Source organism: Mustela erminea, chromosome 9, assembly GCF_009829155.1.
Source record: "Mustela erminea isolate mMusErm1 chromosome 9, mMusErm1.Pri, whole genome shotgun sequence".
NCBI lineage: Eukaryota > Metazoa > Chordata > Mammalia > Carnivora > Mustelidae > Mustela > Mustela erminea.
Window position 1 is genome coordinate 110,437,566 of NC_045622.1, and position 62,626 is coordinate 110,500,191.

The 62,626-nt window shown below is 58.5% G+C and overlaps 3 protein-coding genes across 6 annotated transcripts in view; 1 reads left to right on the forward strand and 2 right to left on the reverse strand.

The window, feature by feature from the left end:
• The window catches only part of CCND1 (cyclin D1), a 9,555-nt gene extending 544 nt beyond the window's left edge, over nucleotides 1-9,011 (forward strand). The window contains exons 2-5 of the mRNA XM_032358060.1: nucleotides 1,207-1,422; nucleotides 1,960-2,119; nucleotides 5,959-6,107; nucleotides 8,682-9,011. Coding sequence (XP_032213951.1) covers nucleotides 1,207-1,422; nucleotides 1,960-2,119; nucleotides 5,959-6,107; nucleotides 8,682-8,846 — 690 coding nt within the window. The 3' untranslated portion in view covers nucleotides 8,847-9,011. The remainder of the gene's footprint in view (nucleotides 1-1,206; nucleotides 1,423-1,959; nucleotides 2,120-5,958; nucleotides 6,108-8,681) is intronic.
• Nucleotides 9,012-16,897: 7,886 nt separating this feature from the next.
• Nucleotides 16,898-25,022, reverse strand: LTO1 (LTO1 maturation factor of ABCE1). Of its 4 annotated transcripts, none has more exons than XM_032358063.1 (6): nucleotides 24,909-25,022; nucleotides 23,270-23,375; nucleotides 21,813-21,883; nucleotides 18,902-19,019; nucleotides 18,486-18,594; nucleotides 16,898-17,991 (listed from the first exon to the last, which is right to left on the reverse strand). In XM_032358063.1, the coding sequence occupies exons 1-5, from the start codon at nucleotides 25,013-25,015 to the stop codon at nucleotides 18,526-18,528; spliced, it is 471 nt and encodes a 156-aa protein (XP_032213954.1). In that variant the 5' UTR covers nucleotides 25,016-25,022; the 3' UTR covers nucleotides 16,898-17,991; nucleotides 18,486-18,525. The 4 variants fall into 4 exon arrangements, with proteins under 4 accessions (XP_032213954.1, XP_032213953.1, XP_032213955.1 ...); XM_032358062.1 differs by having other exon boundaries at nucleotides 18,482-18,594; XM_032358064.1 differs by having other exon boundaries at nucleotides 18,482-18,594; nucleotides 24,741-24,966.
• A 10,627-nt stretch (nucleotides 25,023-35,649) lies between these two features.
• On the reverse strand, nucleotides 35,650-40,843 carry FGF19 (fibroblast growth factor 19). Its single transcript, XM_032358766.1, has 3 exons — nucleotides 40,359-40,843; nucleotides 39,889-39,992; nucleotides 35,650-37,185 (listed from the first exon to the last, which is right to left on the reverse strand). Exons 1-3 carry the CDS (start codon nucleotides 40,597-40,599, stop codon nucleotides 36,871-36,873), a joined length of 660 nt encoding a protein of 219 aa, XP_032214657.1. The 5' UTR covers nucleotides 40,600-40,843; the 3' UTR covers nucleotides 35,650-36,870.
• Between the last annotated feature and the right edge of the window lie 21,783 nt (nucleotides 40,844-62,626).

Genomic DNA, 62,626 nt, shown 5'->3' on the forward strand with positions numbered 1-62,626 from the left:
CTGCGCCCGAGCCCCCGCTGCGCCTCCTCTCCTGCTACACTGCCGCGGGCCGCCTGCTCCAGGGGGAGGGGGCATAGATTTGATTTTTCAATTAATATCCATGGACACGTATGCAAGGGCCGCTCGTGCCAGTATTATGCGCCATCTTTGTTCTTTTATTGCAAAGCAAAAGTGTTTATTAATAATTGGGGGCAGGGTGGGGGCGGGGAGCGCCCGGCGAGGCGCTGGGGCCGCCGCGAGGGGCCGCGCGGCCGCGGTGAACCGGAGGGAGGGGCGCGGGGACCGAGCGCGGACAGCTTGGGGGGGACCCCGCTCGGGAAGAGGGGCCCCTTTGTTCAAGCTGCAAGTCCCGGGGCGCCCCGCACGGCCAGCCTGGGCCGGAGAGCACGCCGAGCTGCAAGGTCGCGTGGCCCCCAAGACGCTGGGGATTGACCCTGGTCTGCAGGGGTCTCAGCTTGGGGGACCTGTCTGGAGCGAGCCGGCGGCCCAGGGCACACTTTCAGGCCTTCAGCGGGCGCCCGGGGTACTCGCAGATATTTTAAAATAATTTTTGAAAGTGCGGCGTGGTGCCCTTGCGAGAGGGAAAAGGCGCCCGCGCCCAGGGGGAAGGGGGGCCCCCGAGTTTGAATTCCTAGGGCTCTCCCCGGAGCCTCCAACGAGCTCTCGACCCCCGGCCTGGGTAAAGGGCCGCCCGAGGGTCATTTTCAGGGGTTTTTTATGCACCCAGTTATTTTTTTTATATTTTTAAATATTTTTTGAAAAGATGACGTCTGGGGAAATGCGGCGCGGCGGCCTGGGACGCCACCTTTGTGTCTCGCAGGCGCTGTGAGCACGGCGCCCAGCCCCGCGGCCCGCCCCGCGGCCCCGCACCCCATTTGGGGCGAGCCCCGGCCCGGCGGGCCCCGGAGCACCCACGCGGGCCGGGGTCCCCGTGGCGGGCCGCCCGCGCGCGGCGCACGCCGCCAGCCGTGCCCACTCCCGCCCCCACCGTGCCAGCCTCTTGGGGACTTTCCCTTTCAGTTTCGGGCTGGGTGGGCACTGGGGACACGCGGGGGAGGGGGCGCGGCAGCGGCGGCTTCAGCCGCCCCCCACGACCGACCCGCTGCGCGCTCGGGACCGGCCGCCCGGGCACGAGCTGGGGTGGGGGGCGCGGGGTCCCCGCGGAGGGGGCCCGGCGGCGGCGGTCACGGCGCCCGTGCCCCCCAGGTCTGCGAGGAGCAGAAGTGCGAGGAGGAGGTCTTCCCGCTGGCCATGAACTACCTGGACCGCTTCCTGTCGCTGGAGCCCGTGAAAAAGAGCCGCCTGCAGCTGCTGGGGGCCACCTGCATGTTCGTGGCCTCGAAGATGAAGGAGACCATCCCCCTGACGGCCGAGAAGCTGTGCATCTACACTGACAACTCCATCCGGCCTGACGAGCTGCTGGTAACCTGGGACCCCCCCCCCCCCGCGGCCCACCCACGCCCCTGGAACCCCAGGAACCCCCGGGTGGGGGAGGTGCAGAGGGTGGGAGGCCCCCCGCAGGCCGATGCCGCACCCTACGCCCCGAGGGCTGGGGGCCACACCGGTGGGGCCCCTTGGGAGGAGCGGGCGGGACCCCCGCCGCCCCCATCCCCAGCGCGCCCCACCACACACGGTCGCTCCGACTCCCACCTCCGCGGGGCCCCTAGTGCGGCCGAAACGCGGGCGGCGCGCGCCCTCTAGCGACGGCGGCGCGGGCAGCCCGCGCGGCTCACAAGGGCTTGCGTTCCAGGTGTGGCTCTTTTTGGTCCCCACTTGGGCACAGTTGGCTCTTTCTACGGCACCCTCTGTTTTTGGACCTCTGTTGGGGTGGCGTGCTGTCCTCCACTTCCTGGACCCCCAACGTGCCCCGTGCCTTCGCTCCTGGGCTGTGCCCCACGGAGTGGGGGAGGGGGGCCCGGCCCCGCCCCTCTTTTATGCCGGTTCACCCCATTTCCACAGCAAATGGAGCTGCTCCTGGTGAACAAGCTCAAGTGGAACCTGGCCGCGGTGACCCCGCACGACTTCATCGAACACTTCCTGTCCAAGATGCCCGCGGCCGAGGAGAATAGACAGATCATTCGCAAGCACGCGCAGACCTTCGTCGCCCTCTGTGCCACAGGTAGGGCGGCTGGGTCCCGCTGCTCCCCGGCCTCCCTGGGGGCCCTCGCCCCTGCTGGAGGAGCTTCTTGCCCTCTGCCTCCGTTTCCCCGTCTAACGAGCTGGTCCCCAGACCCCTCCTGCCCTCGGAGGTGCTCCTCGTCCCTTGGCTGAGTGCTGGGGCTAGGTGAGGGGCGGTGGGGGGGGGGTCCCTTCCTGGGTCGGGTCGCTGAGGCTGGCCACAGCCACCAGCAGTGCCTTCGGGATGGGGGTGGATGGTCCGCCAGACTGGTCACTCTGTGCTGAAAAGAGTTTCCCTTGGCTGCCCAGCCTGCCTTCCCCATCACCAGTCCTTCTCCGTGTCCTCAAGGGGCCCCCTTCTGGCCTCTCCTGGGCTGGGCCACCTGCCAGGGGCACCTACAGGGGTGGGGAGTCGGCCCACAGGGCCTGCACCACCCATGTGCTACCAGCGGCCCTTGTGCAGGGGCGGCCTGCAAAGGAACTTGGCTGCCTGAGGCCCCCAGGGGGTGCCTCTGGCCTGCGCAGGGAATCTGAGCGCTGGGAGGGGCTTCAGAGAAGCCTGGGGCTGGGCTGGGGCAGTTGGCAGCCGGAACCAGTCGTCCCTCCCCCTGGTGGGGCTCTGGATGGCCCCTGGTGGCCCCTCCCTGACCCGGCCCTGGCCCCAGCCCCTGGGCAGCGATGGATTCAGTACTGGGTGCAAACTCCCACAGACCCGGACACACGCTGGCCTTGCCTCTCATCTCCCCCAGCCCTTACCCTGACACCCCTTCTCTCTCCCTCTTTCTCTCTCCCTCTGATCACATGAGGTGGGCAACCCTGCCTGGGGACCCAGGCCCCCGTCCCAGCCAGTTCTGCAGTGGGCCACCTCTGCCCCCGGTCAGGCCTCTGCTGTCACCTGTGTTTGGGGCTCACCGTGGGCAACCGGAGGGCCACAGGGCATCCAAGGGGGAAGTTGGCATCTATCACTCCCTCTCTACAAGCTGCAGAACCCCTAGTCTGGCACCTCCTGGCACCCTCTTGATGTCAGGGTGCTATTTCTGGCTCAGGCAAGAGTCAGGAAGACTCTGCTGGCCTCCCATCCTCCGCCTCCTGCTCAAGGCATGAACCCCCTCCTCCGAGCCCTTCCAAGTGAGAGGAGTGGGGGACACTGTCGTCCGGATGGATCTGAGGGGTGGTAGCTCTGACCCTGGGGCAGGGCCGGGGAGCCTCCCACTGGCCATCCCCTCGGCCTCCAGGGGCCAGCCCCACAAGCAGGCAGGGAGGCGTTCTCTGGCTGGGCCTCCTAGGAAGAGAGAGGCCTCTGGAGACGTCCAGGCAGCCTTTTATGGAGCTGAAAGTGGTTCAGAGAAACGGCAGAGTTTCCTGGAGATAATGTAAGAACAGTTCTTGTACACCCTTCCCCTATCGCCCCAGGATGGCGGGGGCAGCCTGGAGCTCCCCCTCTCCCAGAACCCCAGGGAAGCGGGGTGTGTAGCCCGTGTGCAGGGCTTGGCCGTGCGGGGAGCTGACCTGGCGCAGAGGCTAAGTGGGCTTCAGTGCTGACTCCCCAGCTGCCTGGCGTCGGTGTGTGCGCGCGTGGCCGGCCTCTGTCTAAGACTGGGCCCAACAAGCACCCCTGGCCTGTAGGGTGCAGCCTGGGCCCAAAGCCCTGGGCCTCCCCTGAGGGAAAGTTGGGGGGGGGCAGCTTCTCCCAGACATTAACTCCAGGGGGTGGGGAACAGGCAGGCCAGGAGGAGAGGGTCACCCGCCCACCCACGTCCTGGGACAGATTCTCCGGGTCCAGATGCTCGCCTGTGCAGTTCGAACTTCGAACGTAACGGAGATGCAGCCTTGCCCTTGGTCACAAGGACCTCTCACTTTTGAGTGGCTGCTCCGAAACAGGTTGGCAGAGACGGAGGCCTGAGCAAAAGACCCAGAAGATAGTTTTGTCCTCCACGGAGCAAGGGTCCCGCTTGATGGTGCCATGAGGGGAGGAGCTCTGTTCTTGCTCTGGAGGTCCCGCAGATTGGGGCTCCCACACGAGTGCACACGTCCCCCACACCTGGTGAACATGTATATTCATCCGTGTGTCCTGGAGTTTTCCGGGCGCTGCAGTGGGTTAGGTAAGCAAACGACCAGGGCTGACCACTGATCAGGACTGACGAGTAGGTCTTAGCGAGAGTCCACGACGCCTCTGGGGGTCGCTCTGGCCACAGGCCCGCCTGCCCTGCTCTGCACCCAGCAGAGTGGAGACAAGGGTCAGAGCTTTGGGGGTGCAGTTGGGTTCCTCCTCATCTACACACGTAAGCCCTGCAGTGTGCACACACACGCACACACACTCATCTGCCCTCTGCCGTATACACTCATCTACACGTGTGAGCCCTGCACTGTGTGCACACACATCTACACCGTACCATTCACGCACGCACATACTCTTCTACACACGTACTTCCTGCAGTGTGCACACACACACATCTACACGTGTGAGCCCTGCACTGTGCACACATCGACACGGTACCATTCACACATGCACATACTCATCTACACACGTAAGCCCTGCACTGCACACACACACCCATCTAACCTGCGCTGTGCACATGTACATGCTCACACGTGCACACACGCACACCCTTCCGTGGGGAGGGGGGCTCCAAAAGCAAGCCTGTCCCCAGCTCACCATCCCTTGTGGACGGGAGTCTCAAGGTCCAGCCAAACTAGTTTAGGGACATGGCAATTTCTGTCCCCACCTGACGGGCCTCAGTGAAAAGCTTCTCATTCGTGGCTCCGGGCTCCCAGACTAGGGAGCACTGCTCCAATGTCAAGCGGGAAGGAGGTGGCTGCCCCTTAAGAAATTTCTTTTTCACGGTATCAGTGGTAGGCTCTGTCGCCTCTCCATGGTGGCTCCCCAGCCCCCCACCTGGCCACATTCCTTTGGCCTGGCCTGCTCTCTGCTCCCCGGAGGAGGGAGCAGACCCTCAGGGAGGGTCCCGACCCTCAGGCCCACAGGCCCTGGCACTCCGTGCATGCAAAAGGGGATAAAGGGTCTGACAAAGACACCGCGTGGTCCCTCCCCCCGCCACGCCGGAAATCGGAAATCGGCGGCCTTTCCCACCAAAAATTCTTAACTGCATGCCCCAGAATGGCAGCCCATTGGCCCCGCACGGCCATTTACACATCCTTACCACTTGCCCACCTTTTCCTGATAAGGGTGGGAGGTGCTGGGGCTCAGCCGAGGGGCAAAGGCAGGGTCTCCCCCATCCGTCACTGAGCCGTGCCTCGGGGCCAAGGGGAGGGAGTGCTGGCAACTGGCAGGTGAGGCAGTGAGAGGACGCCACCTCCGCCGGGTCCCAGGAGGAAGGTCTGGTGGGGACGGGCACCCCATGCCACCATGGGGACCGCTGCCCCCCACCCCTGCACACTCCTGGGAGACGGTGAGAGCCGTGGGCCCCTCCCAGAGTGTAGACCTGACGAGCCACCCCCCCGCCCCTGGGGCCCAGCAGCACATCTTGTTCCGTGTAGTCTGTCCCGTTTTTTAATTTTTGTGGATGAGCAACACGTTCTCAAGGCTCAAGTACAGTGATGTCCCTTGTCCCTTCCCCAGAGGCTCTGCAGTTGGACTCTGCCAATGGTGGCTTCCTCAGTTTGCTTTTCCGTTTTCAAGGGAAACTGACAAGCTCGTCAGGTGACTCCCGGGCCTGGCTTCTGTCTAGCGCTGGGTCGTGCGCTCAGAATCAGCCCAGGCCAGCCGTTGGCGGGGACACACCCTGATGCAGAGCTGGGGCTGGGGACTGCCGGGACCACCGGGTCCTGTGGAGGGTCCCCTGCTCACAGCCCCCTCGCCTCTCTCCTTCTCCGCTGCAGACGTGAAGTTCATTTCCAACCCACCGTCCATGGTGGCAGCCGGGAGCGTGGTGGCCGCCGTGCAAGGCCTGCACCTTGGAGGTTCCAACAGCTTCCTGTCCTGCCATCGCCTCACTCGGTTCCTCTCCAAAGTGATCAAGTGTGACGCGGTAAGTGACTGAGGGCACTGCTCCTGCGCCAGCTGGGCAGGGCCCGTCCCGCACCAGGTACTAGAAACTTCTAGCACATGGGGGCCCAAAGCTACAAGTTCGCTAATGCGAAATGACGTGCTCGCACCAAGGCCCCGAAGTGGTGGGTGTGGGGACCATGTGTGGGCCGGGACAGGTGACGGATTCAGAGGCATGGGACCTGGCCCGAAGCTGCCAGCCTCTCCCTACTCTCCTGCAGCTCCTTTGGAAGGAGAAGCATTTCCCAGAACTTGCGGGCAGGCCAGGAGGGTCCTTCGGGATTCTGGTGCTCCCAGGGCTCCCAGGGGCAGGCGGGAGCCATACAGCCCTCCCGGGGAGCCGTCCAGGAAGAGGGGCCACAAGGCAGGCCCGGCAATGATCCGTGTGCTAATGGCATGTGAAGTTGGGGCCCAGTGGGGCTTTGTCTGAGCCACAATGCGGATGGCTCGTAAAAGGGAGCTTGAAAGGGCTTCTGTGAGGTCTGCAGATGCAACAATGGCCCGTGGAGACAACCGCGTGTTTTATGGCCCCCTTTGAGTGGCTGCTGCCATTGGAGCCCCAAGCCCAAGCCGATTGTGTCTTCCTTCTTCGAGATGCCATTGTTTGATTGCCGGTTCCTTTCTTGTCTTAGAGAAAGAATGAAAATCCCAGTTAGGGGGGTTTGTGGCCTTTACTAGATTAGACCAGCGAGGTTGGCGGGTCAGCCCTCAGCCTCCGCTGGTCTGCCGAGTGGGAGCGAGTGACCGCCCTGCTCTGACCCCAGTCCAGGTCTGGCTCGGGCTTGGACTGCCCTCTGGGGGTCCGCCCTCAAGGGCCCTGGAGGCCCTATGGGCCCTAGCAGCCTCCACCCCGCCACAGCATTCAGGGAAGGAAAGCCAGGCTGTGGGGAGAAGCCTGCCCGTCTCCTGCCTGGTGCTGCTGGCTGCCTGGAGGAGACCACACTCTTGCTTCTGTCCTTGCTGGGAGCAGGTGGTTCCCAGAGGGGTTGGGGAGGCTCCCCTCTCAGTCTCCGTGCTTACTGGGCCTCCTAGAGGGATGGGGTGTCCCGGCCAGCTGCTGGGGCCAGCATTGCCCTGTAGCTCACCCTTGGTGAGGGAGACACCACAGACAACCTGGGCATAGACGGCTGCAGATCGGAACCGCAATCACAGCTGGACTGAAATTCGTTAGTCTGGTTACCCGGCGACCAGCGCAGAGGAGCCCAGGCACGGGAAGCCTGGGCCGCGGAGCCCTGTGTATCCTCGAGCTGGGAGCTGCATCTGCCCCTCCCCAGAGCTGGCCCCTGGTCACTGGCGTGGCTCTTCCCAGGCCAAAGCTGCAGGTCTCTGGCCACGAGAAGGAAGTTAAGGCCATGTGGCAAAGGGGAGTCCCTTCCTGCACCCCCCACCTTCCCCTTGGTCACACAGTCCCCCAAATCCCCAGCGGCAAGTAAACCATTGCCCGTAAGCGCTGCCTGCCGAGAGCCACTGCAGGTGGGCAGATAGGAGCCATCTGGCCTTGGGGCTGGGACTGGGGGGCTGTGCTGGGGGTTGGGATCGGAGCCCAAGGAAGTTATTAGGAGTCCCTGCGTGCCTCGCCAAGCCTTCTGGGCCTCTGAATCCTCATCTGTCAAACGCTGTTTGCACCTACCCTGCCTGGCTCACTCGCCGTGACAAATGCGGAAGGAGTGGGGTAGGCAAGCCCTCCGTGGGAAAAGTGGAGCTCCATTAGCGTGACGGAGCCCCAGGGGTTCACTCACAACCCTTGCTGGCCTGGAGCCACTGCTTTTGGGCAGGGAACTCCTGTTTCCAGCCCCACCTGGCTGGGAGCTCAGCGGCACTTTCCCCAGGCACGTCCATGGTTCCCTGGTTCCTGGGGGAAAGGTGCAGGTCTGTTTTCCAGGCTGGGCTGGAGACTCTCTGTTCTAGGCTAGAAGCCCGGTGGGGCATGCCAGGAGTTGGGCCAGCAGCCCACCACCTGCACCTCTGAGCTCCTGGGAGAGCCTCCTGGGCGTGGAGACCTAGAGGAGGGCACCGGGCCGGACCAGTGCGTTCTCCCAGGGTGCGGGCCAAGGGGACCAGGACGGAGGAAGGTAAAGGGTCTAGGCCCCGCCCCGCCCCGCCCCGGGCCACCCAGTGTTCATCCTCAGTCATGCACGGCCTAACGCTCTCCGCGGCCATTCATCATGGAAGGCTGGGTTCACTGCAAGGGCTGATGTGGCAGAGGTTAAGTCCGAAAAGCAGAGTTCAGGGGGCCTCTCCTGGCTGATCGAACAGCATCAAATCGGCCAAGGGCAGCGACGGGGCCGGCAGAACAGCAAGCAGGGATCAGGCTGGCCAGGGAGACGCCAGGCGGGCGGGCAAGGGCATCCCCGTGCACAGAAGATGGCCAGTGGCGCTGTGGCCAAGCGGGGGACCCATGCTGGTCAGTTCTGGAGTTTGGGCAATGGCCTCAAGTTCTCCTTCACCCGATTTGGGGGAGGCAGTGCTTTCCCCCGAAACGGATAAAATGCTGGCGTTTGGGAGGGGACTGGCCCACAGGCCTCCATCTGAGGACCCCTGTCTCCCGTCTGGCCAGGACTGTCTCCGCGCGTGCCAGGAGCAGATCGAAGCTCTGTTGGAGTCCAGCCTGCGCCAGGCCCAGCAGCAGAGCCTGGACCCCAAGGCAGCGGAGGAAGAGGAGGAAGAGGAGGAGGCCGACCTGGCCTGCACGCCCACCGACGTGCGAGATGTGAACATTTGAGGAGGCGCGCGGCGCGGGAGGGGCCGGCCCCTGGTGCTGCCCTGACAGGACCGGGCTCCTCGGCAGGACCGGCTACCACCAGAAGGGAAAAAGCTTCTTTCTCCTTTCCTGGCGTTTTTCCCTCTGCTCTTTTTCTCTCCCATCTCTGACTGAAACAAAAGAAAAAAAAGTACCCAAAAAATACTGTCTTTAAAAAAAAAAAAAGAAAAAGGAAAAAAAAGAGAGGCAAAAAAAAATAGTATTTGCATAACCCTGAGCTGGGGGGTGGGGGGAGGTTTGCTACAGAATAGAGGCTCTTACACCCCTAACGGACTAGATTTTGTGCGGATGTGTTCGCGTCTCTGTCGTAAGCATAGGCATTAACACGAGGAACGAGTCTGCGGGGGGGACTAGATGGGAGTCTGTGTTTAAAACAAAACAAAAAAAAAGCATAAAAACATTTTTAAAAAACTAGAAAAAAGCCAACCAGCCGTTTTTGGAGTAGAAGAGGATTTTAGGTAGCAACCGTGTTCCCGTGCTGTCCCTTAGCGTGGCTTCGTGGTAGCAACCGTGTTCCCGTGCTGTCCCTTAGCGTGGCTTCGTGGTGGTCCTAGGTCCCCCGCCCCTTGCGCTCTCGTGCATGTAGTCACTTTATAAGCCCTTTGCGTGTGTTTTATTTTATTCCGTAGGTAGGTGTGTAAACTCTTCGCCTGTCCGTGGCTGATGGAACCTCGGTTAGCATAGCGTAGAGCTCGGCAAGGTCACGTGCTGGCCGGAGCCGGAGCGGGTGGCTGGGCCCGGGGCCAGTGGCGCAGCGGTCCGGCGCTGCTGAGGAGAGATCCTGCCCTAGCGACTTAATATATTCTATTTTTATAATCGTCCTATTTTTGTAGTTGCCTGTTGATGAGATGCTGGTTTTTCACCCCCACAGACCCACAAGCCTGCTCACATCCAGGTGAAACCCACAGCTCTTTTTTTTTTTCCTTTTCTTTCCTTCTCAATATTCTAGAACCATTCCATTTCAAAGCACTTTCGATCCAGTGGTTATAGGGAATCTCTCGTGTCTGTTGTGTGTGGAGGGGGGCGCGGTTTCTTCACGGAATGGTTTGGGAATATTCGCGTCCTTGTGTGCAGGTGGGGTGGTGGCGAGGAGTTAGCGGGAGAGGACGTTCCTGAAGGCGAGCTTCCGGTCAAGAAGTACATTCTTACGTTGCCAGGGTGATGTGTTCCTTTCTCTGTAGAGCAGTGGAAGTTCGGGAGTCCTTGGTGCCAACTGGTGTTTGAAGCGTAGGGGGCCTTTCAAGGTTGACCTAGAGAATGCGTAGTTTAAGGCTTAGGAAGGTTTTTAAACACTAAAATATATAATTTATAGTTAAGGCTAAAAAGAATATTTATTGCAGAGGATGTTCGTAAGGCCAGTATGATTTATAAAGTAATGCAATCTCCCTTTGATTCACACACACACACACACACACACGCACGCACGCATGTGTGCGCGCGTCTTTGATGTTGTAGGTTTCGTACAGGTTGTCCAAGTTAGGTCCTTTCTCATAGGAGAGAGAAAAAGATCCTGAGGAATAACCCAGAGAAGCATGGATTTGGCTAATTCGGCCTACCCTGGCAGTTCCCCAGATGGGGACTCCACTGGAGAGGCCTCGGAGTTCCACAGAAAATGAGGGTACTTGAAAACGCGTTCAGCCCCAACATATTCTTGTCCCCTGTCCCCCTCCTTTTGAAAAAAAGTTTAGCAACCAATAGACAATTTGCACATCTTGACTACGTAGGGAGAGTCGAAGGCGGCAAGGGCACAGGGCTGGTGCTTGGCGAGGGCGCAGGCGGCACGGGTGGGGGCGAGCAGAGGGCCGACGGCGAAACCACGCGGCGGCCAGGCAGCGGCTCGGTCTCCCGCTTCGATTCGCTGCTACCGATGACTTCCCAGCACAGTTTGGAAACCCATTCACATCGCTTCTCTGTATCTCTTTCACATTGTTTTGCTGCTATTGGAAGATCAGTTTTTGTTTCTGTTTTACAATGTCATATACTGCCATTTTCTAGTTTTAATTTTCTCATAGAAAAATGTATTAAGGATGCTTTTTTTTTTGTAGATTTTTTTTTTTATGTGATCAATTTTGACTTAATGTGATTACTGCTCTATTCCAAAAAGGTTCCTGTTTCACGATACCTCATGCTTCTCTTAGCCATGTGTAGACCCGGCGGTCCGGCTCCGGCAGGCAGACACGGACCGGGATCCCGAAATGGGCCTGGCAGGGGTGGGCTCGGGTCCGCGACTGCCTCCTTCTCCCTGTGCCTGTAATGCTGGGCTGTCCCCCACCCCCAGCCTGGGACGGGCCACCTCCTGAGTCTCTACAGCCGTATTGTTCTCCCCGTGAAGCTATGGAAGTCGCACTATTATTATGGTAACAGGTGCCTTCATGTGCCACCGCGGGGTTGTGCGGCGCGACTCGGTCACTCGGGACAAGCGGACTCGCTTCTGGACTTGGTGAACGTTCCGGGTGTCGCGTCTGTTAAGTACCAGTGTTCTGTGTGTTCTCTGCATTACGGCAAGATGCTGATTTAAAAACTTAAGACTCCAGATCTCAGTGAAGCCGGCTGACCGTGCTGCGTGCCCGAGTCGCCTAGCACGCTGCCGAACCAAAAGGATTTGCACCCCGGGGTGGCCCCTGTCCCCGCTGGGTCAGCCTTGGGTGCTCCCTGGCCATTGGCAGGCCCCAGCCCCGCCCCACCCCGCCCCTGCAGGAACACTGCCTCTGCTTACCTCAACCGTTCTGGTGCGGCATCTCTGTGTCTGAACCAAACGGGGTCCTTGAGGGACGGTCTGTCCTCGTGGTGGGGGGGAGGGGTTGAACGTTATGTGCGCTCAAAGGCCAAAGGCCGGGGGGCAGGTCTGGGGAGCACAGCGGAGTCTGTCCTGTGACCAGCTAGTCTGTGAGGGTCTCTGGTGGGCGGGCACTTTTGGTCTGGGGGGTGCTCGGCTTGCACACTGTGGCACAGACATGTAACCGGCACGTTTCCAGCAGAAAACAAAAGACAAACGTGAAAAGTCTAGAAATAAAATTGGTTAAAACCCCAGTGCGGGGCCTGCCTGTTTCCTGGGGCCAATGGGGAGCTAGGGGCACGGGGCTGAGAAACAGGGTCCGAGCTGCCGGGTCCTGGGCTGGGGGGATGGCAGGCAGGCGGGTGTTCCCGCCCAGGCACTGCCAATGTTTGGGGCCAAATCCTCCTGGGTCTCCAGGAGCTGTCCTGTGTACTGTTGGGTGTTTAGCCGCACCCCTGGCTCCCACCCACCAGACGGAAGGACAGTCTCTGGTTGTCACAGCCCAAAATGAGTCCTGACACGGCCAGATGTTCCCTGGTGATGCGGAGGGAGTCCTGGATGCTCTTGCTGGGGAGGACATGGGGAGAGGGCGCTGGAAAGAGGTCAGGACACCCCTACAAGGCGGCTCTCGCCACCTGAGGAGAGTTCTGACCCCAGTGGCGAGGCCCTGCCTGCTGTCAGGACCAGCTCCAACCCACGTCTCCCCAGCAGCACACCCCCCACCCCACCCCCAGGATATTTGCAGATGGGAAAATAAACAAGCCAGCTTTCGCTAACCTTCCTCTGGCGTAAACTTGCTGTTTGTTCTTGGTGAATCATGGTCCAGGTCCCAAGGCACCCCCACCCAGCTCGGGGACGACAGCAAAGTGCATGTTTGGGCTTCAGTCCGGTGGCCTTTCACACAGAGCCGTGACCTAGGAGGCCTCGTGGACACCTGTGACACCTGCCTTGGCTTCAGATGCACTTGGTCGGCCTCATTTCCAGCCTGAGGTGGGGAGCGGACAGGAAAGGCAGCAGCAGGCCTCACAGCCGGCTCCGTGGGACCTGGGCCTCCTCCTGGAGTCTGGGGTCCCCAAAGTGTCCCCACCCCCCTACCCCTGGGGCTGCTGGGTGGTGAGTGCTCAGGACGGAAGCCAGGTCATGTGCCAAGGATATCATTCCTTGGTAGGTCAGCTTGCTGTGGCTTTTATGAGGCTCCTGCTGTATACCAGCCCTGCCCCACGGGTGACCCTCCTCCCAGCAGGAAGCCTCCACATGGATGTCTGGGAGCAGGGGCTGTGGTGGCACTGGGACTGCCGCCTCCCCTACGGCAGCCCCACGTCCGGCAGGTGCATGCTTGGAGCTCCGAAGGGCCTCTGACACAGCAGACCGAGGGGCCGTCAGAGCCGGCCAGGGGTATCCTGAGGAGTGGTTTTGGGGGAGCAGAGGTAACAATCTCACTGCATCAGGTTCAAGCAGAAATGAGGGCGACCAAGTGGGGGAGCCCGGCCTGCAGAGCTGGTCCGTGGGCTCAGTGGAAGGGCAGTGAGGTGCGGACGGGGGAGCCAGAGCCCTTGCAGGGCAGAGGGCGGCGGGGAGAAGGGCTCTGGAGGTTCCCCATGCCCCGCCCTGGGTCTTGGAAGACCCTCAGAAAGGACTCTGTAGGCCTTACCTGGCAAACCACCCACCGTGTCCCCTGGTGGGAGGTCTGGCTGCCCCTCGAATCTGTATGGGATAACAGATGGCCTGTGAGGGTCTTCTGAGACCAGTCGCCCCCTGCTGCCCCTCTCCCAAGCCCAAAGGCCTGTCCTCGCCGGGCCCCACCTCCCAACCACCCGAGGGGCCTCTCGCTCCTTCCGGCTCCATCCGAGGTCCTGAGACCGGAGCCGGCTCTCCCCTTCACCCCTGTCCAGCCCCCAGCCGTCATCCCCCCCACCGCTCCCCACTCACTCCAGTGCCCCCAGTGTTGGCCCACAGGACTCCAGGCACTCCCAACTATTTCCTGCCCCCCTGCCTCAACTATTAATCCCTCCCCTGAGGGGGCGCTCCCTGCAGGTGCTCCCACCCCTGGCTCTGGAACCACGATCCCTGGGTGTCCCCCACTCCTTGAGGACAGGTGCTCACTCACTGTTCTTTCTCCGTGGCCCCATTCCCAGCCTGGCAGGTGCTCGCAAGTGGGAACACGAGCACAATGGAGAGGGCAGTAGGCCAGGGCCCCGGGGGCAGACCCAGCTTTGTGAGCTGCAGGGTGGCAGACACCGCCTGACCCGGGGGCGGCGGGCAGACCCCTTCATCATGAGGACTCAGCACTGAGCTGGAAGGCGAGTCAGGTCTGCAGAGGTGGGCACTGCCAGGCTCCTAGGGGCCAAGGCCCCAGACCCGGCATCAGGCTCCCAGAACTCATCTGAGCCCGGGGCCTTAGGGGCCTCCTGGAAGCCTCACTGCCCGCACATCTTGGCTCTGCAGTTTGCCGGGGAGAAGGGTCCCACCACGGGCCACTCCCAGCGGTGGCCACGGCAGCACTGGCTCCAGAGGGCACACCTGTGCCCCGGGGTGCTGGGGGCCCGCATGCCGGCAGGCCTCAGGCCTCCGCAGCAGCACACAGGGCTCTGTCATCCCAGGAATGCCTTTGATCAGGAGTTTACCAGCGAGGCTTCTAATCCGTTTCCCACAGCCCCCTGGCCCGCCTGGGGCCCCCAGCCCTGAGCCACACTGAGGCCCAGGGCAGACAATAGCCTGCGGACGGTGGGCGGGCAGCTCTGGCCTGGGCCTTGGGGCCCACATCCGGGGCATCGTCACCGCCACGCAGGGTGGGGGAGAAGAATGCGGAGCCCTCCTGAGGGGGTCTCAGAGGGCCTTGAGTCTCAGAGGAGCTGAGGGCCATGAACCCTTTCCGTTTTCAGCTACGTCTAGTGGAGATGGGCCAATGTCTCCCCACACAGCCTCCCTGCGAGCTGCGCATGCCAGTCCCTGGCCCCCGGCCCCCCGCCCCCTGAGCGTGGCCAGCCCAGCGCTCCTTGCCCTCCTCCCCAGGAGAGTCCCAGCTCGCACTCACCGAGCACAAACGGCGGACCTGGCCTTGTGCTCAGGGCCCCCCACAGTGTCTCCCTAAATCCTGAAACCACCCAGTAAGTGGCCCTAAGTTCTCGCGGCTAAAGTCTCCCCTTTCTAGGCCAAGGGCAGCCAACTCTACAGTAAGGGGCCGAGTGAGGGGCCACGACTGGGCTGGCCCCAAGATCTCCACCCCACTCAGCCGCACCCTGGGGCGAGAGACGGCGGAAGAACACAGAGGAGCGCAGCCGAGGGCCAGCAAAGCAGTAGGGTGGAGGGTACCTCCTCCAGGAAGCCCTCCCTGCCCACCTTCCCCTTCCCTCATTCTGAACACCCCCCTTACATGCTCCCCAAGTGCCTTCAAATCCTTTTCTGACCCCCGGGGTGGAGAAAAAGCGTGTGAATATGAAATGAAAAGTAAACCATCGCCCTCTGCTAGGACAGTTTGGCTTATACACAGATACTGCCCTTGGTCCCGATGACTCACATTCCAGAACTCGATGACACAGCTCCAGGTGAAACGTTTTCTCTCCTCTAAGTCCTCGGTCAACATTCTTTCCCCGCAGCTGCTCAGGGTGGCTGCTACAGGCTAAGCTGCGTCCCCCAAATTCCGACGTTGAATTCCTGAGCCCCAGCACCTCAGGACATCACTGTATCTGGAGACGGGGGTCTATAGTTCTTGTTTTTTAAAGATTTTATTTGTTTATTTGACAGACACGAGATCACAAGCAGGCAGAGCAGCAGGCAGGGGGGAGGGGGAAGCAGGTCCCCTGCTGAGCAGGGAGCCCTATACGGGGCTTGATCCCAGGACCCTAAGACCATGACCTGAGCCGAAGGCAGAGACTTAACCCACTGAGCCCCCCAGGTGCCCCTGGAGATGGAGTCTTTAAAGAGGTGACGGAGATAACGTGAGGTCACCAAGGTGGGTCCTGATCCAGCATGACCAGGATCCTTACAGGACACAGAGACGCACGGAGGGACAACCCCGTGAGGACCCAGGGAGAGCTCAGCCATCCACACACGAGCAGAAAGGCCTCAGGAGGACCCTGCCCTGCCCACACGTGGACCTCGGGCTTCAGCCTCCAGGACCAGGGGACGGTACGTTACCTGTTGGGGGAGCTCATCTGTGGTGTCTGTTACGGGGCCGGGTAGACTAACAGTGGTGGCACAGGATATGATGGGAATTTCCAACAGGAAGGAGGGAGCAGGCCAAAGCTTTGGGAAACCAGTGTTTTGTTCCATCAGAAATAAACAAAACCCACACCGGAAAGCTCCTAAACTCAAGGCCGATCTGGGCAAAGGTGAACATCCAAGAGAAGCAGGTGCCCAGGATGGGAGCAGGTGTGATGGGGGGGGCAGGGGCAAGCAGGACACCTTGCCTGCGAACGACAGAAACCCCCGGAACAGCCGTGAACTAGTGGGACGATCATCAGGTAACGTGAAGTCTGAAAGCACGGGCTGGCTGTCAGCGGCTCAAGGACACCGGGGCCAGGTGCTCTCCAGCGCTCCGCGACACATGCCCAGCTGCAGCTTCAGCTGGAGCTGGCGGTCAGCGGCCTGTAGTGAGCCCAGGTGCCACCGCCACGGGACAATTTCCACAACAGATCTGCTCTCTCCATAGGGACAGCAGCTTTCCCAGAGGCCCCCGGAAGACTGCCACCATCTCCTCAGCTGAGAGCGCCTTGCTCATGCCTGACCCGTCCCTGCAGGGGGCATCACCTGGGACAGAACGAAGAAGTGTCACGGTGGCCTTGTGTGCTGTCCCTGGGGTCTGCTGGCATGACCAAAGGTTCCCAGAAGCCTCGTCCAGGAGGGCCCAGGCCAAGCCCGATGTCCAGGGGAGAGCTCTGAAGATCAGCTCCACCCGCACCCCGCCAGGGGCTGCCCGTGGCTCACCCAAAGCTCCCCAACAGGAGGGGCCAAACTGGGGGAACAGAGGGGGAGTCTGGGGCAGTTACAGCTGCTGACGGCAGAGCCAGGGTCCTCAAGGAGGAATGAAACCCCCCCTTGAACGTTCATCACGGGGTACCACTTTCTCACAGGAATGAGGTCTACGTGGTTTAATGAGACGCGTGGACAGAAATGCAACCGGAAGCAACAGCCTGGCCCACTCAACGCACACCTGCCCTCAGACCTGGACCCCAGACACCAGGGGAGTAAGAAATGAATTTGCTGGATGTCACATTATAAATGCTCCCAGACAGTGTTTTGCTTTAAAATGGGCTATTTATTTTTCTCTCCACTTATCACCACAACAGAGAACTTAGAAAACCCAACAACCCACCAAGGAAAACCACCCCAGTTGCCCCATCCCACCCCCTGGCCCGTCCCACCGGCGAGGGATGCCCGGTACTGGCCTTTGTGGCCACAGGACCCAGCCAGGGGTCGGGCACTGTCACCAGCTCCCAGGAACTCAGCGGGGACAGAGCCGAGGGCCATGGCCAGGGACGCACATGCCAGCGTGGCAGGACCAAGCGCCCGTCTCTTCCTCGGCGCGCAGGCCAGGGGAACCGCAGGAAAGGGAAACAAACGCCCAGCCCCGCTCTTGCGGGGGCCCCAGCCTGGAGTCTCCGGCACGTGCTCGGGACCACCAGCTGGTGCGGCAAAGCAGCCATCGCTGGAATGTTCAGGAATGATGTTAAAAACTGGAACAGATTCACGGTTACCCCTTTAATCATCTCGTGCCTGACTTTCAGACACACTGCCTCAGAGAGAAGCAGGCGGACCTGCCAGCAATGCTGAGGGCGCCCCCCGGAGGGCATGGGGAGGGGCAGAGGGATGCCCCAGAACCACAGACGGAACCCCCTGTCCCGCCCAACCCATACCTCCCCTGGATACAGATGCCTGCAGTGTGAGCAGAAGACAAGGGAAGTCATGTCACAGGAGAAACGCAGCGTCCTCAACATAAGGCTCCGCCAGTCTGCAGAGACCGCAGCAGCCCAACTTTCCGTCTTTAGCCTACAGTACTGCCCCCTTAACCGTCTTGATGCTGCAAAGCCCCAGCCCCATCTGGAGACAGTGCGAAGAGCGAGTCCGGGCTCCCTCCAAAGGCCCTCTCGGCCAGAGGCCGTGTCAGCGGGCCACAGGGACTCCCCGTGGCTCCATGGACCACAGTGGGGACCCGCACACTCCGGGCCTTAGAGCAGCCGCCCACTCCAAGGCTGTGACCATGCATTCCAGAGCAGGCACGCAAGATGCGGTGACAGGGGGGCGTGGGATCGGAGTCCGACTCTGCTGCCGATGCCCTTGCACAGGGCGGTCCCCGCGGGTCTCGGTTTCCTCATCTGTCAAGTGGGAACACTGGAGGGATTACACAAACAACAGGGGAGCCCATTACCCAGCGCCGGCACATCCTCGGGGTCCGCCAGTGTCAGTCCCACCACACTGCCCGCAACCTGCGTCACGTCAAGCCCGCGTTCTCAGTTCCTAAAAAACTGTGCTTCTGAGCTCCGAGTCCAGGCTCGGGGCAGGGGAAATCCTAGCCAGAGCCGCCCCCACTCTAGAACCGGCCAGGCCTGCCCAGCCAGAAAGGACCCCGGGCCAGTGACCCTGGAGCGGGAGGAAATGGCCTCATAAGGGTCCTGGCGGGCGCGCACTCAGACTGCACAGCAGACAGGGCCCAACAAAGGCCAGGCCTGTGTGGAGGGGCTGCGGGGGGCACCCAGGCGACACAGGCAGCCCCCAGGGAGGAGGAAGCCCTTTCACCGACCAAACTGGAACCCTCCCCACAGAACAATGACCACCCCATCATTGTTTTGCCTTGAATCACATTTTTAAACACTTAACATACGGACATCTGTTCCTTGATGTTTCGTCTTTGTTCATCTGTCATCCTCAAAACGAAAGTCCAGAACCTTCCGCACTAATTTTAAAGTCTGGCTGAACATTTAGCAATGAACAAAGCTGAAAACACAGAAGAATAAAAGATGTACTCTTGAAATCTTACTTATTTCTACTCACAAATTAGAACAAAACTTTCTCTCTACCTACAGCTTTTCTTGTCTACACCACCCCCGAAAGTTCTAACGATTGTTCGTTCTCTAGACCATCTTCAGTTTTCTCACACAGAAACCCAAAAACAACATGCTTCTGTGGACCATGCGTGGGGACACGCAGCCCCGAGACCACCAGCGACGGGAGTGCCCAGGGCTGCGTGCGGCGGGTGAGGAGAAAGGCAGGTCGAGCCGAGAGACACATGCAGCGGACAAACCTGTTTAAATTTCCCTCTAATTTTGTCTAAGTCCTCGTGAAGTTTATCGTAAGTGGGGTCATCGTAAGGGAACTTCTGAATCATCCCAATCAACGACTCTAAGGCCTTCATCTTTTTGCTGTAAAGCACAGAAATAAAAACTTTTAGTCCTCTGCACACAGCGGGCTCGGCTTACGCGAGGACGACGCTGATCACATACTTGGAGCAACGGGCCTGAGTCCGGAAGCGCGAGAACGAGCTTCTCCCTCAGTACTATTTACTCACCCAGCAACGCGCTCCTGCCCACAGCCCGCGCTCCCCTGCCGGTACGGAGCTGGCGGGTGTGCTGCGTCCCAGCCAGGGAGCAAGCGACTGAGGCACCCCGCCAGACCTCCTCTAGGTCACAGACGTGGGAACAGACAAAACCAGGCAAGGAGAGGGCGCTGGGTGGGACACGATCTAGTCCACTGTGGGCCTGGGGCGTTCCGGGACCCAGAAACATCACACTCACAGCCTTGGGGAGTTCCGCGGCAGGTAGACCAGCAAGCCCCTCCCTCCAAAGGGCATGGGTCTGGTGTCTGGGTCCGGTTCCCTCTCCCAGGAAGGCGAAGCTCTGCGGGAAGGCGAGCTGGCTCCCAGCCCTCGGGTATTTCACTTCTCTGTGACATGCAGACTCAACAGCCACCTCACAGCTCTCCAGAGGAAAAGTGACCTCCGCAAAGCCCAAAACCTAGCCCAGGGCAGGTGCTTAGTGAGCGTAAGGTCTCCTCGCTTCCACCAGGGCTCACACCCAGGGCTGGGGGAGACCGTTCCCAGATGTGTGCATCTGGGAGATACACGGTGATCCTGATGGGCACCCTCCAGACCACCCAGATGACCGAGGTGGGCCATCCGAGCGTCAGAAGGATGCCAGGTGTCTGATTAGAGGAAACTGGACAGAACTCTTCCCCAGGATGAATCAACAGCAACCACCACCTCCTAAGTACCGGCCCGTAACTGCTGTTTTCAGACACAGGCAGAGTCTGCGACGCCCAGTCAGTTAACGAGAATGATGATGGCCACCTCTCTAAGACAACACAAACTGTAAAAGGTCAAAAGGAACTCAAAGCAACGAAGCACTCGGTTTCCAGGGCAATGGAAGGCAGATGCCAACATGTGGGAAACGGCTGTTCCAGCGTGATAAAAATACACCCAGTTTTAAGTTGGCAAGTAGCAACTTAGTCTTCTCTGATCCGTGAAGCTACTTCGAAACACACCCGGCCTGTCACACCATCAAAGTCAAGGCCCGTCAGCAGGGCATGCCTGCTCCCGGCTGATCCAACGGCACGGCCGGCGCCAGACCTCAAGCTCAGCCCTGGCCAAACGCTGGGCTGCACACGGCCCCCGCCACCCTGCTGGGGGGCCGGGGTGGGGAGACAGGTAAGCACCTCCAAGTCCATCAAAAATCCACCAAAAATCCATCTGATGTAAAGCACCACCCCTTAGCCTGAGACACCGTCTTCTGTGGTTTCTCCGGTGTTAAAAGCCCCTTATGCCACTGAATGGAAACGCAGAGAGGGGCTTTCCCTTCCTTGGAACATAAGGCAGCGGAAGGTCCTCTATCAACCCTCTACCATTATTTAAAAAATTGTACCGACACAAGAACGCAAAACACCATGCCCCACAGCTCTAGGAGACAGGCTTCTAGGTTGTTTCAAGGAGACCCTCGGGCTGCGCTGGTGGGGACGGGGCGGCAGCAAGGTGCGCCCCACAGCTTCCGCCTGTCCCCAGGCACACGGCGCGGGTCCTCCTCCAGCTGAGACAGACGGGTGCGCGGCTTTAAGAAATCAGGGACCCCAGCTCGGAGGCTGGAGTGGAGCGCCAAGCTCAGCTTCGCCTGCCACCCAGTGGAGCCCCAAGTTGCCAAACGTGACCTCGACCACACGCGCAGTCCTCAGAGGACCATCCCCGCCCGGTGCACCTCGGCCCCTGTACACGTCTGGTCCACTGCCAGCGACTCAGGCCGCCAGAGCGGCCCAGGGACTCGATCAGGGCAGGGCAGGCCATTCCAGCATCGCCCGGTCAGCTGCGAACAAGCACCCTCGTCCTCACACTCGAATACGGAGGTGCCCCAATTTGAGAAATTCAAAATATTTCAAGTAAGACAAGTCATTCGGACAGCGGAATGCAACCTTCCCTGCCGTCCTCCACTGTCCTCGGGACCCTCTGTTGCCAGGAGAAGGCAGCAGGCATCAGAATGAGGCATGGCACCAGCTGAAGCCAACTTTGGGCTCCCAGGAGAGCGGGACTGCCGAGCCACGCGTGCCTTTGACTTCAGGGCTCGTTCCCAGGTTAAGACTGAAGACAGATGTGCAACTGAAGACAGATGTGCAACAGGGTCCCTGGGGCTTCAGCAGGTGGCGTACAGCAAGAACAGGTTCAAAAGATTACGAAACGACCCAAAAATAGCTACCATTTACTCAGCACCACCAGGAACCAGACCCGTGTCAAACACACCGCCTTCTCTCACCGGCACATCTAGTTGGCTGCGCTGAAAACCAGCCACGACAGAGTCCCCACTTCCGACCCTAGTCATACCGAGGCTACCGTGTTTATTCCAAGCTCCGGGAAAGGCGAACAAGAAGACAGAATCCACTTCAACAACCTTCACCAGCAGGAGATGTAAAATCCACTGGTGCTACGAAGCCTGCAGGGAACCGGCGGACAGCTCCACGAAGGCTTGACAAGTAGTAACGTGTGTTCGCCGGACACCGAAAACGAGATCTATGCAAGGCACAATTTCCTGCAAATATCAGGACCACATTCAAGTCTGGTCTATTTTCTCCACGTGACAGATGAGGACACGGAGACACGAACTGCCCGAAGTCCGGGTAAGCTATGGACCCACACCCCGGCTCCACACAATGAAAAAGGAAGAGATCTTAAACCCTACCTGTCTTTCTCGGTGGCAGAGCCGTGCAGGAGACATCTCCAAGCGAAAGCAAAGCCTTGATAGCACCCAATCTGTGAATTCACAAAAAAGTGAAGATGGAAATTAATAAGCAACAAGCTACATTGTATCTAACTGTCCCGCTCTCCAAACTGAAGGTGGGCACCAAGGGCAGTGGTGCTTCTCACGCTGCGGTTCTGAAGCACGTGCTGGGCATCAGACCCCGGAAGTCAGATGGCCGAGCCTTCAGTGGGGCGACGGCCTCCCCAAAGTTCCCCTGGCTCCGCCCCTGGGTCTTGTGTCCCTTGTGGTCCCCCCTAACCGCAGCTGTAGCCAGCAGAACACAGAAAAGGCACACCGTGACTTCTGAATTTAGGAGTAGCAAACATCACTCCTGCCATCACTGGTCCAAGTGTCACAGGGCCACTCCAGCAGCCCTGCGGGGAGGTGCACGCGGCAAGAGCAGTGGTGTGAGTGAGCAGTCTCCGGAGTGGCTCTCCCAGCCGCGGGCGAGCCTTTGCATGGCTGCAGGCCTGCCTCCAGCCCCGGCGGCGTGGAGCCAGAAGCACCCAGTCCGGTGTCCATTGTCAGAGTCCCCCGCAGCAGACATCTACCGCAGTCCTGACGGCCCCTCCAGGCTCTGCCACTCAGAGCTGGTCTTCCGGAGTGAGGGCCCATTGAGAGGGAAGGAAGAATGACCATGGGCTCCGGAGGACTTCGGTGAGAAGGGGTGACCCAGGGCAAGGATTCAGGAAGCGGAAGCACCGTGATCCGCCAGCAGAAGAAGCGTGATCCGCCGGCGCAAGCTGAGATGGCCGAGGACCAGCTTTCTCGTCCCCCAGACCACATCACCCTCTCTTTAGCAGGCACACCTCAGAGAGGCGGGTTCGGTTGCAGACCGACTGCCAACAGATGAACTGCTCCCGACACACGGGAAAGTTATGGCTAGGCCACACTGTACTCTACTCGGTGAGACGGCCCTAGGTCTGCAGAACGCTGCACTTACCTTCAGCAGAAAATACTTTATGGCTAAAAAACACGGCGCATCATCAGACTCTCAGCAAGTCGTCATCACGGGTCACACATCACAGAAACAAGTATGATAATCCTAACAAAAAGGTCTGAAACGATGCCGGATCAGCGAGGTGTGACAGAGAGACAGAAGTGAGCAAACGCTGCTGGAAACACGGGGCCGACAGGCCTGCCTGGCACAGAGACGCGCAGACTTTCCATCTGACAGCCTCACGCTACCTGCGGAGCTGGGGCTGAGGTGTGCTGGGGCAGCAACACGCCCTGTCAGTCTGGCTGAAGGACGCCGCCCCATCTACCCTGTCCGGTCCGCAGCCGCTCCGAGAGGCCGGAACTCCTGGCTCTGCCACACTGACCATCGCCGGAAAGTGTAAACTATGAGTGAAGAAGATTCATTTCTAAAAATTGGGGGGGGGGGGGGTCCCGCTTACCTCAGATCCAATTCTGGCTCCATGCAACGTGCCGTGCTGTCTTCCTTCGATTAAACCCAAACTGCTGCCTTCTTCGTAGCCCTCCTGGTATCCTTCCCCGTGGAACCTGTGATGGAGAGGCAAGCTTGACCAAAGAAACAGGAGAAAGACTGCTCTTCCTGGAAGAAATTTTCTCTCCCACAGACCCCAGACTCAGCAAGACGAGACACAGTATAGAAGAAACCGTATTGAATGTAAGTCAGAAGACGGAGGTCACGACCCCAGCTCTACCCCCTCCGGCTGCTGGCAAGCCCTCGCACCTCTCGAAGCCCCACAAAGCCTGATCTGCCTCCTCTACAGGGCGGTGGGGCGGGGAGGGGCGGGGAGCCAAATTCACGAATCCCACACCTGGCAGGACACCAGAAACACAGGGAAGTTTTAGAGACACAAACTCGAGGGCTGGGCTCCCGACACCCAGTCGGGAGGAAGGCCCGGGAGCGCTTTCTGAAACCTCCCAGGAGACTCCCGGGTGCAGCCAGGCCAGGGAGCCGTTGCTCTGGGAGTGCGACCTGCACGGCACGAAGTGCTTCCCAACACTGTGCCACACACGTGGCTTTCCATCGCAGCTCCGCACCCGGGAAGGGAGAAACGCCACCGGGTCACCACAGAGCACACGGAGGCAGCGGGGCCCGGCATACAGGAACGGCTGGGGCTCTGCGGGCTCAACAGGGGGCGTGGGACCATCTTAACCTGAAGTCACCACAAACAGAAGAGGTGGGACGGCGCCCCGCAGTGAGGCGTGTCGCTCCCACTTACTGGCGATGGGACCCCGGGGCGTGATCCCGCCTCCCGGTCTGTAAACCACGGAGCGTCACAGACAGCGCTGCGCCAGTGGCCCGCAGACCACCGAGCTCGCTGGTGGGCTCAAAGCTCGAAACACACGTCAGCGCCTGGTGCTTAAACGCTCGCCCTCTTCCACGACTGACGCCTATTGATGTGTCCAGTGGGCCGGGCCCGGGAGGAGGGTCCCCGCCGTCGCAGCCCCGGGCACTCCCCAGGGGCCCCGGAGGCAGCGGGATGGCGTCTGACACATTCATCAGCCTGTCCGTGAATGCGGCCGTATGTCCCACCACGAAGGAACAAGGGAAAGGGGCAGCGCCCAGATGGCAAAGGCCCGTCCCACCCAAGTACGGGGCGTCCCCGGAGGAAGGCGGGCATCAGGCCGAGCAGATGCTCGGGGCGGCCCCGGACCGGGAGGCGGGTCTGGGGGAGCAGCTGGGCACGTGCCGCGCCGCCGAGGAGGAGGAGGAGGAGGAGGAGGAGGAGGAGGAGGAGGAGGAGCAGAGCAGCGGCTCCGGCACCTCGGCCCCACACGCGTCCGTGCCCGCCGCTGGCCCAGGCCGCCCCCGCCCCGACGCCCGCTCCCGCGTCGCCCCAGGCCCGCGCCGCCGTCGCAGCCGAAGGAAGACGCCGGCCCGGCCCCGCCACCCACCTTTCGTCCGCCATCACGATGGCGTCGAACATGTCTTGACTCCCCGCCATGGCGGCTCCCGGCCCGGCCCGGCCCGGCTCGGCCCGGCCCGGCCCGGCTCACCCTGCCCCTCGGGCTCCGCCGCCCCGCACGGCCGCCACCCCCCGCGAGGCCGGAGCTCCCACTCACCGCTTCTGCGGAGGCGAGGCCACTTCCGGGGGCCGGCGGCGCGGGGCAGGCCGGGTAAGGACGGCGCGCCGGAGGGCCCAGCCGGCGCCGCGGAGGCCCGGACGCATGCGCGCCGGGGGCGGGGCCCGCGAAGTCGAGACACCTTTGCCAAAAAAAAAAAAAAAAAAAAAAAAAAGGGTTGAAATTCTAGGTGGGACGTCCAGGTGAGCGTGCAGGGGCGGCCCTTCCACTGGAGGAGCCCGGAGGGAATCAGGAGGGGAAAACCGATATATTTCACTACGTGCAAATGCAAACTCGCTCATGCCCAAAGTGGGGATAACATTAAAAAGCCAGCAACAATCTGGAGGTTTGTCCGAAATATCACAACGAAGGCAATAATGTGTGTGGTTTATAGAGATCTTGCTACAAACGATAAGCAATGAGTGCGTCCTCACAGGGGCGAAGAGACGGGCCAAAGTTTGGAGGGCGGAATGCACGGTCAGGCGGGCAGAGTGGAGAAGGGGGTGTGTGCGCCCGTGACCTTAGAACTTCACCTCCGGGACGTCCTCCCGGGTTCGCTGCAGCACCCGCTGCACGTGCGCCCCGCGGACTCCAGCAGCGCCCAACACGATGTAGGAGGCGAAAGGAAGGTCGTGGAAAATGCTCCTGATGTTCAAGGGAAGAAAGTTTAGGTCTTCTCCCAGTCCAACCACATTACACAATTACTCTTTTAAAAAGAATGAAAGTACCCCAAAAGGTCCACAGTGACTAGATCTAGATTTTGAAATTACATTAATTTTTTTTTAAGATTTTATTTATTTATTTGACAGAGAGAGATCACAAATAGACAGAGAGGCAGGCAGAGAGAGAGAGAGAGGGAAGCAGGCTCCCTGCTGAGCAGAGAGCCCCATGCGGGACTTGATTCCAGGACCCTGAGATCATGAGCTGAGCCGAAGGCAGCGGCTTAACCCACTGAGCCACCCAGGCGCCCCTGAAATTACATTAATTTTTAAATGTCCTCTTTTATATGTTTTCTGAGTGGCCCATGTTTTGTGATCCTCAGGAGCATAAGAAAGCCCCATAAGACATTTTTCCCCCCAGAAGATGAAATTAAATAGACTTTGTATATTTTGTTCGTTAAATATCTTTTCGTTTTTAGGTCGGGTTTTTTTGTTTTGTTTTGTTTTGTTTTTTGTTTTGTTTTGTTTTTTTTCTTCAGCAGCAGATAAAATCACAAAATATTTGAGATGTAGGAGAAAGGGAAAACAAGCAAACAAATACACTTTCCCACCCCTCTGGCCACCAATTAATTTTTTTTTTAAGATCTGGTATATTTCTTTTAAAAAAGATTATTTATTAGAGAGAGTGCACGAGAGAGCAGATGCGTGCAGGGGTGGGGCAGAGGGAGAAGGAGAGAATCCCAAGTCGACTCAGCGCTCAGCACAGAGCCGATGTAGGGCTCCAACCCAGGACCCCCAGACTATGACATGAGCTGAAACCAAGAGAGCCCGATGCTTAACCAACTGCACACCCAGGTGTCTGCCACCAGTTAATTTTTGCTAATCTTGTTACATTTTTTCCTTTTGCATTTTCTCACAAAAATAATCATATGTGTACAATTTTATACCCTTACCCCCGCCTACTAATGAGCTAATGAAAGTTAACATTATATTACAAAAATGTCCCAAGTAAGGGAATGGTTCTCTCGTTATTACATGTATAAAATAGATTTTTTGAACATAACCTCTTCGGTTGAAAGAAAATGAAACAAGCTATTTCCTTCGGCATGGGAGTTAGTGTGTGGTAGAGAAACAGGCCAGTATAGGATAAAACCCACGGATATAAATATATATATATACAGGGGCGCCTGGGTGGCTCAGTTAGTTAAGTATCTGCCTTCACTCAGGTCATGATCCCAGGGTTCTAGAATGAGCCCTGAGTCTGGTTCCCTGCTCAGCGGGGAGACTGTTCCTCCCTCCCACTTGTGCTCTCACTCTATCAAATAAATAAATAAAATCTTAAAAAAAAAATAAAGATGTATATATAAGAGTAGAATCTTAATTCCAAACTTTAAATAACTGCAAAATTTTGAAAGATTACATGTGCTACAAAAACCAACAGTATTGATTTAAACTATTGTGTCAAAAATAAAGCTTTGGTGAGATCCTCCCCCAATGTGTTCCATGGTTATGCTCCTAAAATACTACCTTGAACCCAGACTGTTTTAACATTGAAGGGTAAAAGATTCGTTGTGTTATCTTGGATTTTCAATACTTGTTCACAAATTGCTTCCTTTTCAAATAGGCATCGGACTTTAAAAAAGAGGGACTCCAAGGTAGGAAAAGGGAATTTTAACATACAAATATAATTTATTTCAAAAATCCTTAAATAAGTTTCAAATTCGGTGTCCTTTTTAGCAAATGAATTTATTGAAAAGTAGGTAGAAAAACTCTGAATTAGTATTTCTCCTTATTATCTTAGTTTTTTGAGAAAATGTTCTGATATTTGCTTGTGTAGAGATCTAAGGAACTGGAATTCTGGCATTTAATTGAATAGAATTAAGAAATGATAAATGTGTATAGTTATAATGAAGCCAAAAAGGTTTTTCAAAGGTATAGAGCTTTCTACGTTTCCATGTTTAGGATCTCTGAAGGCTGCCTTAATTGTACTTACTCCAATGACTTCGATACACTATTAAATATTTAATTGATAACAAAGGTAAAAAGGGGATGATATAATCAGCTCCGGGAAATCAACCATATCAAATAGAATACACTTCAAAAACCTGTAATGTTTCATGTATTCTTGTTCAAGTTCAAAGAGAACCAAATTGACATAACTCAAGTGAAAAACAAAATTCCTCAAAGTTCATTGGGAAATATTCACTTCTGGCATTGACCTTTTTCTTTTTTAATTTTACATGCATCCGCCACCAAATACTCAGCAGCCTGCAAAACGAAACAAACCTGAACCTGTCGATCTATACTGCCAACCCAGAATCACACCCATTTTATCAGCGAGCTAAAACCAAAATGTGCCGTTTGTTCCCGTGGTGGTTAAAGAAAACTGCGGGTCTCTCAAAATTTAAACACATTTGATATATGTTTAAAAATAATCTGCAAGGGGGGCGCCTGGGTGGCTCAGTGGGTTAAAGCCTCTGCCTTTGGCTCAGGTCATGATCCCAGCGTCCTGGGATCAAGCCCCGCATCAGGCTCTCTGCTCAGCCGGGAGCCTGCTTCCTCCTCCCTCTCTGCCTGCTTGTGATCTCCATCTGTCAAATAAATAGATAAAATCTTTAAAAAATAGTAATAGTAATAATCTGCAAGGGTAGGGCCCTATCCTGTCGCAGATTAATTCTGCCCTTAGCTACGGAGCTGGAGGGCTCATTTCTGGCTAACGGACTGATGAGATTATCAGTAATCTTTCTTCTCCTGTAGGTGTTTCTGTGTTTGATTTTTTCCTTTAATCATGGAGGAAAAATGCCTTTCATAATCAGAAGGGGAAAAAAAGAAGTGATTTCAAATTCTTAAAAGGAAGTCATTAGATGACAACTTACTTCCAGGAAATAACTCTTCCTCTCAGTGTATATTCACCAAAAATAAACGACAACACAACTGGGGAAAAAAAAAAAAAAAAAAAAAAAAAGAGGCGTCTGGGGGCTTTAACATCCCAGTGTGACTCCCTGGGAAGGGAGAGAATCCAAGGATCGGGTCCCTTGCAGACTCTGGGGCTAATTCCCCTCCATTCCCTCCCCAAAGTGGAGCTCTGGGAGCCTGCAAGGAAGGGCCACTTTCTTTTTTTCTCTTTCTTTTTAATCCACAATTTTAATTAAGTTTTTTATTTCCAATATAGTTAACATACGGTATAATGTTAGTTTCAGGTGTACCATATAGAAATTCAACACTTGCCAGCATCATCCCACGCCATGTCCTGTGCTCACCACAACAGGTGCTCCCCTCCGTCCCCATCACCTGCTTCCCGCCTCCTCCACCCACCTCCCCTCTGGTTACTGTCAGTGTGTTCTCTGTGGTTAAGATTCAGTTTCTTTGTCTCTCCCTTCTTTTTCTTTGCTCATTTGTTTTGTTTCTTAAATTCCACATAGGAGGGGCGCCTGGGTGTCTCAGTGGGTTCAAGCCTCTGCCTTCGGCTCAGCTCATGATCCCAGGGTCCTGGGATGGAGCCCCGCATCGCATCGGGCTCTCTGCTCAGCGGGGAGCCTGCTTCCCCCTCTCTCTGCCTGCCTCTCTGCCTACTTGTGATCTGTCTGTCAAATAAGTAAATAAAATCTTAAAAAAAAAAAAGAAAGAAAGAAAGAAAAGAAAACATTTAAAAAAAAATTCTGCATATGAGTGACGTCCTATATGGGGCACCCGCGTGGCTCAGGTCGTGATCTCAGGGTCCTGGGCTGGAGCCCTGCGTCAGGCTCTCTGCTCGGCAGGCAATCTGCTTCTCCATCTCCCTCTGTGCTCTCGCTCTCTCTCTCAAATAAATAAATAAAACCTTTCTTAAGAATGAGTGCGATCCAATCGTACTCGTCTGTCTCTGACTTACTTCACTTTGCATAATTCTCTCCAGCTCCACCCTCATCGTTGCAAAAGGGAAGATTTCTTTTTAATATTTTACCTCAGTTTATTAATTTGAGAGGAAGAGTGAGTGGGTGAGAGAGCACGGGAGCAGGGGCAGAGGGAGAGGGAGCAGCAGATTCCCTGCTGAGCAGGGAGCTCCACGTGAGCTCGGTGAGGATCCCAGGATCATGGCCGGCGCCCCCCACGCGCCCTGCAAACGGCAATATTTCGTTCTTTCTTATGGCTGAGTAATACTCCATGGTGTATATACACCGCCTCTTCTTTATCCGTTCATCAATCGGTGGACACTGGGGCTGCTTCCACAGTTTGGCTGTTGTAGATAATGGGGCTATAAGCGTCTGGGTGCATACGTCCCTTTGAATTGGCACTGGGGGTGGTAAACACCCAGGAGTGTGATTGCTGGATCGCAGGGCAGTTGTATTTGTAGCTTCTCGAGCAGGAAGCTCCGTCCTGTCATCCAGTGCGCCTTCCTGGGGGGCCACTTTCCCCCTGCCTGCTCAGGAATCTCTTGGAGCCAAATGACGGGAGACTTGCAGTGGGGACTGGGGGTCGGGCGTTGTGACCAGTGACCAAGAGACCTCTCAGAAGGACCCCGGCCAGCAGGGACCAGCCTCCAACCCTGGGACAGCACTGAGATTTGGGCCAGAGCTGGTAACCCCTACTCTCCCCCCGCCCCCGGCCCCGCTGAGGCTTCTAATCACTCCAGCATCCCGATGGCCCTGGGACCCACAGGGACACAGCCAGGGCTTCCAAGGGCGAGAAGGAGAAAAGAGGAGTCTGGGCAGGGAGGCCGCACCAGAATTCCTTAACGCTGCGTGGGTCTCAGGGGAGTTCTATGCTTATGCAGAAGCAGAGACTATGGGGGGAGTAGTACAGAGACCCGGCCGCGGTCCTTTCACCAAGAGGGGACCAACTTCTCCCGCACACCCTTGTGCTCCCTTGGGCTTGGCTGTGCCGCAGTCCCAAACACACAACCCAACGTCTTCGTGGCCTCTGCCAGGAAGGGCTCATTCCCGCTAACACAGAGTCCAGGATGGACTCGGCGGGGTCGGCATGGTGGTGGTGGGGGGGGGGGGTGTCTCCAAAACCGTGAGCTTCAAAAAGAAACTATGAATGTTTGAAGACGAGCAGACGCCACACTTGCGAAGCTCACTTTGCAAAGGCCCCATGACAGAGTGGACGCCCTGTGGATGGTGGCAGGTGGCTGGGAAGGGCCCCCCCGGGGCCAGAGGAGGGAGGAGGGGTAGGGTGGCCTTCCACGGTGGCCCCTCAGAGAGGGAGTTGTCCCGTTGAGGCTGCGTGAGGCGGTGAAGGCAGGATCCAGCCCTGACCGCCCCCCCAACCTGCTGTCACTGGAGAGGACCCGTGAGGGCTCATGAACCCCCAGCAGAGGCTGTAGAGGGTCTCTGCGGTGTGACACACCCCTTCCTTTCTTCAGAGGGGCCCCAGCTCTGGTCCTCCAGTGTCTGTCTTCCCAGGGCTATGGCCTCTTCTGGCCCCAGCACCCCTCTCTGGGCTTTCCCTCCCCTCTGCCCCTCCTGGCAGCCCCCATTCTTCCCCTGCCTGGGAGAGACCCCTCATTTCCCACCTCTGTGGAGCAGACATTCCTGCTTTGACACTTCCTTCTCCTGGCCTGACTACCGGCCTCCCAGCAGGGCAGTGACATCAGAAGGCAAGGCTGGGGCTCCCGGTAAGCCTTGGGTGGTGGAGGGGAGACACCCAGTGTAGGGTCTGCAGCAGTAAAGGCCAACCCCCTTTCCCACTTCTGCTCTGCTCAGAGTGTGGTGGTGCCGGCGGAAACCAGCTTTTCTGGGCCTCAGTGGAACTCACCTCCCCCGACCTGGGGGCTCAGAGTGCTCATCTGTAATACGGGAGGCACACAGGTGCGCACCTGCAGGGTTGGTAAGAGGTGCCTGGCCGGCCGGAGGTGCATAAACATGTTAGGAACTATTGGCAACACGGTAACTTCCTAGTGTGTGTGTCTAATGGTGGGGCACGGAAGGGGAGGAGCCTTCCGTCCCCTCGGAGCGCTCCTGGGGTCCAGCATCCCCAGTTCCTTTGGCCGGAGTCGGCGGGAGGCGGAGACCGCGTCAGGGCACCCGCCACTGGGGGGCGCCGTTGCGCCTCCGGCCGCTCCTCCCAGCGCGCTCCGGGCCACCTGCCGCCAGGGCCGGGGGAGTCCCTCCCCGCCGCGGGACCGGTCTTATCGCGGACTTCATTCCCCGAGCCAGGCTGGAAGAGCATTGATAAGGACCCGCTCCTCCGTGTGTCAGACCCTTTCTCAGGTTATCACCTGTAATTCCCTTTATTTTATTTTTTTATATATTCATTTTATTTATCTATTTATTTGACAGGCAGAGATCCCAAGCAGGCAGAGAGGCAGGCAGAGAGAGGAGGAAACAGGCTCCCTGCTGAGCAGAGAGCCCGATGCGGGGCTCGATCCCAGGACCCTGAGACCATGTCCTGAGCCGAAGGCAGAGGCTTGACTCACTGAGCCACCCAGGCGCGTCTATCACCTGTAATTCTTTAAAAACGTCCCTTGGAGCCAGATGTTACCAGTGATACTCAGGGTGGACGCTGAGACTGGGGGTGGGGGGCTACTTGGCTTCCGATGGACCGATGTTAAAGCCCTCCCAGGGTTGGCCACCCCAGACCACAGGCCTCCGTCCATTACCACCTGCCCCAGCCTCTACCCACCCAGCCCTGGCCCACTGCCCGTGTCCGGCTCTGAGGCCGCAGAGGACACATGGAGGACACATGTCCAGGGCCAGCTGACATCACCCAGCGCTGATGGAGGAACACGATCGTGGAACCTGCGTCCCAGGTCTCCCAGGAAGGGTTTTCCCCCATCAGCCTGCTTTGGTCTGGGCCCAGCTGCCCACAGCTCTCAGACTCCTCATGGAGGGCTGGTGTTGGATCCAGGCTTCACCTGGGCCTGGGCTCCCCTGCCCCCCACTCCACCTGAGATCCAGGACCCAGAGGGCAGGGCTGCTGAGAAGGAAGGAGGTGACCCCCAGCCTCCCCTGCGGGTCTCCCACATCCCCTGCCAGGGCCCCAGCAGTGCCCGGCCTGATGTCAGTTGGGGGGTGAAACCCCAGCCTGGCGCCCTCCCCAAGCTCCCAGTCTTCCCTACGGTAAACTCAGTTAGGGTGGTTGCGAGGCCTGACTGCTCTAGTGTACATTAAAGTTAGTCCCTGGATAATTGGCTGCACAATCCAGAAGCGACTGGAAAGATTTTTTTTTGCTTTCCAACAAAGCAACCCTACTCATGTCTCTCCCTCTGTCGTGGGTTGAATGGTGCCCCCCAAAAGATGTGTCCCAGTCTTCACCCACAGAACCAGAGAACGTGACCTTGGTTGGGAAACGTTTCTTTGCAGAAGTCAAGCTCTCGAGACGAGATCATCCCGCATTACCCACCTGGGCCCTCCAACTAGTGACAAGTGTCATGTTATAACACAGAAAAGCAGACACACAGAGGGGCCACATGAAGACGGAGGCAGACACTGGAGGGGCGCAGCCACAGCCCAGGGATGCCTGGGCCCCCCCCCAGAAGCTGGAGGAGGCAGGAAGGACCCTTCCCCAGTGCCTCCAGAGGGAGTGAGGCCCACTCATGCCTTGATTTTGGACTTCTGGCCTCCAGGTGGAGAGCATACACTTTTCTTGTTCTAAGCTTCCTGCTTCTTTGTCATTTGTGATGGGAGCTCTAGGAAATGAATGCAGGATGTTTGAGGAGTGCTGCTGGGAAGAGGGGACCGAGCGGCGACCCAGAGCCTAGGCCAAGCCAGGCCGAGGCGCCAAGCACCCTGTCCTCCGCGGCTGGGATCCTGTGCCGGTCTAGGTGGGCTAGCTTAACCAGGGTGGCTGGGGAAGCCTGGATCGAACAGACAGGCAGGACGGGCAGGATGGGTCCCCGCCGTAGGGACTGAAGATTCCACAGTGAGTGGTCGACGTGGAGAAGTTGCGAGGAAGCCAGGTGAAGCTTCCCAGGGACCTGCATCCCTGTGCTGGGGAACCCCCAGGACCCCCGTGGCCTGCGGAATGAAGCACATCTTCTCCATCTGGCCAGAAGGAGCCCACCTCGCCGGGGTGCACCCCCTCCCCGCCAGCCAATGGAGCCCTCCGGAAGACAGGGACACGGAGCCAGCTCCCCAGGGCACTCAGAGCCCCCCGGGGACTTGCGACTCTCCTGCCAGCAAACCAGGCAGGGCACCCACTCCTTCCACAGCCTTCCCTGAGCCCGAGGGGGTGTGGGCTCACACTCTCTCTTCTCGTCACCAACAGATCTTCTGGAGACAGACTGGGCAGCCAGACAAAATAGAGGACACCCGGTTAAGTCTGACGTTCAGATGAACAATAAATAATTTCTGAGCATAAGTATATCTCATATTTCATGGGATATACTTCTACTAAAAAGTGTGCTGCTTCTCCTAAATTCTAATGTAACGGGGCTGTCGTGTTTCTACTTGCTAGACTTGACAACTGCCGAAGGCGGAGGGAGATACAGTAAGAGGGCAAGCCCACCTTCCTGTGAGGAGTCGAGGCCCGTCAGCGGGGTGAATGCAAGGTCCAGCCTTGAAGACTCTTCCCTGTCTCCTGCCAGAGGACCCACGTCAGCCACAGAAACGGTCATCCCAGATTTTGGCCGCCAGGTCAAGTGAAAACGTGACCTAGAGTGAAAAAGGATTAACCATCAACACTCTAGTGTGAATTAGTTCACAAAGATGTGCATCTACTCATGACTATGGGCTGTGCTGTGGGGAAGACACTCCACTTTATTTTCCCCTGAAGTGTTTGTCTCCAGGGCACAGATCACATGTAAACAGGCTTCCCACGACTGTCGACCTGGGCTCCACGTGTGAATCACTGGCAAGTGTCACAAAATCTTAGATGTCCAGGCCGCATCTGGTCCAATTAGACCTCATCACCCGGGACCAGATTTTTCCCTAGGTTACTCCGCCGTGCAACCAAATTTAAGAACCAGTGGAAATAACTGTTCCTGGCCACAAGTTCTAGTGCTGGTGAGGGCTGCCGTCTGGGAGCCCACATGGTCCCAATCATCTCGCGGACAGAATTCCTTACGACTCTCCCCACCGTCCCGCAATGCACACCTTGTCCGGCTCACCGTCCACAGGAGGACACAGACTCACAGAGTGACTCACTTACTCAAGGCAGTACAGTTAACGGGTGTGGGGGGATCCACTGCCTGACCCCACAGCCCTCCAGTCATACGGCTTCTGCGCTACGCACCTTGGGTTATGTGCCTTCCCTCTGAGGTCCTGGACTCCCTCACCTGGGCAAGGGCCAGAGGATGCGGGTCAGCAGGTGGGGCTCACCCCGCACTGCCACCTGGGGCGGGAGTAGGGGGGCGGGGTCAGCTCTGGGCACGTCTGCGACAGTGGGGGTGCGTGCCAGGATAGACTGGGGAGTCCTTGCGGGGGGCGTGGGAGGCACCTCACGAAATGGCCTCGGGAGACTAACTGATCTTTGGCAGACGACCAGCCAACCTGAGCACCCAGAAACTCCCAGCCGACGGGGTGAACTGGACTCTTGCCCGCACTAGGCCCAGAGCGGCGGCTCCACGCCTCACCACCCTCTCCAGCCTGCCCTCGTGTTACAGGTGAAAACACTGAGGCTCGAGAGGCCAATGATTTCCTCCAGAACGAACAGCTGGCGGGGCAAATTTTGTCCTAAGAAGCACAGCAACTTCTTCACAATTTTCAGTAGTCATGACCACTGGCGTCTAGTGGGCGGTGGTCTAGTGGGCGGAGCGGCGGGGGGCGCTGTTCACCATCCCAGCTCCCTCGGGAACACCTGCAACCCCCACCCCGACCCTGCCAAGACTGCCCTCACCACCCAGATCCTAGCAGAGCCGAGGACGCCGGCACCCTGGCCCACGCAGCCTCCACTGTTGGGTTAACCTAACCTGCAATTCAACCCACCTCAGCCCCGGCCTCCAGGGAGGCTGCGATGACCAGGAGCTTCTGTAGAAAGTGCAGTTTTAAACACAGCAAACACACCAGTGTCTCCTCTGAGCTCAAGGCCAGGCTCTGCTCTCTTCCCGCCCCCCCCCCCAAGGCATCGCATCCCAGCTGGGTAAGGAAAGGCGACTTCTGGTACAAATTGTGCTTTAATGTAGAAAACAACACTCATGTACATCATAAATACAACATGGGGGTATAAATAAAGTAAGAAAATATAGAGATGTACATATGAAACAAAATAAATTACGCATAAATACCACGTTGGCAACTAAGTGCTGGGGAAGGGCCCCTCTCCTGGCTGCTTCTGCAAGTGACTGACAAGACCCGGGGCTTCCAAACCCAACCCCTCCCGGCTGCTGAATGGGATGTGCAGGTCTCCCTAAGGGGGAAGGCGGCCAAGTCCCACTGCCTGGCAAAAAGGCTGGCAATGGGGAAACAGCCCCACAGGCCGTGTCTGCTCTTCTCTGGTCCGTATCCACGGCTGCAGAAAAAGGAGGGAGCGTGCCAGGGGCAGAGACCCACGGGGCTCTGTCCAGAGGGGCGCTTGTGGGAAACCCACATGCCCAGAGCTGATGGGATCCCAGAGGAGGAGGGCTGCTGCGTTTGTCCTTGTGTCCTATCCCTCCGAGCAGGTGGTCGTTCCCTCAGGGGACCAGACAGAGCCCTGCAAGTGTTGGCTATGCGCGGGGCACTGAAGGTCAAGGGGAGGAGCAAGTGAATTCCCTGATGTGCCCTGGGCAGACTGCCAAGTAGTCCGGTGAAGGTTATCCCTCCCAGCAGCCGCCGTAGTGGGGAGTTCTTAAGGGCTACCCAGGCTGGAGGAGGCCTCTGGGCTCCCCCTGCTCCCGAAGCCTGGTTGGCCATGCCTGCGCCTTCCATGTCCTGGAAGCGTTAGGGAAGAGCCAGCACTGCTCTCTGCAGTGGAGAGCTCGATCAATTATCCTGTGGTAGAGTTGAATTTACCTAGGGTTTCACAAAGCTGATCGCCTGTACGGGAGTTTAAACTGACCGCTTTTCTTCTGGCTGCTCCTGCTGGAAATGACGGGAGAAGAGACCTGTAGAACCCTTCAGCTTGGCCTAACAATCTTCAATCTTCCCAAAGGTAGTGAGCTCCCGGTCAGTGGAGGTATTCAAGCGGGATCAGGGCAGCACAGCAACTGTCCAGCAACGGCAAAGGAGCGGGGTGGGGGCTTACGATTTCAAGAGCGTACAAGTCTATCCGCTAGAAACTGGGACAGCCAATGTCCGACTCTGTATGTACAAGTTCTAGATGTTTCTTTCTAAAGCTAACTGGAGCACGGGCCCAGGACTGTACTTGTAGAAGCACGGCCAGAACCCGCTTTGCAAGAGCCACAGGTCGGCCACGGTCCTGTCCTCTAAGGGTGGGGTGGGCGCAGGGGGAGGCCGCAGCCCCACTCATTTTTGGAAGCTGGGACTCTTCACTAGTCCCATTTTGGTGGCAATCCCAAAAGGGTCCATGCTGTCTGTTTCTAGCGGGGCAGAAAACCCATCAGCCTCCACGTGGTCCTGGAGGTCCCTGGGCTCTGCCAGGCTCCCGGGCAGCATAGGCAAGAAATGGGACAGAGGCAAAAAGCCCCGGTCCTTGTACAGCTGCCTTTGTTTCGCACTGCTCAGGGAGATGGGGAGACGGTGCTTCTTGGACCGGTACACGTTGTAGCCATCAGGGCGGATCTCCTCCTCGAAAGCACAGTCTCCGGCGGAGTACTGAGGCTAGGGAGAAAAGGGGAGGGCCGTGAGTACCAGGGGGAGCCCCGTGGGGTGACATCACCAGCAGCAGTAGAGAGGCTGGGCACAGGGGACCATCTGAGCTACAGACTCCCATGTGGGTCCACATGATGGGTCCTACAAATGGGTGTGTGTAGTTACACTTAAAGGATGTGCTTATGCGTGTAAATTCATGCTTATAGAAAGTATGCATGACATTAATACACACACCGAACGTATACGGATATAAACACGGTAAATTATCATATGAAACATTAAGTATGACATACTAAATATACTTCAACATAAACTTGTACTGCTCTATAAACGTTATATAAAACCTTATGTCAACTTTATAAACTCGCTTTATATACCTTTATAACCTTTGTACACACGCGCCAAGTTCAGGTGGGTATTTCACGTGTGGTTTACGTATGGGCCCAATATCTGTATATACAGATTATCTGTGTATTTTTTCTCTCTCCCTCCCTAAATCACGCCATTTCTTCAATTTAGTATTGTTCCGAGCAACAGAGGCATAAAACCAGCCATGCAACAGGAGTGTCTGCGTCCCTGATCCCCACCCTTACGGGAAACACAGGACTAGTCCCTGGCGGCCACCAACACTTGGGGAGACCCCGCTGAACTAGGTAGGCTCTCCGATCCCATCTGGGAACCAGATTAAAGCACCTATTCCCCATTCAGACCTGCGTTCAGTGAGCGGTGGGCCATTCTGAGGCCTTTTTTCTGGTGCCCCTATAGGCAACGTAGGCCCCCATGGGGTCCTTCCTTCTAGGGCCCAGAGCCTTCAGAGCCAACTTGCCAGGATTATCAAGATAAAGCCGGCCCCTCCCCCCAGGCCCAGGACAGAGCCTGCACCCAGCGGGGTGGCGGGAAATGCAAGCCGAAGGGCGGAAAAGCAGCCGCTGGGGTCCCAGAACGCTGGTAGCCAGACAGGACCCAAGTCCTGTGCCAAACGGAGGAAGGTCATTACCCTGTGGGGGACACAGAGGGCGGGGAGCCAGGGAGGGCTGGGCTGGTAAACAACCCCGGGAGGCACCCAGTCGCGTTTGTGCCCAAGCCTACAAAGGTCGCTGAACTGCAGGTGGGTGAGCGCTGTGCTGATAAGGCACTGATAAGGTTCAGGTCTCCTGAAGCCACGGCCAGCCCAGCTCCCGGCTAGGGGACACGGCTACCAGACAGCGGGGGAATTGCAAACCCATGAGCACACAAGGAAGAGAAAGCAACGGTGGCACCATTTCACTGTCCCGGTCCTTTGGGACAAACTAGCACCCCCCCCCCCATTCTCTTCTCCAAACAGGAAAGCAACTGATTTCCATCCAGTTGCTTGGAAAAAGTGGAATTTATTAAAAAAAAAAAAAAAAAGGCAAAACAAAGCAAACAACTCCTCCGTCTTGGCTAAGCCATAACCAAGGGATCAAGAAACAGAGCAGGGTTTTAGGGGAAGGGACACCCCTCCACCCCAAAATCTGGACTACACTGGTGGACTGGACCCATCTGCGCCGGCGGGTCCTCCAGACCTTCCTTCCCACCGCCCCAAGTAAATGTCACAACAAAAGTTGCAACTGCGGGTTTGGGGGCGGCCTCGGGTGTCAGCTTTCAGCAAGCCGACCACCTCCTTTCTTTCGCTCCGTCTGGTCCTTTCACGCGGGACTCCGCCATAAAACCTGAAACAGACTCCTCTGGATAAATGCGCTACACCGGCCTCAGAGACACAACACAACTGGGACACTAAAAAGATGCGCGCTGCGGGGGGAGGCCCGGCATCTGCATCTTTTCTGGGCGGTGGGGGCATCCCGGGAGGCGAGGTCTCCCCCCCCGCCCCGCCCCGCCCCGCCCCATCCCCCCGCCCCGCCCCGCTCCTCCCGCCGCGTCCCCGACCCAGCGGGGCTGCATTGAGGCCCCAGCGCGGGGCCGGGACCTCACACAGCCTCTTCTGTGCGCCCGGGGGCGCGGGAGGGGCGCGGGCTCCCTTTGAACTCCCAGTCTTTGTTCCCAGAGACCGAGACCCGATCTCCGCGCACTTCCTGCCCCGAGACCTCGATGGTTACCTGGGCCTACCCAGCCCGCCCCCCGCCCCAGCACCCTCCCCCCAAAGCATCTACAGTACAGGTGAGCGCGACCCAAGGACGAACACGCCCCCGGAGTATTCTTCCAACTTGTCAGCAAAAACCACACTGCTTTCCCAGTAAATATACATTAAGAAAAAAAAAAAAGTCCCAAATGTAATTTTTCCTGACTTGTGTGAAGGCTGGCTTTTTAAAAATGATCCAAGTCGTGAATATCCTTTCTCGTGCCTTCCTTCTACTGTATACCGCAGGGAGGGACACGGGGGGCGAGGACCACACACGCGCACGCCCAGACTGAAAAGGCCCGAGGTGGGTTTCACTGTTTCACGTCAAAGGAAGCCGAGTCAGCGCTTCCTCTGTCCCACTGGGCCGGTCTTCGGCTCGACCGGAGATGCAGAGACAGCGCTCACCCATTCTCTGGCTGCCAGCCGGGACTCCCCGTGAACTTGCGTAGAAAACAATCCGCACATCAGCTTAATCGGGCCCTTTGCCGGACCCGGGGCATTAAGCGAGGAGAGCTTGGATTCGATCCAGCACGCCCAGCTCCCCTGCGGGGCCCCGCCTGGGCACAGGCGTCCGTCCCGCGCCCCAGCGCGTATCCTCCGGCGGAGACACCTACCAGCCCTTGCATCCTGCCGTCCGCACCCATGCAGAGATAGCGGTCGCTGTACACGCCCTTGATGGCCACCGTCCGCAGAGCGACTGCCCGGATCTCCACCAAACCTGGGCGCGAGAGAAGCAGAGGGCTGCAGCCGGGACCGCGGGGCCCCCAACACGTGGGTGCGGTGGGCGCGCAGGCCCAGGCCCTCCCCCACTCCTCTGTCTTCCCGTGCTGCCTAGGACCCTGGGGAGGGAATGGGACTCCCAAGTGCCAAGATCTGGAGTTCCTGGGAGTGGGGGGTTCGCGGGAACTGAAGGGGAGCAAGCGAACGATAAGGCGTGGGTGCAGGGGGTCCACGTGCCGGCACCCCCCTCTCAGCTCCCCGCGCTGTCAGGAGCCGCGGGCAGGGAGCAGAACGCAGTGGGGCCAAAACGTGGGTTTCTCGAAAGAGGGAAAGGGAAGGGACACCGGGGCGAGTGGGCACTCACTGTGCGCGCTCTGGCCCCGCGCGCAGTCAACCCCGCCGTCGGCACGGATGCGCAGGAAGCAGCTGGAGAGGCCGTGGGGGCCGGCGGTGTACAGGTGCCGTAGGCGGATGGGCTCACCCCAGCCATAGTGCACGTGCGGCCCCGCGTCCGAGAAGGCTAGGGGGCGCCCGGCTGCGGCCAGCCAAAGGCCGGCTAGGACCAGCGCGCGGGCTACCGCGCACCGACTCGCCGCGCTCCGCATGGCACCTCCCTCGGGCTCGGCACGCAGTTCAGGCGGCGAGGGTGCGGGAAGCTGGGCGGCAGCAGGACTGCGGGTGCAGCGGCGGGCTGGGTCCCTCCAGCCAGCAGTGCCCTCCGGGCGCCTGGGCGCTCGGCGCTCCTGCTCCGACGGCACAGCGGCCCGAGGCCAGCGGCCTTATATAGCGCGTCTTACCCTCGCGGCGGGTGGGTGCCCGCGACACCCGAGCATTTCTTATCAGGATTGCATCAGCCCTCCGCCCCCCGCACACACCCACTCACACCCCGCCTCCCGCCCCAGCCCCTCCCCGGACCCCGCCCGGGTGACCCCGCCCAGGCCTCCCAGATCTGGGGGAGGAGAGGCCCCGTTTCACCGGAGGGTTCGGGGGAGTTTCCCCCAGCAGCGCAGGGGCCCGGGGCCAGGTCTCCTTGGCTGGGAGAGTCTGATTTTATAAAGCAATAAAGGAGACAACCGGTCCCCGCCCCCACGCCCCCGGCCCCCCCAGGGAATGCGCTGGTGGCGAGGCACTAGCAGGAGCAGGGAGCAGGAACCCCGTGACCAGAGAACCGGGCACCGACCTCTGCATCCCTCACCCCCTATACGGAGAAGCTTCGCCTTGGCTTTGGGGCGCCCTCCCCTTAAAAGCCCGCATCCGCTCCCTCCCACGACGGCCCTAACCGTCATATCTCCAGATGCCAAGCCGTCCATTAGAATTTCCCCCTGCCGCTCGGACTAGCTCACGTTTTCCTGGTCTTATGTTCTCGCGATCCCGGCCCCCCTCCCGCCCCTTTTACCCCCGTCCATTGCCCCCCGACGGGGGGCCGGGCTCGAAGCCCGGGAGGAACAATGGAGGAGTGGCGCGCGGCGGGCGCTAGATGGCGCTTCCGCCCCGGTTTCGGCCTCGGTGCGGCCAGAGCGCGCGCGGGGGCCGGAGCCAGGACGCGCGGTCGCCCTGCAGGCGCCTTTCGCGGGGGCGAGGCGGGCTTGCTTCTGCACACGGGGAGCTGGCTTCCCAGCTCGAGCCGGGCGCAGCGCAGGGAGCCCCCTCTCTGAGTGCCTTTTGTCGTTGGTCCGGTCCCTGGGTCCCTGAGCTCTTTTCCCCGGCCAGGGCGCGATGTCCTGGGAGACTGCGGGAGGAGAGGTCCGGGAGGGCCAGAGCGGCAGGGAGGGGCGCTGCTGGGCGGGGGCCGGCGCCAGGCCGGGAAACTGGGGCCACTTGGTGAAGTGGGTCCCGCCAACCAGACTTTCTCTGGTGATGCTCAGAAAAGCGGGGAAAGCATCCCGACAATGCCCGGTTGGAAAGGAGAGGGTCTTCCCAGGGACCTTGGGCGGGACACCCATTCTTTCTCATTTCTTCTCCAACCCCCGGAACTCCTGGGTGTGGGGCCCCAGGAGGCCAGTTCTGGGGGAAAGTCATGCTGTCTCAGCGCAAAGGCGATGGGCGGGCAAGCAGTCCAGACACACAGAGAGAAATCAGTGCCAGGCCTAATGAATTTCAATGAGTAAAGGCCATGTTCATACCCCAGTCCGTGAGTGGCGTTAATGACCCAGCGTGCAGAAAATGTCACCAGGAACGGCTTTACAGAAAGACATCATCTCAAAGCCTTTCTAGACCAGGACCCCCACGCTGCGTGTCTCGGTTCAGAAAGCCACCGCTTCTGTTAAATCTAATTACTTCCCCCCTGTGGCTTTAAATCGACAGGGCTCCTATTAAACCTAATTACCCTCCCCTGCAGCTTTCATTTTAAAGATCCTGGATAAATGTGGGGCACTGAGGAGGATGGCAGGGGCTGCCTTGGGGGACGCACCCGGAATGGGTCTGGGGGCGGGGAACACCGGCCTCTGGCCCCACCCCTGCTCTTTTGCTACCCCTCCCATGACCACTGTGATCACCCAGCTCTGGAAGGTGGTAAAGGCAGCAGCAGCTGCCTATGCCCAGGCCCTGTTCCAAGCACATCATGGGTGTTCTCGGCTTAAACCCCTATAAGAAGCTCCGTGGGGGTTCTGTCCCCTGCCTCCTTGAATAGATAGGAAACAAGGGCCCCAGCACAGTGGGACCTAGCCTGCAAGTGGTGACCAGAACATCGGAACCTAGGCCTTCAAGCTTGTAAATCCAGGCCGTGCCTCCGCTCTGAGAGGTGGTGTGGCCACCAAGCAGGGGTGCAGGCTCCGTGGTCGGAGTCCCTCTGCCACAGATCCATGCCTGGCCAACGCCTGTGCAGGTCGTGGACCTGCTGGGCCTGTTGCGTCCTCATGCCTGTTTTGAGCCTTGTCCTGGGGTCACATGGGAGAGCGGACATGAGGTCCCAGATACGGCTCATGAAGAGCGACGGCCATCCACTAAGCGTCACCCACCCGGGTACTACACACTTCATAGTCGCAGGGTGCTCTGAAAGTCTGGGTGATTAATCCATGCTGCACATCAGGAAACGGATGCGTACAGAGCTGTCCAGATAGGCCGCAAGTGTTTGCACCCAGCTCAGCTGAGCTGGGGGCCTGGGCAGATCTGCAGATACCCTGGGTTTCTGTGCTGGAGGAAAACCACAGAGGGTCCGAGGAAAGACGGCGCTGGCCAGCAGGGGGCGCTGTGGTTAAGGCTCCAGGTAAGCTTGCCCAGGAGGAGGAACCCAGGGCAGACTCCCAGCCCTGCAGCCACCAGGTACCGGGTGGGGAGGGTCGGGGGATGACCGGGATTCTTCTGGTGGTGACCGACCCAAGTGGCCTACCCCAGTGTGGAGGGGCGATTGGAGCAAAACTGCACGTCACCCCCGATGCCCCGCTCAGCACCCCCAGGGGTCACAGGTCCAGGTGACCAGAAAGACCTTGCTTGGCAGCTTGGCTCTGGATCTGATGCCAGCTGGGATGTTTGGAACTGCCCTAAGCCCTTTTCCCGGGGTCACCCTCTCTCAACCCAAGCTTGTCTGAGTTAGTCCTGATGCGGCAAATGAGAGCCACACTAAGGGATTTTCATCGTTTCTAGACCCACCTCCCAGCACCCAAGTAAATCTGGTTGCCGTTCACTTCCAGTCTTCGCATTACGAAAGTAGTTGTTTTTCTTTCCACTTTACGGCTAGAAATTTACGTTACAATGTCAAACATGCCTTCCTAAGTAAGAAGCACCTCCTCACGCCCATCCCAGATTCCCCGCCCCCGCCTCACAGTTGAGAAGTCCTTTGTCAGGACAGAAACTTCTGGATGCTGGTAAAAATCTTCATCAAAAAGTAAGAACTGCCAAAATGAGCCTGGGACAGAAAGGACTGTGAATACTTGGGTTGGGGAAGCCACTGGTTCCTGACTGAGCCCAGAATGGAACTCGGGCATGCCTGAGTCAGTCCAGGACTTCTGCTAGAATCTGCTAGAACCTGCATCATTTCCCCCAAGGCATTTTGTGTCATCAAAATCCGTTCTTCCCCTTCCAGGATCATTATTCTAAAAAAGCAGCACCCCGGTAGCCCAGAAATTGGCAGAGTCCATAGAGAGCAGAAAAGGGAAGACTTTTCTGAGCCTCTTTATTTGTAAGACAGCGAAAGGCGTGCTTTTAACCTCCAGATGAGTTAATGAGAGAATTAGCAAAGGTAACTCCATCATGGAGAGAGAAATGTTTACACAGAGACGGCCTGGTATACGTGGGCACATAATAGGAGGGGAAGCTATTGTTATTTAAAGACCACTCTGGCTCTCTTTGCCATGTTTAGTACTTATTTTAAAACGTAGTCGCAACCCTTAAAAAAAAAAAAAAAAACAAACAAAAAAACACACGACAAACCTAGTCTATAGGGACAAAAATCTCCATGAGTAGTTGCCTGAAGCGGAGATGGGGGTAGGGAAGCTCTCTGGGATGGTGGAAATGCCCCTTTTCTTGATTGAGGTGCTGAATAACAGACAATGACGTTGGTCAAAACTCCTTGAATGGTACCCTTAAAATTAGGGTGCATTTTAAGTTGTGCCTCAATGAAGTGGAGTTGGAACATTTTCATCGTGAACGCTGTACTTGTTTGTGGATGAAAATTAGGGGAGATACAGAAAACCACAATGGGGACACGTCTAAAACCTGGACTGTTGACTGCATTGTGAGCTACTGTTTCTATTTGGATGAATTTCTCCCTCAGACTTTTAAAAAATATATATATGTACCTTGGGGGGAAACCCCCCCAAACAGCCAACATCTGAATTGTACCTTCCTTTCCTCCCCTTACTGGGAACATCTCCGAGGACATTAAACCCATTTTACAGCCCCCATGGACACTGAGAGGTTTGTGGGGGCGACCATGTTCCTTGTGGCTGGACATTGGGTTGTTTCTAGTCTCCTGTGCCAGGTCACACAGGGGAGGAAATCCGTGGACACGCAGGTCACACCTATCCACTGTCAGAAGGGGCACTGCCGGCCCCGTGGTCTCCTCCCCCAGGTAAATCCCAGTCCCCGTACAAACCCTGGATTGAGGGGGTGCGGCAGCTTTCCCCTGGAATGTGGGAGCTACTCTTCTCCATCGACACTGAGGGAGGCACAACTTCCTCCCGACTTCGCTAGGTGGGTCTGAGACTATGTTTAAGTCACAGCCACCAGCGGCCGACCGAGTGACAGAGGACCTGGGACTAGAAGCTCGTTTGGGGGCCAGCTCAGCATCCCACTTCACCCAGGACCCGATACCCACCTGCAGGCCGAGGCCCCCACCACCACCACCACAGTGCCTGGGTGTGGTTGTGCCTCACTCTGTCCTGTGCGATACGGCGGCTGGCCGTTCTCCCCGGGACAGAGGGATTCCTCCCAGCATGCCTATAAAGCCGATTTCTGCAGGCGAATTCTAATCATTAAGGCAGATGCGGGTTCCAGTGAAAACCATTTGGACCTGTCCCAGTGTGTCAATGTCCAAGAACACAGGAACACGGGAGATGTCACCTCAAGGGAAAAAAAAAAAATTGCTGAATGAGAAAACACGAACTGTGCTCACAGTGATGTCTCTCAGAGCTATAGCATTAAAATACGGATACTGGGCAGGGCGCCTGGGTGGCTCAGTGGGTGAAGCGTCAGCCTTCGGCTCAGGTCGTGATCCTGGGGTCCTGGAATGGAGTTCTGTGTCTGGCTCCCCACTCAGTACGGAGTCCCTCTCCCTAGGCTGCTCCCCCTGCTTGTGCTTTCTCTCTAATAAATAAATAAAATCTTTTAAAAAAAGAGTTTAAAAATATTGAGATTGCAAAGTCGCAGACGGACTGAGTGGGCGCACTCGTGACGCGGTGGCCCCTGACCCGCGAGACAGCAAGAGCGCCCCGCCTCGGAGCGCCGCGGGGGCTGGGGGCTGCGCTCCAGGGCTCTGCCATCTGTCTCCTCCCGGACACGTTTCCGTGGAGGTGGCAAATGCGTCTGCTCGGTGCGCAGCCGTGTCCGCAGGGCCTTGAGCACAACCTGACACGTAGCCGGTGGCCAAGAAATAGCTCACGAATCACTGAAAGGAAACCGGAAGGAGTCCACGTGGCTGTGAACGCACCGGGTTCTTCCGTTTGCTGTCCTTGCCTTGCACGTTCTGTCCATCCTTCCTTCCACCTCGCCCTGACTTCCCTGGCTGGGTAGTCACTGTTCACTGATCCGCCAACACTTTCCGAGCACCTCTGACGGGTCAGAGCTCATGCATCATTGCCCTGTGGTACCCCAGAGGCAGCGCTCCCGACCCAACCGGAGGGGCATGCTTGGGGCACCCAGCTTGGCAAGCGGGGGGGGGGGTTAAGGTCAACATCTCTGTCGCAGGATCATTGGGGCGGGGGGGTAGCACAAACAAGAACTCTCTTCCGAGTCCCCAGGGGTCTACCTGCCCCCACGGACAGCCCCCCGCACCCCGAGCATGTTTCAGGAGCACTTCCAGACAGGCCATCTTGCTCTCATTTTCACCATGACGCCAGGAAGGCCGGCACTCCTCTTGGCGAGGAGTCTGTGGCAGAGAGAAGCCCACGGGCGCCCGAGGAGAAGGGCAGCGACACGCACCCTGGCCCAGAGCCAGCGCACCTGCACCGCTCACGTCTAAGACCTCATCTCTGGAGAAGGGTCTGCTTAGCAAAACCCTTCCTTGCAGAGTTTCGGTGGCAGCGCCCGGCACCGGCTGTGGACCCATTTCGCAGATGAGACCCCAAGGCACACTTGCCCTGGCAGAGACCGCCGGGCAGAAACAGACAGTCCCAGAGGCTAAGCTTACGTGGACATGGAACCAGTGATTCCGGGTCATTTTACTCATTCTAGGGCGGGACACGACCTTGAAGATGAGTTCTTAGAAGCCCCGAATCAGCAAAGGAACACAGTAAGAACCAGAGAGGGGGAAAGATTTGCCCAAAGACATTCAGCCTGTGGGCAGCAGAGAAGGGACCAGAACACACCCCATAGACACAGCAACATCCCCTTCCCTCCCCGACACGAGAGTTGAGTGCAACATCTGATTTGTTATAAAGTCTTTTCAAAAAGAAAAACTCCACATGCTGGGGATTCCTTATTAAAAACACCTGCTCGAGCAGACTGGCTATTTCAGGGGGCTGGGGAGGGGGTGCCTGGGGACCGACCAAACTGGCTGACGGTAAGGAGTGTCCTTTTAGGGCAGCTTTGAAGGCATTTAGTGCTACGCTGAATCTTACGCTTTAAAACGGCTGACACCAGGGGCACCTGGGTGGCTCAGTGGGTTAAAGCCTCTGCCTTCGGCTCAGGTCATGATCCCAGGGTCCTGGGATCGAGTCCCGCATCGGGCTCTCTGCTCAGCAGGGAGCCTGCTTCCTCCTCTCTCTCTGCCTGCCTCTCTGCCTACTTGTGATCTCTGTCTGTCAAATAAATAAATAAAATCTTTTTAAAAAAAAAAATAATAATAAATAAATAAATAAATAAATAGAACGGCTGACACCAGGGGCATCTGGCTGGCTCAGTGGGTGGAGTGTGACTCTTGATCTCGGGGTTGTGAGTTCGAGCCCCACACTGGGTGTCAAGATTACTTTAAAATTTTTAAAAAGTGGGGGGGCACCTGGATGTGTCCAACTCTTGATTTCAGCTCAGGTCGTGATCTCAAGGTCACGAGATCCAGCGCGCAGTGGGCTCTACACTCAGCGGGGAGTCTGCTTGAGATTCTCTCTCTCCCTCTCCCTCCGCCGCTCCCTGCCCCCATGCACACTCGCTCGCTCTCTCTCTCTCTCAAATAGATCTTTTCTAAAAAATACAAAAATAATTCTAAAAAAATCTTTACATAAATAAATAAAATGGTTGACGCTGTATTATGTGAATTTCGGCTCAATTTTTGAAACAGTAACAGGGACGTAAACTGTGCCAAGGGACATCGCTGGGACCCTCAGGGACATCTGAATACGGACGGCCATGGGTCAGCTAACAGGTGTGTGGTTAAGTTTCCTGGGCTGGATGCTGGCCCCACCGTTACGCAGCGTGGTCCTCGTGATGCCAACACATGATCCCAGCCATGGTCCCGGGGAAGCTCCACAGGAGGGCCATGAATGCGTGTGGTCACTGTCATCAGTCCCATTTTCCAGAGCAGGAAACCGAGGCTTGGGACGCTAGGTGGCCCACCCACAGTGGCAGCCCCAAGTAGGGTGTGGAGAAGAAGTCTGGCTATTTTGGGTCTTTTGGGGCGTGTCTCCTAGATAAACGGGAGTCATGTTGCATCCCTGATGTCACAGGCAGGGGACATATTTTCCGAGGCAGCCATTCCCTGGAGAATGACCCCAAAGGCTTGTCATTCCCTCGGGAACACTCCCCACCGCTCCCCTCCACCCCCCCGCCACCCCGCCATCCTAGTCTGTGCAAGTAGATAGTGACTCAGTCTTTTGTCAGTTGGAAGCTTCCTTTGGGTTATATGCAATGCCTTTTTTTTTTTTTAATGGGAAATAATTTTTTTATAAAGATTTGATTTATTTATTTGACAGACAGAGGTCACAAGCAGGCAGAGAGGCAGGCAGAGAGAGAGAAGAGGAAGCAGGCTTCCTGCTGAGCAGAGAGCCCAATGCGGGACTTGATCCCAGGACCCTGAGATCACGACCTGAGCTGAAGGCAGAGGCGTAACCCACTGAGCCACCCAGGCGCCCCTGGGAAATGATTTTTACAGACTCAGTAGGTGGGTCTTGTCCTGCACTGGGAATTCAGCACCGAGTGTGAAGTGTGGCTCTTGTGTGGGACTAAGGAACAAATCTGCACCCGGTCCCGGGAACAGCCCTTTTAGGAACAAAGAGATCTAGAGAAGTCCAGCTCCAGCCTGACGTGCCAGAATTTCTGCACTGTTTTACTGTCACCACCGATGACGTCACCATTTGGCTGAATGTGCCCGCTCTGGGTCAGTCCCCGTGTGCGTGTGTGTGGGTGTGCACATACGTGTGTGTGCACCTGTGAGTGTGCATGGGGGCGTGGGCGTGTGAGCAACCCTCACAAGCGTGTGTGTGAGTTTAAGAGCGTGCTCGAGTGTATGCGTGGGGATGAGTGTGTGCACATCTCAGAGTGTGTGCACGAGTGCATGCGTGTGTGACGGGTGTCACAGCAGCTGTGGCAAGGATCCGGTCTCCATGGTACAGACGAGTAAAGGAAAGCTCAGAAAAGACCCTTGTCCCTCGGCAGCACTTACATGACAGTCAGAAAGACGTACGACGTTTGCTTGGTACTTGCCTCTGCCCGGTGTCTGTACGCTCGGTGGCAGGGAGTGTGCCCAGGCCCAGCAGGGGACTGCTTGGTTCCTGTGGGTTAAGGAAGGATGAGAGAAGGAAGGAGAAAGGGCAGCAGGCCCGGAGAGCGGGGACTTCAGCCCCGCAGGCTCCCAGCCCTGCCTTTCTAGCAGGTCAGCGGAGACCAGAGGTATTTCTGTTTTGAGGCATTTAGACAGATGCTCAGGGCTCAGTTCCGGCTAGGGTTTCTGGCCGCACATACCACAGACTGAGGGGGTTGGAGATTCCTTCCAAAGCCTCCTGCTGTGGGCCTTGGGACAAGCTCTTGCCCCGGCTTCCCCATCCAGGAAATGGGACGAGACTCTGCAGAGAAGGAGAAGCTCGGGGAGCGCCCCAGGCTCCCGGGGCCCCGATGTGGGCCAGGCCCACAGGGTCTGGACCCGGCACCCCGTACCCCTGGAGGGTGGGTCCCTCAGCCCCAACCCAGACCTCTCGTGCTTAAGCTGTGACAAGAAGGAACCTCTTCCCGAAGCCCTGTCCGGGGCTCGTCCAGACTCCGATGCTGCCAGCCAGCTCCTCTTGCCTCTGGGTCCCTGCCCAACCCCGCAGGGTTGTTGTGGCCCCGCCCTCCGTTCTGGGATGACCTCTCATCTCTCAGGGGACACTCCTCCCCCTGCCCCTTTGTCCCCCATCTGATTCCGGTTCCCCCCACCCCCGTTCTACAGACACGGAAACTGAGGCCTGAGGACAGTCAGCTAGCTGGTCCTCACCAGTACAGGCTGGGGGCTCCCAACCCATGCCCCCTCCTCTCCTTCACTCCAACCCCCGCCCCGTGTCCCCTTTGGTCCGTGCACCTGCTTCCACTCTTGCCCTATCCCTCAGATATCCGCTCCTAGGCCCCGTTCAAGTCTCAACGCCCTCCGTGTTAATTCGGGTCCGTGAGCTCCTGATACCTCGTGTCAAGGTTTCTGGGCCCTACAGACAGTTCTCAACCCATTCTCCAGGACGCTCATGACCCCGGGAGGCCAGGAGGCAGCCCTGTGGATGGACTGGCTCCTCTGAGCCCGAGGCCGGGCCTGGAGCCGGTCGGACATCACGTCCCCCACGCACAGGCCTCTCCTCGCTGCGCGAAACTCATCGCCTGCCTTGCTCTGTGCTCGGTGGTCCTTGGACAGGACTTCCAGCGGCTGACCCTGGAGGCGGCCACTGCAGGGGTCCGGCAAGGTGGCTGCACCCTGAGCTGCCAGCAGAGCCGTGGGCTCACTCTCCAGGGTCCGTGGCTAGGGCAAAAGTGAACTTGACTTCTGTCCACTCCTCGGCAGAGTGCGGCTCAGCTAGCCAGGCGGGCCTGCTTCCCTGAGGGGATCCGTAACAGGGGTGGGGTGTGCACTTCAGAGACACTGACCAGGCAATGATGGGGACAGGTCACTCGGTGCAGAAAACCTGGCCTCTCATGGGCAGACCTTCCTCTCCCATCATTGGCGTCTGACGGCCATGATTTTTTTTTTTAAGATTTTATTTATTTATCTGACAGACAGAGATCACAAGTAGGCAGAGAGGCAGGCTGACAGAGAGGAGGAAGCAGACTCTCCGCTGAGCAGAGAGCCCGATGCGGCGCTCGATCCCAGGACCCTGGGATCATGACCTGAGCTGAAGGCAGAGGCTTTAACCCACTGAGCCACCCAGGCACCCTGCCATGATTTTGTTTTAAGGGTTCCTTCTAGAAGCTTCCTCATGAGACAGCTGGAGTCTCGGTCTCCATCTTGCACTCGGGACCAATGACCCAGATTATGTTGATGTGATGTCCTTGTGAAACGTGGCCAGCTCCATGCAGCTCCTCTGCCCCTTTCTGGTATGGAGTGTGTTGCCAGCCGGGGGCACAGCTGAGGCCCCAGAGACACCCATGTCCCGGCACCACTACCACCTACCTCCCACCAGTTATGTGGGACTTTTCCAAGGGACCGGGAGGTGGCATCCCCTGCTCTTTGACTTGAAATGGCCCCAGCCCACCAACGGTCAGCATCTTTGAGAACAGCTATGGCCATTTCCTGAGCACCTACTATGTGCCTGTGTGACCTGAAGTCCTCCCGTCTCCCGACTGAGGGGGCGTGGCTCTTCCCGCCCCAGTCCACACAGCCCGCACGCATCAGGGCTGGGATTCGAAGTCAGGACCCTTGCACCCCGCATTAGCTCTAGCAGAGGGCCACTCACTGGGCCGCTCAAACAACAGAAGCCAACCCCGTCTTCCTGCTGGGGCTGGAGGCCGCAGATCAGGATGTGAGCAGGGCTGGTTCCTTCCAGATACTCTGAGGGACGTCTTCCTTGCTCCTCCGGCTGCGGGGCTCTCCCGGCTCCCCTGGGCTCGCGGCCGCACCCCTGCAGCCTCCGCTCTGCCTCCACACAGGCTCCGCTTCCCCCTCTGTCTCAGATCTCCCTCCCCGGGTCTTACAGGGACACTTGTTGCTGGGTAACCCCCCACCACCACCCTGATAAGCCAGAATGGTCTCATCGTGAGATCCTTCACTTAACGACACAAGCAAAGACCCCCTTCTCCGAATAAGGTCACCACCGTCAGGTTCAGGTGGACACGCCCCTTGAGGACACATTACCGTCTCCATCAGTCAACACCCAACAGAAATGCTCCTTCTTTACCTGGCCGGCTGGTGCCCGAGAGTCCTCCCGCAGAGACGGGGGAGCACAGTCGTGGGTAGGAGGGTGGCGGAATGGGAGTCCTCTGGGCTCCCGGAGGGGGAGGGCTAGCAGGCCCAGATGCCCCTGAGGCTGGCCTCGGGCGGTCACCCCAGCAGAGGGCCAGGAACGCTGCCCAGCTCTTAGTTCTCTAAGGCATCCCTCCAGGCACCCTGGGGCCAAATGGGGCTCTTCGGCCTGGTGTCCCACCAGCCTGGCAGGATTGCAAAGTGCCCCCCCACTCCCCTCTAACCTGGGCCCTGGCAGCCCACTGGTACCTTCCCACCAGGAAAGACCCCGTGCGAGGAAGTGGGGACCTTGGCTTCCCCCAGCAGGCGAGGCCTCGGGAGAGAGTCCATGAGTCTGAAACAGGTTGAAAAAGGCAAAGGATCAATGACAAGGAACCAACGGGTCAAAGGAGGCGGGCGTGGGGGGTGGGGGGCAGGGATCTACCCAAGCGCTTGTGCCCTCACCTCAAATTGTCACCATCTAAGGCTGAGTGAAAAACAAACAAAAACAAACAAAAAAACAGGGCACCAGCACCAAACCAAATATAGAATAAAATGTGATTGTGTAAAAGAAAGAAAAAGAAAAAAATGCAAAAACATACACACAGGTTCATTTTTTAAAAAAATAAGGGCATTCACCTATTTCTTCTTTTATACTTCTCTGCTTTTCCCTACATTCCTTGCACTGGAAATGGATCCTTCTTATAATCGCAACACAGAAGTCACTAAGCCGGCAACAGTATCGTTTAGACACGGGGGCCACAGACAGAGGATGCCTCTGGCGTGGCTGGGTGACTCTGCTCGGTCGCTGAAACACCGCGTTCACAGTGAGTGACCACACACAGGGACCTCTGTGTGGCTCCAGCGGTCAAAGGTGCACAGACAGCACTGAGAGGTCCCTGAGGGTCACCCTGAACCCCAACATATATCTGGAGCCCTGCACAGTGGCCTTTCATGCAGGCTTCTCCAGCCAGAACCTTCCCCGAGTTCCCGGAGGGGGTCAGAGGCACTGGCCTCGGGGCACTTGGCCGGCCAGCCGCCCAAGGCTGGGACCCCCTCACCAAGCCAGACTCGCTGGGCCACTCTGTGCGAGCCAAGAAGGCTTTTAACTTTTTCAAATGCTTTCGCATCTCCCAGTGGTGCCTTCTCCAAAGGGCTCCATGAAATTCTCAGAGACCCGTCAAACCCAGCGAGTCTGTGAGCGCTTTGATTTACGGGACAGATGTTTGCCAGCTGACACTTGGAGGGACTGAGGGAGGCGGGGTGGAATTAAATAAGAATAGGGGTGTCAGCTCCCAAAAGGTGGCATATCTCTGCTCTAATTCCTTGACGCCCAGTACGGTTCAGAGGTCGGGGTTGTTAATGGGCAGGGAACAAATTGGGGGTTGGCACCTGTGGTCCCCCCGGGGGAGGGGGAGAATCCCGAGGGTCAGGGCCAGGCCCACGCTGCGTGCTCCCGGGTCTGACGTTGACCTGCTCTGTGATACTCCCTGGACCCCGAGCCTTGGTTTCCTCTACCGGGAAACAGGCCTTCTCTGAAGAGTTGCGCGCCCCGTGCCTTGCTGTGCACACAGTAGGCCCGCCCCGAATACCACTGTTCCTCCAGCACCTGCTACCACGCTCCACACGTCTGTCCTTGCTTCTCAGTAAATATTTTCTGCATCATTTGAGTTAGGGGCCGCGCAGGGAATGAAGTCGGAGAAAGAGAAACTTCGCGAAGCTCGGGGTAGCCCGGGGTTCCCCAGGAGGAGCAGTGGACAGACCGCCTTCACTGCGCGTGCTCCCCTCCTGCTCTGCCACCTGTGATGGAGAGAGGCAGGCAGGTGGGGGGCGGGAGAGGCACCGGGAGACAGGCCCCGCCAGGGCGCACAGGCAGAGATGAGGCACGGCTGGCCTGTGTCTAACCAAGGGGAAGGACTGAGATGATTGTCTTGGTTTCCAGAACCCCTCCGTGCCTGGGTTCTGAGCAGCCAAGGGAAGACCGTGGGGCTCAAAACGTGGACCCCCCCAATGCAGAAGTGTGGGTGGGGGGTGCTTCCCACTCAGGTCGAGTATGAGGAGGAGGGCGCTGGGGGGTGGGGGGGCTCACAGGCGACAGTGGGAAGTGGGGCTCGCAGGAGGCTCTGCCAGGCTGCTTCTTCTGCCTTCTCTTCCTACGTCCCAAGTTTTCTCCAGAGACCTTGCACTAGCTTTATCCTGGTTTTTACCAAACGCGGCTGGAAGAAAAGGAACGATCACATAAGCAGGTAAACACGTGCACACAGGCAACTTTGTCCCACTCCTGCTTATCCTAGTGAACCACGGAAACCCCCCTCCGTGTCCGCCAGGGGTTGGCAGCCGTGCCAGGGCGCAGGGGCGAGGCTGTGTTTACAGAAGGTCTCTGCGCTCTGTAAGACCAGGCTTCCGAGCGACACCTGTGTAGGGGTCCCGAACGAGAGAGGAAGACACAAAATGCAACGCAAGCAAGCAGCCGCCACTTCCCAGCAGTCCCCCTGCTGACAGATTGGGGGGTACACCATCTCCTTTCCGAAACGTTCTCTGCACGCCTACGCCCTTATGGGAAAGCCTTCTGGTGTTACGTGTGTGGGCACAGAGGGGCCCTCCTCTGGCTTTTCAAAGGGCCACACGCAGATGCCGTGCCAGATGCTGGCTTACGACCACTCGGCTTCATTTGGTAAAGCGGAAACTCTCGGGGAGCAGCAGCCTCCCGCCACGGCCGGCCCCGATTTCCCTCCCGAGCAGCCACGTTCCTACAGCCGCCACCCAAACAGTCTGGATGTCCCCCGCTGGGGGGGCGTGGGTGCATGAACCCTGGTGCGGTCAATATTACGTAGAATATTACGCAGCAAAGCACAGTGCGCACCACAAGCTCGTGCGCCCGCGTGAACACGGTTCCCGGAGACACAGGGGAACAATGACTTTCAGAGGCTTGTCCACGTCCACGCAAGGAAACCGTCTGCAGGAGTCGGGACAGTCAAGGACAGGGGGCCGGACTGGGGCCGGGGAGCCGGAGGGAGGGCTCTGGACGCCAAGCCCGTCTGCCTCTGGCCCGGCTGCTGGTTCGGGGCGTCGTGGCTTTGAAGTTCTCCACAAAGCTGTGCTGTGGGTTTCGTGCCCTTTTCAGCCCGTGTGCTGTATCCGCGAAAAGAGGCAGTCTTCCGCGAGGAGCTGCAGAGAGCAGCCGCCGACCCCGGACGGGGGCACGGGGTCATTCCCACCACCGTGCCGATAAGCTTGATGCCTGTCCGCGGGCTTCATCCTCACAACAGTTCTGAGGAGGAGCTTTTATGACCCCCTCCCACACCCACAGAGCCCGGGGCAGAGCAGTCTGACGGGGTTACCTGGAACGGGGGTGGCTCATGTGCCTCTCCTGGAGAGCGGAGCACCTGGGGGTTTACTTCAAGAATGACCATTGGTGACCCAGAAAGCAGTGTAGACAGGCTCGGGGCTCCAGGTGGCAGGACCCGGCCTCCCTGCCTGTCCCCGGCCTGGGTGCCAAATGGCAGGGCCACCAGGGGCCCAAGGCTGCCCCGGGGCGGGGTGGGGGTGGAGCTCCTTCCTCGGTGCTACAAGCAGGTTGTAAAGCATGTTGGGAGCCCGTTTACACCCGGGCAGCGAATTGCACCCTCGAGGCGGTTCATGACCCCGTGAATTGCCCTGAGGTGGGAGGCAGCTGGAAGGCCCAGGAACAATGCTGGCTGGTTCATGGGGGGCTGTTACCCTCCGGAGGTGCAGCATTCCCCAGGGCTGTGGCCCCTGGGGGCTTCCCCGAGGGAGGACCTGCCCAGGAGAGTGGCCGGTTGTAGGGCCCCCCCGCCCGGCCCCGGGCTGCAGGACTCTGAGGGGTGCATGGACTGGGAGCCTCGTGGGGGACGGGGCTCCTTCCCTGGCGCTCCCGCTGATGCTCTGCAGGCCCCCAGCAGAGGGCCCTGAGCTTGCAGGGCCCACACATCAGACGGGCCACATCAAGCACCCACACCCTCCAGGTGTGGCGGGCACCGGCCTCCAAGTGTTTGAGAGGCTGAGGTAACCGAGCAGGCACGGCTTCCACCTGCTCCGCTGCCCCTCCAGCACGCCCACCTCCAGCAGCCTCCCGATGCCACAGGCCGCGGCAACCGACCTCGTGCTATGGGGCACCTACTGTGTGTGCCCCGGCGGTCCCGGCATCGACGGAATGGAGGGAGCTTCAAAATGCGTGTTTCCAAGGGGGAAACTGATGCCCAGAGCGCAAGCCTGAGTGCAAGCCTGGCTCCCCGCACCCTTCCCTGAGGCCGTATCTATGCAGCCGCTGAAAAGGACTTGGGGACGGAGCCCTCTCCTCTTACCAGGGCTGGCTGGTCCCGGAGCTTAGAAAGCATTTTAGTGCCACGGAAGTTTCCCCCTTGCTCTGAGCAGATGCCACCCTGCATCCTGGCACACGGCTTGGTGGGCAGGCTAGACTTTAGTCAGGAGGAGCCCTTGTGTAGGGCACAACCTGCACAACAGTCCAAGGCAGACCTTCCCAGACCCATGCATGAGATGCACCCTCACACGTGTGTGTATGCCCTTCTCCGAGCAGCCTGGTATCACTTTCATCAGATTCTCAAAGGGGTCTGTGACTTCCGCAAGGGGGAAGGAAGCCGGAACAGTGGGGTCTGCGTGTGGGGCTGGGCTGGGGGTTGGGGAGATACCGCAGTGCAGACCCCCGGAGCGGGGATGCTCTCCCTCCCGCCTGTAGAAACATCACAGTCCCGTGTCAGGGCACCCTCGGGGCAGCACAGCAGAATCATAGACACTGGGGTCTCCCGCCATTTGGGGACCTGGGTGTGCACACCTGCCAGGTCCAACGGCAAGGAAGACGGGTGGAACCCAGCAGTGGCGCCTGCCTCCTGCCAGCTGAGCCTTGCAGCCAGGAGGCCACTGTGCTCGTGGCTGAGCAGGTCTGCATGGGTCTGTGGACACCAGGAGCCAACGAGGAAACGGTGACCAGCGGAACGCTGGCCCCGGCAGGACGTTCTGGAAGCCCCAGGCACGTGAAGGCCTCTCTCTGCACAGCGCTGGGTAGCTCCTGAGGCCCTTGACTCTGAATCGCCACGGTCCAGTTTAAGAACTAAAGGTCAGAGGCTGCCCAGGCACCCATGCTGGCACACAGGGCTGACCTCTAGATGACCAAGTCAAAGGATCCGGGGACCCCAAGGAGGGGCTTCAGACCTCCAGCCGCCATCTGAAATGCTGCTTGGGGGCTGATCCTAATCACCCCTAATTTAGGGGCCAAATGGCCAATTAAGAGGCCATTTGAGAGTCAGAGAAGCAGAAGACGAACAGAGGAGACAGATGAGACCGTCGCGCTGGTCACGGGGCTCCGCAGGGGGAGGGCAAGGCCTCCTCTCCTGGCATCGGGGAGCCTGGAGGCCTGTTATGCCCCTACCTGCGGCTGCCGAGGACGACTGTGGGCCCCCGCACCCCGATTCCCTGGGGCTCACCGTGCCCCGAATGCCTGCAGGAGTATTCTTCCCGAGTCTCTGTAGGGCCATGTCATCCGGACACCGGCGAGGGCCCTCTAGGATGCGCCCGCTGGCCTGGGGCTCCCCTCGCTCACAGGGAAGAAAGCAGAGGCCTTTGAAACGCAGCTTCAGCTCTAGCGTGTGCCCGTGTGAGACTGCGACAGGGTGCGGGTGTGTGCAGCAGTGCGAGTCCACGCCCGTGTGTCTGCGTGCGTGCGCCTGCGTGAGACATGAAGTGGGATGGGTCTGAGTGTGAGACTGGCCTGGGTAAGCCCGAGTGTGAATGCACACACACACATTCATGTGTTGTAGAACCAGAAGACACGGACAATACACAGTACGTGCCACACACAGACGGGGCCACCCCCCACACCAGCGCCTCCCAACAACCGTGTTGCCGCCGGACACCCTGTGCCTGGGACTCGGGGACTCGGCTGGCAGGGGCTCACGCGGCCACTGGGCTCCCCGAGGTGGCTCGCGCACACAGGAGGCCAGGGCTGCAGCTGGGCCCTCCTCACCACGAGGCCTCCTCCACCTGGGCACTCATACGCCCAAGGGAGTTGCTTCCTTTCCACCGGAGTCCTGCGGGTCCCCCGCTGGGAAACGTTGGGTAGAAAGCGGCGGAGAAGGAGGGAGGTGCCCTGGGGCCCGTCGCGCAGTGGGCTCCAGGGAAGCCCAGAAGTCGGGGGTGGGAAGGAGCCAGGAGAGAGGGTGTAGGGGAGGTGGGCCGGCGGGGAGGGGAGGGCCTCATGCAGTCTTGAAGGCGACGAAAGACCAAGAGTAGAAAGGGTGCTGGTTTTGCTCTGAGGTCCCCAGAGGGTCCAGCCCAAGAGGCACTGGGGGGCTGAGAGAGGGGATCCACAGGGAGGAGGCGCACGTACAGGGGCCGATGGACACTGAGGCTCTGATGGTGGACGGACGGGGAGGGTCTCTCAAGCTAAGGGCTGGGAAGGGGCAGCGCACAGGCTCGGGGTCCTGGGGAGGCGCTGGCCTGGGCTGGGGGGTCCACAGAGACCCCAGCCTCGTGCTACTGCCGTGAAGGACCAGCTGGAGGACCGAGGTCCGGGGCTGGGTGGTGTCTGACGTGGGCACCTCGGAGCATGTCTGCTGCTCGCAGGCCTAGACCAGGGGAGAGGGGCAGGACCGGAGCAGGTCCTGCAGCCCATGGCGGGGGATGACGGGATGGCCCGAGGTGGGGCTTCCCCAGGGAACTCAGGGCCCGGTGGGGGCTGGGGCACACTGTGAGCCAGCACTGGGTGCTTCCCGACCGATGAACGGAGGGACAGGAGAGGGAGGTGGGCGCAGGGCAGAGGAAAGGGGACAAGCCCCAGCTCTGCCACTCTGCAGCCTTCACTCCGGTCACCCGATGAGGGGCTCCCTGGGACATGGGACTTTCACGCTGAGACCAGGCTAGTCGGTCAGCCTCCCATTGTGCTAAGCAGTGAGCCCGGGTGCTCTCTGGCTGCAAAGCAGGGATCAGAGCACCTGCTGCCCAGGGCTGCGCGTGTGACCCTCCCGGCAAACACCGTGCCCGCGGGAAAGGCCCCCGTCTGTCTCCACGCACAGAGAGGACACCGCAGGCAGGGCTGACGAGATGAGTGGCCAGTGGACGCAGCTGACACCCCTATGCGCGCATACACACCCTTGGCACCCTTGAACCCCAGAGGAAGGCCTTTCTCTTCTGCTGGATGAGGACAGGGTCTCCCCAACCCACCTTGCTGCTGGGGGGTCTCAAGGCAAAGGCAGCCTGGCCACTGGGTGGGGGCGGGGGACCTGTGATCAGCCCACGTCTCACAGACTTAGGGACCAGCTGAGGTCTCCCCGTCCCAGCCTCTGCCCTGAGACTTTAGTGGCTTTGTGGTCTTGGGGTGCTCTGTGATTGAAAGCGATTTGTTTTGGCTGAAAGTAATTTGTTTTCCAGGTTAAATTTGATTACATCCTGGGGTGGGGGGCTTCACTTATCCATTACCACAATTACCATAAAGACTCTTCAAAGGGCAGGACCCTCCCCCGAGACCAGCCCATCAGGGCAGAGCAGAGCCCCTGGGATTGCAATAAACTTTCTGATGTTAAGTGGCAGCCGAAGTGTCAGACACATGCGAAGGGGGAGCTGGGGTCGCCTCTGCAGCTTATCGGGGCAGGACGCCTACAAATGGGGAACCCAGGTCTCTGCGGGGTTTTCCACGCAGCCACCCCCAGCAGACCCTGGAGGCATCACCCAGGAATGGCAGATCACTGACCACTGCTCCCTGGTATCAGGTCCCCAAAGCGGGCAGGCCCTTTGAAACTGGCTCCTGAATTTTCTCAACAATGTACTAGACAGGGGTAAGCTGTGCCCATTTCACAGATCAGGAAGCTGAGGCTCAGAGGGGTTTGAGGACCTGCCCAGGCCCCCCGGGAGAGGAAGTGCAAGACAAAGGGACTGAGATCTGTGCCTGGGCGTCTCCTGGGAGACCGTGATAGGGATCCCCAGCGTGTGGGAGGCGTGCGGGGGGGGGGGGGGGGGGGGGGGGCAGTTCCCGCGGGGGGGGGGGGGGGGGCGCGGTGCTGGGGAGTGGAGTGTGAGAAGAGCTTCTGAAGCCACTGGGCCTCCGTTGACCAGATGTCTCTGGAGCGACATTGCTCGGCAGCCAGTCCCCACCCTCCCCACGGCTCCGAGGCCCTGACCACGCCCGTGAATGCTCCCGTTCCTCCTGTGGGGGCCCGCGGAGGTTCCGGGATGTTCTGCAGAGGTCTGCAGCCCTGGCCTCGGGGCCCCGATTAACCACCCAAACACCAACAATGCATCAGGAGACGGGGAGAAAAGGCAAGCCGGACCGGAGTCCACCCTGTGCCACAGCGCGACAGCCTGGGTGGGGCCAAGAGAAGAATCAGGACCTTTCAGAGGGCTGCTGGCGGGTGCGCACGCGGTGAAAGAATGCAGAAGACCAGTGACCTTTTGCAGAAGAAATTCTCCCTTCTCGCCCGCCCAAGGCTCTGCTGGCCTCTCCCGCGGCCTTTCTAGGGCTTTCCTTAGAACCATTTCCTTCTCCTCCAAATGGAATGTGGGTGAGGGAAAGGCCTCTCTCTGGGGAGCCCTGCCGTCTCGGGGCGCCCGGGAACCCTCTCGGGGCTCCCCGCTCGAAGATGAGCTACATCAGCCTTCCGCATCAGCGTCCTGCCCGAGGGGGGAGGTCTGCTCTGTCCAGGGAGGACCTGGTTCGGCGCTCAGCAAACCGCCTTCCCGCCATAAGGAGTGTCTACAGGGAGGAGCGCAGATGGCCTTGGCAATGGGACCGGGGAGGGGCCAGACGTACTCAGCGGTGGTGTCCGAGGCAGGACAAAATCACCGTCTCTTCGACTTCCTGCCCCAACGTCTGGGGGTATTTGGGACGGCTGGTGTTTCTGCGAGCTCACTCTGACAAAGCACCCCACGGCCCACCGTCTACGTGTTCCCCCTGGTGCAGTCCCCACGGGGCTCAGCGGGCCGGCTCATTTCCACTCCACGCTGAGGGCTGGGCCACTCCTGGGGGTGCCTCTCTGGAGGAGCCCCACTGGGGCTGGAACGCTCGGGATGGCTTCACCTACATGACGGGTGCTTCCCCTGAGCAGGCAGGGGGCTGCCTGGGTGCCGCTCTCTTGCCGCACGATCCTCCCAGCTGGGCAGCTGGGTCTCGACCTGGTGGCTCCCAGCCCCGAGAGAAGGTCAGTGGAAGCTGGCGGGCTGCGAAGGCCCAGGCCCAGAAGTGGCCTCGGGTCACTTCTACCACATTGTCTTCTTGGTCTGAGCCAGTCCAGGGCAGCCCAGGTTCAAGGGAGCGGAGGGGAGCTCTGGTTCTTGGTGAGAGCCGCCCCAGATCGTCTGTGCTTTGGCACTTGTTTCCAAGAAACTTCTATCCTCATGGCTGGTGGCTTGTGCTTTTGGCGGGGTTCCCACCTTGTCAGGAGGTCACCCCCTGCTGCCTCCCACTCCTGGGCGCTGGGGAGGCCTCAGGGGGCATGCCCCCACCCACCCTGCCCCGAGCAAGGGCGTCAGCTGGAGGCTTCCCTGGAGGAGCCCGCTACTGTCGGTTCCTGGCCTCCGCTGGAAGGTCCAAAGGCCAAAAGCAAGTGCAGCTTGGGAGAATGAAGAGGCTTAGCCGCAGAGAAGAGGGCAGGCAGGTGGGGTCAAGGCCCGTCCCAGCATCACCCGTTTTCCAAAAGGGGGCTTGGGCCCTTGTCTGAGCTTCTGCACTGAATGGCCTTCAGTTCTGTTTTGGTTTTGTTCTTTTAAGTCTCCAAAATGAGCAAGACTTAATTTCAGAAGTGTGTTTCTGTCTCACCGTCTCAGGTGGCTTAGCCCCGAGGAACTCCCAGAGGCCTGGCTCCGTCCACCTGGCTGTCCGCACCCCCACCCCCACCCCCGGCATTTCGTCCTCAGGTGTGCATGACAAGACAGAGCAGCCGCACAACCGCAGCGGGTCAAACAGTGGGGGGCACACATGGGAGCCAGCCCACACCAAGGACCCCTGTTTCTCCTCGGATCACATCGCGCAGGTCTCTCTGCTTCTGCCCTGGCTGTGTGGCTCCCTGGGAGGCTGACCTGGGGAATGGGGAGGGGTCATCCTAACCCAGAGGCCAGAGGCCCAGCTCAAGGTTGAGAATTCCAGTCCCGTAGGGCAGAGCAGAACGACCCAGATCCGGCGAGGACGCCTTCTGTGAACGACAGGGTCAGTGTTTAAAGTTAAGCTACGTCCGTGCACGGGGGTCACCAATTAGACCAAAATGCAGCCATCAAAATGTATTTGAAAAGTGCATTTGTGAAATGGGAGACCCCGTGCTTCTTTACAGATAGTGTAGAAAGCAAGACGCCTGGCAGTTCCAACCACCGCCACCACTCAGAAGTGACGGTGGGGGACATCAGCCTTTCAAGATGACAGAGCCGTGGGGTGATACGAACGTCCCCGCGGGTCCTCGGGGCAACATGGCCCATGGTGTCGTCGATGCGCTGCGTGTCAGAAATGAAGGAACTGGTGAAATTAATGAATCTGTCGTGTCTTTCTCTTCCTAGTTCATAAGCCCCATGAATTCCATCCAGGGGCCCCCCAGGGGAGATCGGATACTGGAGGATGAGACTCACAGTCTCTTCGGGTGGGACATTATGAGGGACAGAGGGACATTATGAACGAGGACCCGTCAACCCTGCTCAGCTCTGGGGCCGTGGAGTCCCAGACTTTTCTATGGGCCACCGAATTTGGGTCCCAGGAT

Coding starts and splice junctions, on each gene's coding strand:
- LTO1 (XM_032358061.1), bottom strand. CDS start 24,790: ATGGCGGGGAGTCAAGACATGTTCGACGCCATCGTGATGGCGGACGAA. Junction 23,376..24,740: donor ATCGTGATGGCGGACGAAAG/GTGGGTGGCGGG, acceptor TCTCCATCACAG/GTTCCACGGGGAAGGATACC. Junction 19,020..21,812: donor TCTGCCACCGAGAAAGACAG/GTAGGGTTTAAG, acceptor TGTGCTTTACAG/CAAAAAGATGAAGGCCTTAG.
- FGF19 (XM_032358766.1), bottom strand. CDS start 40,599: ATGCGGAGCGCGGCGAGTCGGTGCGCGGTAGCCCGCGCGCTGGTCCTA. Junction 39,993..40,358: donor GCGGGGCCAGAGCGCGCACA/GTGAGTGCCCAC, acceptor TCTCGCGCCCAG/GTTTGGTGGAGATCCGGGCA. Junction 37,186..39,888: donor ACGGCAGGATGCAAGGGCTG/GTAGGTGTCTCC, acceptor TTTTCTCCCTAG/CCTCAGTACTCCGCCGGAGA.